The sequence below is a fragment of the Silene latifolia genome, chromosome 10 (assembly GCF_048544455.1).
Source record: "Silene latifolia isolate original U9 population chromosome 10, ASM4854445v1, whole genome shotgun sequence".
Classification (NCBI taxonomy): Eukaryota; Viridiplantae; Streptophyta; class Magnoliopsida; order Caryophyllales; family Caryophyllaceae; genus Silene; species Silene latifolia.
Genome location: NC_133535.1, coordinates 86,317,085 through 86,389,173, shown reverse-complemented (window position 1 = coordinate 86,389,173; position 72,089 = coordinate 86,317,085). Strand labels below are relative to the sequence as shown.

The 72,089-nt window shown below is 38.6% G+C and overlaps 1 protein-coding gene and 1 non-coding gene across 2 annotated transcripts; both read right to left on the bottom strand.

Moving 5' to 3' along the window:
* Positions 1-30,157: 30,157 nt before the first annotated feature.
* Positions 30,158-30,907, bottom strand: LOC141607855 (uncharacterized). Its single transcript, XM_074427204.1, has one exon. The coding sequence runs from the start codon at positions 30,905-30,907 to the stop codon at positions 30,158-30,160; it is 750 nt and encodes a 249-aa protein (XP_074283305.1).
* A 2,861-nt stretch (positions 30,908-33,768) lies between these two features.
* LOC141609971 (small nucleolar RNA R71) lies at positions 33,769-33,875 on the bottom strand. The gene has a single exon (XR_012527870.1). It is a non-coding gene; the product is annotated as a small nucleolar RNA R71 (small nucleolar RNA).
* Positions 33,876-72,089: the final 38,214 nt, after the last annotated feature.

Below are 72,089 nucleotides of genomic sequence, written 5' to 3'. Positions count from 1 at the left end.
GTTTATGCTCTTCAAAAGCATTTAGAAATTGTTCCAAGCTCTCCAATCTTGGCCCATGTAGTTGTTGCCAAGAATGGGAGCTCTGAACCCTCCCACTAATTGCCTCTAGAGTCCCCCAGGTGTCTTCAAAGTATTGAAACATCTTTTGTTGCCAAGGTTCCACGTTGGGATTGGAGGACCCTCCGGCTTCGTGCATTTGAGTATCGTGCACAAAAGTTGATTGTGTAACCGGTAGTTGATGGTTAAAACTTGTCATTCTCTCAAGCTCCCTCTCTTCTTCTCTTCTTTATTCCTCCCTTTCTTGCCATTGTCTCTCCGCCACCATTTGATCCACCCTCCTTTTAGGTGGTGCTTCCCCTTGTTCTTTATCAATGTCGGAATCCCGGCGGCAATAGAAATGATGACCCGTGGGTCCCCTAGGGAGAGGTGTAATGGGAGGTAGCCGGAGGTAGGACAACCCATTTCGTCCAAGCCAATGACCCGAAAGTGGTAATGTTGGAATAATTCAAAACATGTGGCACTCTTGAAGGGCAAATACATTGTAGTAACAAATGCCCCTAGCTTCATTTGCCGCTTAGCTTTCGGGAATTTGACCATGAAAATGGCTGACAAAAAAGGTCACAAGTCCACCAAAATGTATGTTTCCACCCGCCGTTTTCAATTTATGATGCAAGCATGCATCCATGAAGAGCTTCCCAATCCGGAATACCCACCCCCTCGGGGAGCATAGTCCACAAATAAAGCTTCACCGGGTCACTCACTTTGGTTGGCTCTCCCACGGCCGTGAAAAGTGTGATAAGGAAACGGGCAAGTATGCGGAGCGGGGGATTGGTTAGGGCGGATATTTTGTGATCTTTGGTGGTGGAAGTTTGGTCGGTTAGTGCATCCTAAAAATCCAAGGTGGTTCTTTTGCTAGCCATGATGGGTTCGGGATTTTTGGTTATTTTTAGTATCTCCCTCACTTGTGAAAGGGTGCACTCATACCATTTTTGATGGAGTCTAAACTTGTAGGACCGCTCACCACTCTCATCCATGTCAAGTTCGATCAATGTGGTTAGGAACTCGTAAGTGTATGAGCGGTATGTGTTGTCCCAAGTTTCATTTTGGAGATATGCCTCTAACCCCACCTTAGCAAGTTAAGGGAATGTGGAGTCATAGAGGCCAAGCTTTTTCAAAGTGGTGGGGCATAAAAATTTGGTTGTGACAACATTTTGTGGCTTAGGAGCGAAAAACTTGTACAAAATTTTCAGTTGGGCGGCGGTCATGCCCTCATGCCCCATGAAAACTTCCTCAACATCCGAATCGGATGCTTCAACATGTCTTTTCTTAGATTTCCCTTTTCCAAATAACTTTGACATCTTGGGAGCCATTATTACACTTCCTTGCAAGATTAAAAGCAATGCAAATACCACTCAAAACAGTTTTTCACTCAATGAGGCAAATCAACAAACACTTGGTGTGCACACTTTGTAATTTCTGAAAAATTTGTGTCTGATGATTTCCTCTACCTCACCCAGAAAAATTTGATCACCAACAACAAACTTAGCAACAAGAGATCAACAAAAATCCTATAAAGATACGAAGCAAAGCAATTTTCGGATTAATACAAGAGCATAAAATTGAAAGTGGAGTTAGGTTGTTATACCTTCTCGATTTCCACAAAGAAATGCTCCTTGATCCTCTTAGTTGCTCCCAAACCCGTCTTGGACCCTTGAATTCCAACTTCAAGCTTGAATTAATGGATTCTCAAAAGCTAGGGTTCTTGAGGTTTTTGGGAAAAATTTGTCAAAAGTGTGTAGAGGGAGGTATTTGATGGTGGTAATCACAAAATGGAGTGATTTGTGACAAGGGGAAAAGTTTCAAGGTGATGATTTGTGGGATTTGAAGGTAGTTTAGGGAAATTGGAAGTGAGTTTGAAAAGGGTTTTTGATTATGGGAAGGAGAAGGGGTTCCAGAATTATGAGGGGGAAGGAGCTTTCGTGGTAATTTTGAGCAAAAAAATAAAAATAAATCTCGGCTAGGTGAAAACCCACAAGGGTGGGCACCTAAGGCAAGAATGGGAAGGTGGCCAAGGACGGAACGAAAACCCAAAAGGGCGTTCCGGGTAAAATGAATAAACGAGTTGCGAGCCACCATGAGGAGTAAGGAAAAGCTAAGGTGAAAACCCGAAAGGGCACCTTAGGCAAAATGAGGGATTTTCAAAAAAAAAAATGGAGGGATAAGAAGGGAGTGATAAGGAGGGTCTTGGAAGGAGGCTAGGTTTAGGATTTAATTTCTTTTAAGTCACGAAAATTTGTCCCAAATTGGTGGATTTTTAATTTGGCTACTTGTGTTGTTTATGTTTAATGGAGTTTGGCCAACCAAGTAGAATAATTTTCATTGCATGGAGTGATAAAGGGGTGTTATAAGTGGTGATAAGTGATATGAATTGTAATAGGAGGATGAGAGGTCACCTTGCTATTGCCTTGGGATAAGACAAGGGTGACCATTACTACTTTGGAGAGATAAGAAGGGTGGAATTGAATGAGGAGTCGGAGTTGGTGGTTTGTCGTGTATTTGTTTGAGGAATGAGATAAGGCGGGGGAGTGAGTGAAGAGAGAGCGTCAAAAACTTTGAGTCTAGATTTTCCCTTTTTATTGGTGGTTGTTCAAAGAGGGTGATATAAGAATGGTGTGGAAAGGGAAGAGTGATCATTCAACCTCACACCCGCTTATGGACTTGCCAAATGCCTTCCTTGAGTTTGACTCGGGACGAGCAAAAGTCCAAGTTTGGGGGAGTTTGATAGAGTCAAAAAGTGTCGAGTCACTAGGGCCTTTTTAGGCCAAGTTTGTTTAAATTAAGGGTCTTGTTAGTCGGAATAGTGAGTTAATCTTCCCTTCCCAATGATTGTTATGACTAAAGCATTTTGACTAAAGTGTGGAGCTTTGTATAAGAGGAAGACCCGAAGTCCCGAGAACGAGCCTCTAGCCACACTCGTAGACAAGCAATCACGTGGAAATGGCATTGGATTGACCAACTTTGGAGTCATCATCCCTTGATAGGAAGATTGGAGGGTAAATCTTGAAGAAGTTGCAAAAGGAAGTGAAGCTTTGAAGCGCGGAGGCAGACCAAAACGCAGCCTGCGTCATATGACGCAGTCTGCGCCCTTTTAAGCAGGCTTGCGGAATGTGACGCAGCCTGCGTCCCTCTCAGCTTTGTGAAGTTGATTTCCGTGCTTAAGCCTTTGGGTGAAAGCAAATCCGTGTTTAACCTAGATGGGGGTGCAGCCCTATAAATAGTTCACATTTTGGAGACCTAAATCTCATCTTGTTTAGCAATAATTTCAAAAACTTGTTTTGTTAAGAGAACTTGGTATTTTTAGGAGGAAAGTTGTAATCTTTTGGCATTGGATGTTAATCTTTCCACAATTCTTGGGTTTTTCTAAGGATATGGAAGGCTAATCCTTCTTTGCTTGGTTTAGTTCATCCAAAGTCTCCAACTTTGGTATTGTAAGACTCTTTTGATCTCTTCTTATTTATCTATTGATCTTTCCTTGAGCTTAATTCTTATGTTGAGTAGATGAATGTTAGAATTGATCACTTTTGCATTTTATTTACCCAACTATTGCAAATTCTAGAGAAATGGTTTAATCTATCTAGGATTATTTAGAGCAAGCTTGTTGTATGTTGATTTGGTTTAAAGGATTCATGCAATAAGTAGCAAATTTCATGTCTTTTCTCATTTGTATGGTTTAATCTTGTGAGAATTGATCCTAGCTTCTTATCTTGGCACAACTCTTAATGGTCATATTTGATTTGCACTCATGGTTTAATGAATTGTTGTTTAAACTTGAAGGACATACATGGATGGTTTATTTTGTGTGTGTTAACATCTTGATTTGAAAGTATTGGGTGGATAATAAGAGGAGAGTTATAAAAGAGTCAAACTTTACTATTGTTGGTTACTAAGGAAGGATTGCACCAAGTCCTCTTTAATATTGAATTCTCTTGCTCACCAAGTGTTTGTTATATTGCTTGTTAGACAAAGATTGCAATTTTATTTTGTTTCATGTCACCAATCAACTCAAAAACCCCCATTTATCTATGTTTATCGATTGTTTGTTATTGTTGATAACCATTGTTTGTTAATAAACTTGTCATTAGTATTCAATAGTTTACAATTCAAGTATTTAGCTTAAAAGTCCTTCTCTTGGGATCGACCCTTACTTGCACTATATTACTTTATCCATTAGAGTAATCTAGAGTATAGTTTGGATTATAAATTGTTAATTTGGTAGTTTAATTCTAGTATTTAGCGACCTAGTATTTCTTCTATCATTACTATGCGGCAATACTTTCGTGAGAGGATCCGCAATGTTGTCATCCGTCCCTATCTTGAATAGCGCTATCTCCTTTTGCTCCACATAATCCCGTATCAAGTGAGACTTCCTGAGTACGTGTCTAGATTTGTTACTAGGCTTAGGCTCCTTAGCCTGGAAAATGACACCACTATTAACACAATAAAGGGTGATTGCTTCATTCGAACTAGGAACTACCTTTAGTCCCTGTAAGAATTGTCGCATTGATCGGTCCGTTTCGTGTTCACAATTTAAGGTGTGGTCGTTGGGTCACGTCCGAATCAAAACACAATTTATAGCTTCACAAACAACTCTACAATTAGTAAAGAGGCAAGTAAAGGTCGGATCCCAAGGGACGGGTATTGAAATGAGATTTCTATTGCAACTAGTGGTGTCTTAGGGGTGTCACAAATTGGGTTGATGTAGAAGGTCACTAAACTAAAATATCAATGGAAATAAACAAGCAAGATGAATTAAAGGGTTGTAAACAATTGATTAAAAAGCACTAGGGTGTCATGGGGTCATAGGGGAATCATGGGAATTGATCATACAAACATGTTCTCAAATTATAAGCAAGCAATTATTGTTGTGATGGATTGAGTTGGGTTATGTCTTACAATCCTAGGAAAGTTTGGGTCCCGGAGCCGAATCGATTAGATTGTACAACACCTACAAGTCGACTTAGTCTTCCCTACTCAACAACATGCATGGTCTAATGAGACTCGAGTCGGGTTATGTCTTAAAAGTCTCATTGAAAAGATAGGAGATGGTGGTAAATGCAAGGATTCAGAGGCTTAGCATTTCATCAAATATAACATGTGCATGAGTTGAGATCAAAACAACCAAGCAAATAAAACATGAAAGCATATTAATTTAAGCATGAATCATTCTCCATGTTGGTTTCCCCTAATCACCCATTAACCCTAGCTAAGAGACTACTCACTCATTATCATGTTGATCATGCTAGCAAGGTTGTTAATCATACCAACAAAATGAAACATGATGAATAAATGAAAGTAATTAACAATAATTAAAAAGGGATTAAGAGAATTATACCTACTAATGATTCCAATAATAAAGCAAAGATAAAAGAAGTACTTGATGCTTGATTGAGAGGTTGTCAATCTCCCAATAATAACCCAAATAATCTTCAATTACCCAAAATAAAGGATGAACAAAAGAGAGATTAAGGAAGTAAAACTTGTATTAGAACTTGATTAATTGTTGATTACAAAATTAAAGAGAGATTTGATTGATATTAACTACTCTAAGAATTGATAAGAAGAACATCCTCTTCTAATTAGACTAATGGGGTATTTATAGTGGAGATTAGGGGGATGCATTAGGGTTAACTAAGGGCTAAACTAGTAATTACACTTTTTAGATTGAGCAGGGAGGAGCCGGTATTTTTTGAAGGAAGGGCTTCTTTCTTTGTAGCTTGGAGAAGACGAAATTGCGCTGTGCTGGAATCCGAGCGGATTAGAGTCGGGACGGGCAGATTCTGGTGGTGGAACACGAGCGGATTCAGGTGAATCCGAGCGGATTGTGGTGGTTAAACCCGAGCGTCTTGTGGTGAAACCGCACGGATTGTGCAGGAGGAGGACGGCCGGATTGTAGACAATCCGCACGGATTGTAGACAATCCGCACGGATTGTGCCTCAGCAGGATTTCTTCTTCTTTTCTTCCCTTTTCTTCATGAATTCCTTGGGGACTCAAGGATCCTTTCTCAACATTGCTCATCTACTATAATATGTACAAAGGCCTTCTAATCTTGTCTCTCCTTGATGCTTGGTCATTTGATTCGATTAATTTAGTCTTGTTTGCCATGAAAATGCAAGATTCTTACTCCTTTCCTACCAAGGGATCAAAATCTCAAAGAATATGCAAAACAAAGAACTAAAGATAAGAAATGACCCAAATATGCACTAAAAAGCATGGGAACAAGACTAATTCGGGGGCTAAATATGCTCTAATTATGGTCACCTCAAATATCCCCAAACCAAACCTTTGCTCGTCCCGAGTAAAGAGGTGACAAAGACTAGGACCATTATTTAAACTTACCTAATAACTTAGCCGATATGAGACAATTAGCGGCTCTCACTCCGCCCCTTCAACTCACAACAAGACAACCATGAGGTAGGATGCCTTCTTGCAAGGCAAGGTGGGTCTTGCCAAAATGGCGACACATCCAAATATTAAGCACGCAAAATCACATAATGGATGCATCTACAAAAAGGAATAGCCACTTCCTCATCAAGCGGCGGAGGCACTAAAGAGGAACAAATTTAAGAGCATGTAATCCTTCACAAATACTAGTTCAACAAATTACGAAGGCTAAGAGGATGGCACTAAATCACCTCCAAATGGTGTTAAACTAGACTACTTTCATCCTCAATTTCCAAATGCTTTCGTCAAGAGCGATCGGATGGTGGTGGAATGATGATCCCTATGATGCTAGTAGCATATGACATGACAAGTCTCGAATTCTCTACAAAAGTAAAGGCCATGGATCGTCCCAAGCTCGACAAAGTGGCTTGACAAAAAGGCTTTTTGGGAATGAAATGCTCAAATCATTATACACAACGAGTGGATATGACTAGTATTCAAAATTGTCCTCATTTCACTTTCACATTTCAAGAATTTTAGATGGGGTTTGTCCCTTCCGGGCTAGTGTCCTTTGCTTTCGCCAATCGCTTATTAGGCAACCGGTTAACCTCTAGACAATAGCTTTTCGGGGTGATAGTCACTCTGTCTCTAGGCAGCCGAATTCACAACCGTGTGGGGGCCCAATTCAATGGATCCCGCTCCAAAGCACATCGAAGTGGTACGCCTCATTCAAAACAATTTAAATTTCTCAACATTCAACAATTCATAACATTTGAGGTTTCCTTGGCATTAAATTACTTCCACATGACAAAATTCCTTGAAATGAGCACTTCAAGCTTATTGATAGAAAATATTTTTGGGTTGCCTTACCACAAGGTCAATCAAGGTCACCTAGACAAGTTAACCAAGTCCACATCGCATCACGGGGTTGGATAGGTGACTCACATGCAAACCCTTGACTAGGCCTTGGGTCATGGGTCAAAAGACACTAGTATGACACTATCTAGGGTGTTTTACAACCATTCTAGTAGGCAAAGTCTTAAGTTGAACAAGTATTTGTAATGGCTTAGTTGCTCTTGTCAAAGTTCCTAATTAAGCATTTTTCAAAACTTTTTCTAAATGCAACTATATGCTATGATGCAACTAATATAAACATCCTAATGCAAGTGATTCTATCAACTAATATGACATATAAACTAAATGCAAGTCCTAAGTTCACATTGTTATACCACATCAATCAAAATAAAGCCACATAGTCATTAACATAAAGAGGAAAAAGGAGATTGGAAAGATCATACCATGCGGTCTTCAATATCCTCATGTCTCGGATGTGGCGTAGTCAATCAATGTGAACAAGGATAGAACAAACACAATATATACAAAACAATATATACACAAGACTACAAAAGGAAATAAACATGTTTTTGGGTTTTCAATTTTCAAAATTTTTATGATTTTCGAACTTTTTCAAAATTTTTTTTGGATTTTTTTGAATAAGAGTTAAATGTTAGAATTCCCATCCCCACACTAATATGGGCATTGTCCTCAATGGCCAAAATGATGGAAATTATGCAGAGATGATGCATGATTTCTACACTAAATGCAATCTACACTAAGAGCTACACTACATGATGCATGGTTTTTGTTATGACAGAGAGGATAATTTAGATTACCTCCCGTTGTGTATGCATTAACTTACCCAAACCGAGTTAGACACTATTGCTAATGTCCAAGGATGGGTGTAGTTCATGCACACACTATGCAATGCATGAAACTAATTTGTCATTTTGGATTTTGAAAGTGGGAACAATAAAATGAGAACACCTCAATGGTACCGAAGTGTGAGTCCTCTATGGTGCTAGGACTACTCCAACGATGATCAAAATTAATAATAATACAAGGTAACAAGACACAAACTTCTTTTCATGAGACTTTGAAAAATAAAGAGGAGAGATGAGAAAACTTCACTTAAACTTAGCTGGGTGCCTCTCGCCCGCTCCACCTAGTGATGAAGTAGTCTTCTAGACATCGGCATCATCTCCCTCTACATCGCTATCCCAAATCTCCTTTGAAGCATCACTCAAACTTGGGTCCATGAATTCGTCTTCCTCACTCTCAAGCTCCACCGTGTCACCTCCACAAGAATTACCACTCCCCTCCTCTTGTCTACCGTTCTCCCTTTCATTAGCTCTCTTCGAGTTGGGGAAGAGCAAATCCATTTTAGCCCATGAGGGGAAAGCTCCTTCCTCACTAATCCGTCCTCTTCGAACCATCTCGTGATATTGAGGATAGAGTGCATAGTAAGTGTCCACGGAGGTTTCGTATTGACGGTAGTGTAGATCTTGTAAGATTCCCGTGACAAAGTCATCACGGGGGAGGATGAAGGGATTTGGATGGTTATACGGTTGGTAGGGAAAGGGGTAGGGAGGCACTTTTATCTTCTCATCTTGAGTTTGTTATTCTCGTTGTTGTTGTGGTGGATTTGGAGGTGGTGCCTGCCTTGTTTGACTTAGGATGAGGTAGGATGGCATTGGAGACAAGTTTCCTCTTCTTGGGGAGATACGTGGTAGATCGGGCATTGGAAGATAAATCGGATCGCTTCCTTTTGTCAACCCTTTTATCCGCTTATCAACCCCCTCAAGGGTTATCCAATGGTGATGGATGAGAAGGAGATCTTCATTAATCCTCGTGTTTCCCGTAAGTGGAGTGTACTCATCATTCTCATTGAACCTCGGGTTGAAGTACTTTGCAAGCCTAGTAATGAGTCCTCCATTTACTATGTGCTTCATTCCATCATCGTCCCCATTTCTAAACTTTGCCCATTTCTCTAGAAATACTAGAGGTGCATTGAAGTGATACGCATTTCTCCCTTGAATGTTGAGGTAGGATTCCATAAACACAAGGTCTAATTGGTTCATGATGGCCGGATCTCGGCGGGCAAGTAGAGTGCCCGAAAGAAATCGATAAGTAAGCCTCAAGATCGGGTTTTGGATATGAAAAGCAAGACATTCCTTGGTATGAATGAAATCCCGGCCCGTCATGGCCCTCCACAAAGGTTCAACACTATACTTTTTGGGTTTCGATGTTCGGGTAGGCGAAACATCGAGTCCAAACACATTCGCGAATTCTACAAGGGTCATCATCCTAGAAACATTCTCCAACCTAAACTCTATGTATATCACTTTGTTCAAGGTTGTAATCTTCAAAAAGCTCAAAAATTCAAGCACAAGAGACCGATAGGTTGGTTCATACATGCGAAAAAGGGTTGAAAGACCAAAAACCTCAAAGAGAGCTTCCACTTGGTGATAAATCCCAAGTTTCCTCAAGGTAGCATGACATAAAAACTTACTGGGAAGAATATTCTTACTTAGAAGCCGGTGGAAGACTAATCTTTGCACATCATTGACAAATTCCACATTTGAGAAGTCATCAAGCCTTGTAAGATCTACAATCTCTTCATGTTCCCTTCTTAATGTGTTGAGATGGGAGGTAGAAGAACTTCCCATCATCCTTGGTCTTCTTGCATTCCTAAAAGAGGATCTCCTTGGTGCCATTCTTGATTCTTAAGTTGGATTCTTTTGATTTGTGAAAGGGTAAGGATGTTCCTTGTTGGTTGAGTGTTGCCTTTGGAAACCCTAGAAAATTGGGGCTTTTTGATTTTGTGGGTTAAGAGAGTGATTTGGATATGTATGGGAGTCATAAGGAGGTGGGTTTTATAGTGCAAGTGGAAGGAGTAGTGATGTGTCACTGTATGTGTGGTGGGGTGTAATTTAATTAGGGAAAAGTCGGGTCAAAACACCGTGGGAGGACGAGCGGATTTGAGCTGAAGACGCTGGGATTGGTGCTCCTCGTGACGGGCGGATTCTGGGCAATACGCCCGGATTCTGTCACAGCGAAATTTCCAAAATTTGACGCCTCAAAGACGGGCGTCCCGAGCATAAGACGCTCGGATTCTTTTCCATCGGGACGGGCGTCTTCTTTTGAAGACGGACGGATTCCTCTACAGAAAGTTTCTTTGAAATGCACTGGTAGAAAGACGGGCGTCTTTCTTCAAATCCGGCCGGATTCTTCAAGACGGGCGTTTTCCCTCCTTGGACGCTCGGATTCACCTTCAGTCCAAAAATCTTCAAATTCTCAGTGTAGCTGGACGGACGGATTCTCCTCAGAACGCCCGGATTCCAGGGAATCCGCACGTGTTCAGGCTGTGAATTCTTCCTTTGACTTTTTCTCCTCTCTTAGATGCGTCCCCACACTCGAGAATTCGTTCCTTCCTTCATTCAAAATTCATTAGTAACCCTCCCTCACTTACGCTCATGAAAAGAGTTCATGCTATTTATTAAAACAAATGCAATAAAACAATAAATACAAGTTAGAGGGTTAGTATATTTACAAGTGGTGGTTTAGGGAGGACTCCACCAAACTCTCCCTTAGATGGTCCTTTCAAGGGTGAGGAGGCCCGAGGTAGGTGACCTCGACCTCTCCAACAAATGCTCCTTCATAGTATGGCTTCAACCTTTGACCATTTACTTTGAACTTGCTTCCATCTTCCGCCTTGAGTTTGAAATCTCCATATTTTCCAACTTCGGTTATCACATAGGGACCCATCCATCTAGAGTTCAATTTTCCCGGAAAGAGTCGGTAGCGGGAATTGAATAGAAGGACTTTGTCTCCCTTGTGCAAGGCCTTTTGTCTAATTCTCTTATCATGAAGCAATTTTATTCTTTCTTTGTAAATCTTCGCATTCTCATAGGATTGTAGTCGGAACTCCTCCAACTCTTGGATTTGGATCATCCTCCTTTGACCGCTCAATTTGAGATCAAGATTAAGTGCTCGGATTGCCCAATAAGCTTTGTACTCCAATTCGATTGGCAAATGACATGCTTTTCCATAGACAAGCTTGTAAGAGGAGGCTCCTATGGGAGTCTTGTAGGCCGTCCTATAAGCCCAAAGAGCATCATCAAGCTTTGTGCTCCAATATTTCCGAGTCTTGTTCACAACTTTCTCAAGGATTTGCTTGATCTCTCTATTTGAAATCTCAACTTGACCGCTTGTTTGAGGATGATATCCCAAGCCGGTTCTATGTTGGACACCATATTTGGTCAAAAGGGATGCAAGCTTCTTCTCATGGAAATGCGTTCCTCCATCACTAATGATCGCTCTAGGAACTCCAAATCTTGGGAAAATTATCTTCTTGAAAAGCTTGGTGACTGTTTTTGCATCATCATTTGCGGTGGCAATTGCCTCCACCCACTATGAGACATAATCTACGGCCACAAGGATGTACTTATTCCCATTGGATGTCACAAAGGGCCCTTGGTAGTCGATTCCCCAAACATCGAAGATCTCCACCTCTAGAATGCCCCTTTGTGGCATTTCGTTCCTCCAAGAGATATTCCCCGTTCTTTAACAAGCATCGCAATGAATGATGAATTCTCTTGTATCTTGAAACATTGTAGGCCAATAGAAGCCCGATTGGAGAATTTTTGCAACGGTTCTCCTTGCTCCATGGTGCCCACCGTAGGGTGATGAATGACATCCTTCCAAGATTCCTTGGATTTCCCATTGAGGGATGCATCTCCGGTAGAGCCCATCACTACACTCCTTGTAGAGGTTTGGGTCATCCCAAAAGTACCTCTTCACTTCGAATAGGAATCTCTTCCTTTGGTTGTGGTTCAAATTTAGAGGGAGTACCTTTCAAACAATATAATTGGCATACTCGGCAAACCATGGGGTGATGTGCCTTTCAAGTTGTGTTTGAATGGCCATCAAAATATCGTCGGGGAATGAGTCATTGATCGGGGTTTCTCCATTTTCATCATGAAACCGGATCCTTGACAAATGATCCGCCACTACATTCTCGGCTCCTTTCTTGTCTCTTATTTCCAAGTCAAATTCTTGAAGAAGCAGAATCCATCTCAACAATCTTGGTTTTGCCTCCTTCTTTATCAAGAGATGTCGGAGAGCGCGATGATCCGAAAATACAATCACCTTGGATCCAAGCAAGTAGGAACGGAATTTATCCAAAGCATATACAATGGCAAGAAGCTCCTTTTCGGTTGTGTCATAATTCACTTGGGAGGGGTCGAGGGTCTTGCTTATGTAATAGATGGCGTGAAGAGCTCTCCCTACCCGTTGGCCAAGAACCGCTCCAACGGTGTAGTTGCTAGCGTCACACATAATCTCGAAAGGTAACTCCCAATTCGGGGGTTGGATGATTGGTGCCGAGATTAATACTTCCTTGATTCTATTAAAAGCTTCAACACACTCATCAGTGAATTGGAATTGGGCATCTTTAAGCAAAAGTTGAGTGAGGGGTTTTGCTATTTTTGAAAAATCCTTTATGAAACGACGATAAAAACCCGCGTGACCGAGAAAACATCTCACCCCTCTAACATTCACGGGAGGTGGGAGTTTCTCTATCACCTCAACTTTAGCTTTATCGACCTCGATGCCTTTTTCCGAAATCAAATGACCCAAAACAATTCCTTCATTGACCATGAAGAGACACTTTTCCCAATTTAAAACAAGACTAACATCTTCACACTTTTGCAACACAAGAGAAAGATTATGCAAACATGAGTCAAAGTCTTTTCCATAAACACTAAAATCATCCATAAAAACATCCATTATGGTCTCTAAGTAATCAGAGAAGACACTCATCATGCATCTTTTGAAAGTGGCGGGGGCATTACATAAACCAAAAGGCATCCTCCTATATGCAAAAGTACCATAGGGGCATGTGAAGGTGGTCTTATGTTGGTCATCCAGGTGTATAGGGATTTGGAAGAATCCCGAATACCCGTCAAGGTAACAAAAGAATTTAATGGAGGCTAACCTCTCAAGCATTTGGTCAATGAATGGTAGGGGAAAATGATCCTTTCTTGTTGCGGAGTTTAATTTTCGATAGTCAATACACATACGCCAACCGGTGATCATTCTTGTGGGTATGAATTCATTCTTTTCATTTGTCACTACCGTGGTGCCTCCTTTCTTAGGTACAACTTGGACGGGGCTAACCCACAAAGAATCCGATATGGGATATATGATTCCCGCATCAAGTAATTTCATGACTTCTCCTTTGACAACTTCTTGCATGTGGGGGTTCAATCTTCTTTGGGGTTGAATGGTAGGTCTATGGTCTTCCTCTAGATGAATTCTATGCATGCAAAAGTTGGGACTTATCCCCTTAAGGTCATCTAGACTATAACCTATAGCCTTCTCATGTTGTTTCAACACATCAAGCAATTTTCCCAATTGGTCATCATCAAGTCTATCATTAACAATCACGGGTTTGGTCTTTGATTCATCAAGGTAAGCATATTTCAAATTTGGGGGAAGGGGTTTCAAAGTAGGAGTTTGTACCTCACTCTCCTCCTTTGGAGTTTCATTGAGAATTTGCTCCATCTCCATTAGACATTCCATTCTCATAGCATACTCAACTTCATTTTCATCAACCTCATCATATTCAAATTCCATGATGGGTTCCTCTTGCTCTTGAGCTTGTAAAATATCTTCTAGGATGGATTGCTCATCCTCTATGGGTTGACATGCTTCCACTAGAATGTTATGCACTAATTCGGATTGTGCATGAGTAAGTTCTTTGTTGGCTAGAGCGGCCTCAAAAAGATCCACCTCCAATTCCCAATACATATTTTTAGCCTCACTTGCTTCCAAGGCCTCCAATGCTTGCATGGGATCCTTGAAGAAAGGTATACTTAAGTGGTCCTCTACAAAACAATCTATAAGATCCATCTCGCAAAATATCGAACAACTTGAAAACGATTAGAGCAAACCTTGAGGAGTTTTACTTCCCCAAGGTAAAGAAAGATACAACTAATAACAATGTAAAGAAATCTAAATCAAGTAAACACCGTCCCCGGCAACGGCGCCATTTTTGATCGGTCCGTTTCGTGTTCACAATTTAAGGTGTGGTCGTTGGGTCACGTCCGAATCAAAACACAATTTATAGCTTCACAAACAACTCTACAATTAGTAAATAGGCAAGTAAAGGTCGGATCCCAAGGGACGGGTATTGAAATGAGATTTCTATTGCAACTAGTGGTGTCTTAGGGGTGTCACAAATTGGGTTGATGTAGAAGGTCACTAAACTAAAATATCAATGGAAATAAACAAGCAAGATGAATTAAAGGGTTGTAAACAATTGATTAAAAAGCACTAGGATGTCATGGGGTCATAGGGGAATCATGGGAATTGATCATACAAACATGTTCTCAATTTATAAGCAAGCAATTATTGTTGTGATGGATTGAGTTGGGTTATGTCTTACAATCCTAGGAAAGTTTGGGTCCCGGAGCCGAATCGATTAGATTGTACAACACCTACAAGTCGACTTAATCTTCCCTACTCAACAACATGCATGGTCTAATGAGACTCGAGTCGGGTTATGTCTTAAAAGTCTCATTGAAAAGATAGGAGATGGTGGTAAATGCAAGGATTCATAGGCTTAGCATTTCATCAAATATAACATGTGCATGAGTTGAGATCAAAACAAGCAAGCAAATAAAACATGAAAGCATATTAATTTAAGCATAAATCATTCCCCATGTTGGTTTCCCCTAATCACCCATTAACCCTAGCTAAGAGACTACTCACTCATTATCATGTTGATCATGCTAGCAAGGTTGTTAATCATACCAACAAAATGAAACATGATGAATAAATGAAAGTAATTAACAATAATTAAAAAGGGATTAAGAGAATTATACCTACTAATGATTCCAATAATAAAGCAAAGATAAAAGAAGTACTTGATGCTTGATTGAGAGGTTGTCAATCTCCCAATAATAACCCAAATAATCTTCAATTACCCAAAATAAAGGATGATCAAAAGAGAGATTAAGGAAGTAAAACTTGTATTAGAACTTGATTAATTGTTGATTACAAAATTAAAGAGAGGTTGTCAATCTCCCAATAATAACCCAAATAATCTTCAATTACCCAAAATAAGGGCTAAACTAGTAATTACACTTTTTAGATTGTGCAGGGAGGAGCCGGTATTTTTCGAAGGAAGGGCTTCTTTTTTTGTAGCTTGGAGAAGACGAAATTGCGTTGTGCTGGAATCCGAGCGGATTAGAGTCGGGACGGGCGGATTCTGGTGGTGGAACACGAGCGGATTCAGGTGAATCTGGGCGGATTGTGGTGGTTAAACCCGAGCATCTTGTGGTGAAACCGCACGGATTGTGCAGGAGGAGGACGGCCGGATTGTAGACAATCCGCACGGATTGTACCTCAGCAGGATTTCTTCTTCTTTTCTTCCCTTTTCTTCATGAATTCCTTGGGGATTTCCTTGGGGACTCAAGGATCCTTTCTCAACATTGCTCATCTACTATAATATGTACAAAGGCCTTCTAATCTTGTCTCTCCTTGATGCTTGGTCATTGGATTCGATCAATTTAGTCTCGTTTTGCCATGAAAATGCAGGATTCTTACTCCTTTCCTACCAAGGGATCAAAATCTCAAAGAATATGCAAAACAAAGAACTAAAGATAAGAAATGACCCAAATATGCACTAAAAAGCATGGGAACAAGGCTAATTCGGGGGCTAAATATGCGCTAATTATTGTCACATCACGCATCCATATAGCTTCCTTTGCAGCTTCAGAGGCTGCAATGTACTCAGATTCGGTTGTAGAATCTGCTGTCACTGATTGTTTGGAACTCTTCCAACTGACCGCTGTACCATTTAGAGTAAAGACGAATCCGGATTGGGACTTGGAATTATCCCGATCTGTTTGGAAACTAGCATCTGTGTAACCCTTAGCACAAAGCTCGGTGTTTCCGCCGTATACCAAGCCCCAATATTTAGTCCTTCGTAAGTACTTAAGAATGTTCTTTACGGCCATCCAGTGACTCTCACCTGGAGTACGCTAGTATCGACTCGTCATAATAAGTGCATATGCCACATCTGGACGTGTGCACATTATTGCATACATGATCGATCCTACTGCTGATGCATAAGGAATACGATTCATGCGCTATTTTTCTTCCGGTGTTTTAGGTGACTGAGCTTTACTGAAATTCACCCCATGAACCATCGAAAGGTACCTCTTCTTGGAGTTTGACATGCTGAACCTCTCAAGAATCGTATCAATATAAGACTCCTGACTTAATGCTAACATCCTTTTAGACCTATCTCTATAGATTCGGATGCCTAGAATCCTTTGTGCCTCACCAAGATCTTTCATCCGGAAATGGTTATGTAACCATACTTTAACCGAAGAGAGCATGGGGATGTCGTTTCCAATCAAAAGTATGTCATCTACATACAAAATAAGGAACACGATTTTACTCCTACTTGACTTGATGTATAAGCATGGTTCCTCAATATTACGTTCGAAACCATTCTCTTTTATCACCTGGTCAAAATACTGATTCCAACTCCTCGAAGCTTGCTTAAGTCCATAAATGGAACGCTTAAGCTTTCAAACTTTCTTAGAATTTTTAGGATCAGTAAAACCTTCGGGTTGTATCATATACAAATCTTTCTCTAAATAACCGTCTAAGAAAGCGGTTTTCACATCCATTTGCCATATCTCATAGTCATGAAATGCAGCAATCGTTAAGATAATCCGGATAGATCTAAGCATAACGACGGGTGCAAAAATCTCATCATAGTGCAACCCTTGCACTTGAGTGAAACCTTTAACAACAAGTCGCGCTTTATCGGTCTCGGGTTGTCCATCTAATGAACGCTTTATCTTATAAAGCCACTTGCACTGAAGAGGTTTTACCTTATCAAGCAAATCAACCAAATCCCATACATCATTTTCGTACATGGAATCCATCTTGGACTGCATGGCATCAAGCCATAGCTTTGAGTCGGAACAGGTCATAGCACTTTTGTAGGTAGCGGGTTCATCACTCTCCAAGAGTAATATGTCTTCTCCACCTGCCTCCTCGACCATACCAATGTATCGGTCTGGAGGGTGAGAGACTCTACCCATCCTCCTAGGCTCTTGAGGAATAGAAACCGCAGTAGAAGTGGAAGGCATATTCCTCCATTACTTGCTCGGTTATTGGTTCTGGAACCTCTGATAAATCAAAAGTTCTACTATATTGTTTGTTCGAGAGAAACTCTTTCTCCAAGAACTTCGCACTAGCCGCAACAAATACTCGGTGTTCGGTAGGTGAATAAAAGTAGTGACAAAAAATTCCTTTTGGAGAACCTACAAAGTAAGTCTTGACCGATCGCGGGCCTAGCTTGTCTTCGTGTCTCCACTTGACATAAGCTTCACAGCCCATAACCCGAATAAAAGACAAGTCCGAAACCTTTCCTTTCCATATCTCATATGGGGTCTTATCTGTAGCTTTAGTCGGACTTCGGTTTAGTATTAAAGCTGTTGATTGAAGAGCAAATCCCCATAATGAATCCGGTACAACCGTGTGACTCATCATGGATCGAACCATATCTAATAAAGTTCGATTTCTCCGTTCGGGCACACCATTCAATTGCGGTGTTCCAGGTGGAGTTAACTGTGATACAATACCACAGTCTTTTAGGTGTTGATCAAATTCGGTCGAAAGGTATTCGCCACCACGATCTGATCGAAGCGCTTTTATCTTCCTATCCAATTGGTTCTTAACCTTGTTTTGGAATTCCTTGAACTTTTCGAAGGATCACTACTAGAAAAAATGCCAAAGAGAACATTGGAAATTGACCTAAGAAACCAATATAGAGATGGTCTCAAGGTCAAAGGTCTCTTAGGGTAAGAGACCATGTAAATAAAAATGGTTTCTTTGAATAAAAGTTAGAAAGCATCCCTCATAGATAAATGGTTTCTTTGTCAACTAAAAAAGAGACCATTAAAGTCAAAAAAATGGTTTCTTAACTTAAAATTACAAACCAAACAACAAAGATAGATGGTTTCTTTCCTGAAACCAAGGATTAGAGAAATATGGTCTCTTTGATTTTTTTTTTTATTTTTTTTTCGCCTGACATAGTGCACTGGCACATTACATATTAGTGCCATAATAAGTCGATTGTGCGCATACTCGTGTTCCATGCAACAAAACAGACATACCATCCTAATTTAAAAAGAAACCATATATATAAAATAAAGTGTACCGATTTTACAATCACTTGAAGAAAGTAATTTTTGTGCAACAAATACAAAAAAGATGACAATATTTTCTTAACAAATTACATAAAAAAATCTAACTCTCATTGATCAACTTCGGTTCCATCTTCATCCTCCTCTACCTCCTTTCGTTTGAGACCAAATGTAATCCACATTTTCCTAACCTACAAAAAAATAATGTTCATATCAACTAAGAAACATTACTAATAGCTGGTTTAGAAAATTCACGAAGAGCATAATCAAAGGGTCAAAGCCCAAACAACAAATTAAGCATTAACAAGGAGACTTTGCTCCCTCCTACACATTATAGTTCAATAATAAATTCAGAAAGTATGAAGAATAGAACCCACAATTTAGCAAATTCATCATTTACCCTTGTGCAAAAAAGAGCATATTAGGCATGGCGAATTGGCCTAACCTAAGTCAGTACTTGATAGCTAGTTTAGAGACAATTTTCGTTCCACCAAGAACCTGGTTTCTTAAATGACATGATGCGGCCATAGTTGTGCTTAACATGGTAAATCCTATAGAACCTCATCACAAACACCCCATTCAGTTCAGTGGTAGCTCACATAAGAAATAGGAGGTTTAAACCCTGGCCCCGTTTTCTTTCAAGGTCCGTCACTGTTTCATGAATCCTTCGTTTGAAAATGGGCAAGGCGCACCGAGTCGCTAAGGGGCAGAGGCGATGAGGCACAAAGCACAAGGCGATGGCGAGCCTTATCTAAAAGGCGCAACTAAAACGCACGGAGGCGTTTTGGTTTGTGCCTCATCCAAGGTGCGCTTTTTTAAACTAAGCATGAGTCCAACTACAAATTCCAGTTCCTAAAGACTGATCACTGAGACAAAGACTGATCACTGAGACAGATCTATAAATTCATTTGGAAGCCGGCAAAATTGCACACAAGAACAACAAACCAATGGCAGAGTCCTTAGCTATATGCAACTCATAAGCCATATAAAGTAGAGATATACCTACCCTGGATAACTCTCCTACTTCAATGAATCTCTGAGCAACAGCCAATGACATTGATGCTACTAGTTCTCATGGTAAGCTCTTAGAAAAGTTCCTGCACATAATAGATAAGATAATCGTATATTATTAAAAAAAATTCGTTTGCTTAATAGATAGATGGTAGCTACAACTTCAGTCAACTTGGGGCATATTAATTGGAAATAAAGATCATTTAGTCATTATTATTATTCCCAAAAATCACTATGACAGAAGAGCAAATATGTAAAAATACTAGACCATCTGACAATCAGTCATTAGCATATTGTGGATAAGTAGGTTCTATTATTGTGGGGTTGTGTTAATTTCACAAGATCAGGTAGACATGGAAAATTGGCATGAGCCGAGTAGTAAATGAAGTTGTAAATGATGCCTGATTCAGAACATTAGAAACAATTTAGGCTCGAAGAAAACTAGCCGATTCTTAATTGATATGTTGTGGCCATAGTTAGGCTGAACTTGGTGAATCCCATGATAACCCGATCTCATACACCCTTAACCTGCAATAAAACAATCCACATGGACCAAAATTACTCGAAATGTATTACGCCTTTTTCATTATGGCCATAAAACTACCCAAAAAGCGAAACAATAATGGTAGTGACAATTATTATTGATGCAGAATAATGCCCCAAGCATCTAAAAACAATTCCTTGTCGAGATCGAATGTTAAAAAATAAAAAAAAATAGCAAATACTACCGCAACAAGTCTCGGATTAAACTCTAATACAACAAGTATGTGTAGAGAAAATGAAATTCAGTCATATAGCTAGCTAGAAATCAATAGACCAAAGTTAAAGAGAACATAAAAACTAAAATTCAGTCTTAAGGATATCTTATAAGATAGTATGGAGGACTGTAAAGTCTTTTTTTTACTAGGGAATTGTACTGCCTTTGCATTAAAGATCATAATTCAAATAGGCTCGCAACTAAAATTGAAGGAGTTTGGATTTACAATTGAACAAAATTAATGGGCATATTTACCACTTATGTGTATCTGAACTGTTACAATTCAGACCCGTCATGACTGATACAAACAATGAAACTGCAAGTAGTTTCTATTGAGAAAATTGTTAGGCTGCAAATAGATAAACAATACCTTTAATTTGGTCATGTCAAACAAGCCGGCGTTGGAATATCACTAGAGGTCACAGCTCTTTGGAAACCAACCCAATAATAGGACACGTTCTTTCTTTCCCAACTAAACAAAGTAACCCAAATTCAGTTGCAATCCTAATTGTTACCTAGTTCATCCGTCTTATAATAATGGAAAACTACGGATTCATAGAAGGCTTACTTTGAAATACAAGATTCATGCCCAAACAAATACATTACCAAACTCTTCAGATAACTAATGAGGAAAAAAAAAATCAAAAACTAGGATAAAAATGAAAATGAAATTAATTATCAAATACTAAACTAGGGTAAGATTAATTAAGAATTTAAGTAAACCAACAAAAAATTAATTCGAAAAACATACAATTGGAGGAGTAAACCCTAATTTTGTTATAAATAAAATTGAGATTTGGGGGAAAAACTGAACGAACTGAGGCTGAAAGCCTAAGGTATGACAACGAGTGGATGAATGGCGGTGGAGGAGAGTGGCTGACGACGACCCTACGTGGTATGTGGCGGTGGTTGGCAAGTGAAAGCGGGAAGAAGTGCGAGACCGGATTAACTTTTGAAGAAGTATATGACGAGAAAATTGGGTTTTGGGATATAACAGTTATATAAATAATACCAATATCCTTTTTGTAATTTTTTTTTAACTTTTTTTTTTCAAGAGATCGTTTATTTATTTAGAATGGTTTCTTTGGTTTTTTTGGTGGACCCCTATCATACATAAGACACCATTCACCTATCAAGATAGGTGTTTTTCACCAAAGAGACCATGTTGAACAATTATTGGTTACTTTTCAATGGTTTCTTTTCCATAAATTCTAGTAGTGGATTCACTCTTATGTTTCATTAAGTAGACATACTCGTATCTACTCAAATCGTCCGTAAAAGTGATAAAGTATTTATAGCTGTCTCTAGCTGTGATAGACATAGGACCACACACATCAGTATGTGTGAGCCCTAGAAGGTCACTAGCTCGCATTCCAATACCTTTAAAAGAAATACGAGTCATCTTTCCGATGAGACATGATTCACACGTACCATATGATTCATAATTAAATGGTGAAATTGTCCCATTCTTAATGAGTTTCTTTACGCGTTTTTCATTTATGTGTCCCATTCGGCAATGCCATAGATAAGTCTGATCTTTGTCACCTACATTAAGCCTTTTATTATTCACATGATAAATATCAGTCGTTTGATCTAAAACATAAATGCCATTTATGGAAACTGCTTTACCATAAATCATATTATTTAATGAGAAAGTACAACAGTTGTTCTTAATATTAAAATCAAATCCTTCCATGTCTAACATGGATACTGACACAATGTTTTTAGATAACGAAGGAACGAAATAACAATTATTTAAATACAATTTAAATCCACTAGGGAGTCTAAGGACATAAGTTCCAATAGAAACAGCAGCAACTTTTGCTCCATTCCCTTAGGCCTTAGTTAGACGTCGCACGTCCCTTAGGCCCTGCAAATGATTATACAAATGAGAACCACAACCAGTATTAAATACCCAAGTCGCGGAACTATCGTGATTTATTTCAATCATGTGAATAAAAGAAGATATACCTGTGGGCGTCACACGACAAGCTTTAATATCCTCAAGGTACTTGGGGCAGTTCCTCCTTCACTGGCCAAACTTTTGACAATGGTGGCACTGTATATCGTTCCCCTTACTCTTAGCTTTGCTCTTTGAGCCGCTGGTCTCACCAGGCCCACTCTTAGTCTCTGATTGACCCGGCTTTTTGAAGAACGACTTCTTAACACTTAATTCAGCCAGAGCCTTACCCTTCCCCTTGGACTTGATTATGAGGACATCCCGCTGTTGGAGTGTCCCCAACAATAATGCGATCACAATTGTCGATCATGATGATCACATGTTTAAATCTCACATTTAAGAATGCATGAGGGAACGTAATATTTTACAGTCAACTGGTCCACACATATCGGTAATGATTGGCTGACTAGAGTTTGACATTACTGTCGTACGACGGTGGTGATCAGTTGATACCTTGAGGTCATGCCTATAGGGTAATACTCTTAATTGATCATTTAATTAATCGTATGCCGATACGAGTTAATTAAATTGCTTAAAATTGACGGATGATTTTGTGAGTAAAATTAACGTGTCTCATTGTAATTCGATTAAATAAGATACGGTCTAAGTAATCAAATTGTTTTATTACTTAGATTAATTTATTGTTTACGAAACAATTGAAACAGATTGAATAATTTATTATAAATACAAGTTGTTGTAATTTATAATTTGATAAACCATTTTGGTACAAGTAATTAAGAATTACTAGTTAATCTTGTATGTGACATATTTTATTAATATGTTGTTTTTAATATGTTAAAAATACATTATATTGTAACATGTCATGTAACATGTGACATATGACAAAATTGACAAATGACAAAATAAAATGGACTTTCCATTTTATGTGTGTGTGCCAAAATATGGAGGGAGTATTAGGGTTTATATTGTGTTGTTTATTTTAAATGGAAACACAATGATTATACTCTACTTATAGCCATGCACGCCTAGTTTGTCTTGGGTAGAATGTGAAGCTCATGCATTGGCCCTCTACCCTTCCCTCCAACCGGTTTTGCATAAGAAAAGCTAAGAGTTTTTCTGTTATTATTCAACCATTCAATATATATAATTTTCTAGTGTAAGAAAATTAACTACTCCCTACAATTTGTGAAATAAACTTAGACAAAGAAACCTCACAAAATTACTCCCCTTGTCCAAAATTCTCAAGAGCCAAAATCAATATTTTGTGTTTTGTTTAAGTTAGATTTTAATTAATACTAGATCATATTAATTAAAATTAGTAAGGGTGTTACTTTAGGTAAAATTCCTTCGGAGAGATTCTCCACTTGAATCTTGTTCTTCTACCTTTGGAAAGCTCAAGAACTAGTAAGAAGGTGAACTTACTAGTGCCCATATTCTGAAATCATCAATGTAAGAATTGATTTTCTCCTTATACTTGTAATTGTTTTGCATGCATAAGATCCGATTTAATTTTATGACTAAATTAAACTATCATACTATGAATATGTAAACTTTTGAGATTAATGAATCCCAACAAGTGGTATCAGAGCACAAGGTTGTTGCATGCAAAATCGGGTTTGTTTTTCCGAGTTAATTAGTTAACAAATAAAACTTGTTATTCCGGAGATCCTTGAAGACGGTGCCATTTGGAAAGGCATTCCTACAAGACGGTGTTGCCTCGAGATACGTGCCAAGACCGAAGTTCAAGGGACCAAGGAGTTGGTTTCCAAATTTGTAATAGTTTATTAGATTTACTATTTTAGGAAGGCCATACTAGGACTTTATATTTATGCTTTGCATTTTCTTTATATGTTTGCATGCATCCCTAAATCGCCATAACTAAACATGCACTGTATTTTAATCGAGTCATCGATCGTGTCAATTATAATTATCGTAGTTCACCGCTTTAGTTCACTTAAAACGTGATAGATAATAAATTGACATGACCTCTCGCTAAATTAATAATTGAGATTTAGCCTTACCAAATAGTAGAAACCATGAATCTCAATTTCATAAGGGAGTTAATCCGGCTTCACCGTAATACAAACCTTGTTACATTGGGTAAGTGGGTAGTAAAATGTTATTACTTTGAAATTTGGATTGAGCTCAACGGAAGTATTCGTGACCGTAGTCGCATGTGTTCCGGACTAAAGATAAATATTAGAGTAATTTTATCGACCGAGAGTTCTAGAAGTAGAATCGATTAAAGAGTTAATCCACCGAGTTATATTGATAAGGGATGAATCGGCTCACCGTGCCCGAATCGATATGAATTTAGATCTTGGAATCATTTATCATAGTTGGGTAGAGGTCACTAGATAAATGCAATAAAATTTGTTTAAATTTAAATTATTTACGAGTATTATTATTAAAACGATAAATGTTTTATTCCTTCTATTTTGTTTTATAGACCGCTTTTGTTTCTCAATAACAAATGGCCGCACCAAACACCAACACAAACACTCTCACTAATGTTTCATGGCTCCGATCCTTTATAGATCGATGTAAACTTGAAAAGAATGGGTCAAATTTCTCCGATTGGGATGCCCAACTCAAATTAGCCGCTCAACGTGATGACAAGTTTCGTTACCTCATTGAGGCCTCTCCACCCGAACCTAATGCTAGGTCAAGTGCCGCCACTGGGGAAGCATATGAAGCTTACCACAAAGAGTCCGCCGCAATCAAAAATGTATTAATATTTGCTATGGAGGCGGATCTCCAAAGGAGAGCCTTTAAGATGGGCACCGCCTATGAAATCTAATCTAAGCTTGTGACAATGTTTTCACAAACACCGAGGATCGTCCAATACGAGGCGGCCTCGGCATTCTTTGATCTCGACTTCAAAGAGGGCCAAAAGGTTAGCCCTCATGTGCTCAAATTGTTGGAGCATGTCGAGACATTGAAGATTCAAAAAGTTGAAATTCCCAAAGAACTCATCATTGATAGAATTCTTCACTCCTTAAGCAAAGTCAAAGCATATGTGCAATTCCGAGTGAATTTCAACATGCAAGACAAGGATGTGTCCCTTGAAGAGTTGCACAAGCTACTTGTGCAAGCCGAAAGGGACATGGGGCTAAATGCTAGCTTCCCTAAGGATGTGCTCAATATAAGCAATAAGAGCAAGGGAACCTTCAAGAAAAGTGGCAAAAAGGGCAAGAGGCAAGCTCCCATGAAAACCAAGGCTAGAACTTTTGAAGCTAGCACTTCCAAACCCAAGAAGGGTCCCCTTGACAAGTGCCATTATTGTAATGGCATTGAACATTGGAAGAGGAATTGTTCCAAATATCTTCGTGACATCAAATCTGGAAAGATCACTCCAGTAGGTAAATGACTATCCCTTCTTTTATATTTCTAATTCAACTTTGGTATTTTGATACAAGTTGTGATGAAGTATCCCCTTTTTTATTGTAATTAGGGCCTCCTCCAAGCAACAACATGGGCAAGGAAAAGCAAGCTTAAGAGATCGTGAGGGAGCTAGGAGTAGCCACCCATGAAGCTTGGCTTTATTTGTTGTCTTTATTATCATGTTGTATTTTGAATTTCTATAACTATTTTAATTTCCTTGTTTAACATGGAAATTTGTTTTAATCCTTTGAACAATGGTTGTAATTTTGGATTAATAGTGACTTGGTTTGCAACCCAAGTCACTACGTTTATCGTTTTTTAATTGTTCTAAAATTCATCTTTATATGTTTGACATAGAAACATATGAATATCTACTTAAAATTGATCCAATAGACAATTATAATGATAAGATTGATTATATGTCCATAAGCTTGGAGTTTGTGTATGATCGATTATAAAGTGATATTGAGTTAATGAACTCACTTAAGGGAAACCTAATAACCTACATACACCCATTAAATATTTAAAATCAAATGAGGCTATTAACCTATGTGATATCTCTCCTTCTTCATCGAAACATCATTTGTCTCACAAAAGCTATCTTTTGAATATTTAGTGTATATATTCTAAAGATAGAGTGGGAGTAATATTAAGACACAAAGAATGATTTGTATGATTTGTATACCTTGAGTAGATGAGATCTATATAAGAGAAAATAATTTGTATACATTACTAATTATGTATAGATGGATCCATGTGAAGAAACCAAAACAAGATGTTCTTAGGGTAACTACGTGAGGAGACCAAAAGAAGATGTTCTTAAGGAAACTAAGTGAGGAGACCAAAAGAAAATACTTAATGGAACATGATTAATGAAAAGACTTAACATAAAGATTCTTGTTTGATTATGATCAAACTAAAAAATAAGATTCAACGTTAACGTTTACTTAAGAGCCTAATGAAACGAAATGCATCCTTGAATATTTGATGTGACCATAATTAGCGCATATTTAGCCCCCGAATTAGCCTTGTTCCCATGCTTTTTAGTGCATATTTGGGTCATTTCTTATCTTTAGTTCTTTGTTTTGCATATTCTTTGAGATTTTGATCCCTTGGTAGGAAAGGAGTAAGAATCTTGCATTTTCATGGCAAAACGAGACTAAATTGATCGAATCCAATGACCAAGCATCAAGGAGAGACAAGATTAGAAGGCCTTTGTACATATTATAGTAGATGAGCAATGTTGAGAAAGGATCCTTGAGTCCCCAAGGAAATCCCCAAGGAATTTATGAAGAAAAGAGAAGAAAAGAAGAAGAAATCTTGCTGAAGAACAATTCGTGCGGATTGACTACAATCCGGCCGTCCTCCACCTGCACAATCCGTGCGGTTTCATCCCAAGACGCTCGGGTTAGCACCGCTACAATCCGCCCGGATTCCTCCTAAGCCGCTCGAGTTCCACCGCCAGAATCTGCCCGTCCCGACACTAATCCGCTCGGATTCCTCTACAACGCATTTTCTTCTTCTCCAAGCTACAAAGAAAGAAGCCCTTCCTTCGAAAAATACCGGCTCCTCCCTGCTCAATCTAAAAAGTGTAATTACTAGTTTAGCCCTTAGTTAACCCTAATGCATCCCCCTAATCTCAACTATAAATACCCCATTAGTCTAATTAGAAGAGCATGTTCTTCTTATCAATTCTTAGAGTAGTTAATACCAATCAAATCTCTCTTTAATTTTGCAATCAACAATTAATCAAGTTATAATACAAGTTTTATTTCCTTAATCTCTCTTTTGTTCATCCTTTGTTTTGGGTAATTGAAGATTATTTGGGTTATTATTGGGAGATTGACAACCTCTCAATCAAGCATCAAGTACTTCTTTTATCTTTGCTTTATTATTGGAATCATTAGTAGGTATAATTCTCTTAATCCCTTTTTAATTAATGTTAATTACTTTCATTTATTCATCATGTTTCATTTTGTTGGTATGATTAACAACCTTGCTAGCATGATCAACATGATAATGAGTGAGTAGTCTCTTAGCTAGGGTTAATGGGTGATTAGGGGAAACCAACATGGGGAATGATTCATGCTTAAATTAATATGCTTTCATGTTTTATTTGCTTGCCTGTTTTGATCTCAACTCATGCACATGTTATATTTGATAAAATGCTAAGCCTATGAATCCTTTTTTTTTTAGGTAAAATGTGAGTATATAAATTATATAAAAAAACAGCCATAATTACAAGGACAATGTTCGAATCCCGGCTAAGGCATTCTAACACATAAATCCTATGCTTGCCTGCCAGTCAATGGCACCATTGCTTTCTAGATTACACATTTTGCTACGAATTCTCCTCTGAATTAATCGCTTGATTCTTTGTGCTATAATGTCAGGTCTCTGAACACACAACAGATGTCTCGCATTGTTTCTCTGAAACCATATGGTATACCAGAATGCTGTTTGAACACACGCAGAAGCCTTCCATTGCAGTCTGTTCCTGTTTGCAGATATTAATGCAGTAGGATCAGGCATTGGCTTACCTATCCAATCTGCAATACTATCCTTAACCTTACTAGTGAACCTGCACTCTGAAAAGAGATGGTCACTTGTCTCTGGCTGTTCCCCACATAAGATGCAGTCATCATCAGGACACAAACCAATAGCATATAGCTTGGTTCTAAGATTTAGTCCATCTTGCATAACCATCCAAGCAACAACAGAGTGTTTAGGGATGTTCCAATTATTCCATACAAGATTAGACCAGGCAGTTTTGGGGTGCTGACCCATCAACCATTCATATCCATTACGTATAGAGTATCCTTTGGTCGAAGAAATCCAAAGATTACCATGAAAACCACTCTTAATCCTTTCCTTAACCTTACAAATGCTCTTCCAGGTCCAGAGGGTATCACTTCCAGGAGTATAATCATGCCATTCAACTCCCTTTAAATACACATTAGCAACCCATTTGATCCAAAGCCTGTCAGGCTTGATATATAGCCAATTCACCAATTTCCCCACTGAGGCAGTATTCCACAGCTCTGCTTTTTTAATTCCTAGACCTCCTTCATCCCTTGGCAATGTAACTCTATCCCATCCCACCAGTGGAACTCTGTGGTAATCAGATGAGCTACTCCATAGAAAGTTCCTGCAGATAGCTTCTACTCTTTTGATCACACTCTTTGGGATAATGAACATGGCAGCCCAATAATTGTAAAGAGTGTTAAGTACTGAGTTTATTAGAACCACTCTTCCTGCATAAGATAGCTTCTTTGCACCAATGCTACGAATTTTTGCCACCATTTTTTCTATCAGGCAATTACAATCCTTCTTGCTCATCTTCCCTGGCTGTATGGGTACTCCCAGATATTTAAAAGGCATTGTGCCTTCCTGGTAACCAGACACAGCAAGGATGTCCTTCTGTAAGTCCTCCTGCATCCCATTAAAAAATATTTCTGACTTACTGTTATTCATGCTTAATCCTGAAGCTTTAGAGAAGGAACTGAAAGCTCTCAAAAGTAGGAGAATAGAAGGAGCATCCCCTTTACTAAACATCAACAGGTCATCCGCAAACATAAGGTGAGTGAGCTTGAGTCCCTTACATAAAGGATGATAATGAAAAGTCCATCTTGCTGTAGAAAACTTAATGAGTCTTGTCAAGTATTCCATACAGATTGTAAAAATGAGAGGAGACACAGGATCTCCTTGACGCAGACCCCTCATACCTCTGAAATATCCAAAATTATTCCCATTCAAGAACAAAGTAAAGGAAGTGGATTGAATGCAAGCCATAATCAGAGTAATAAAATGTTTTGGAAACAGCAAACCAGTCAACATTTGCTCCACAAATTCCCATTCAACTGTATCATACGCTTTTTGCAAATCTATTTTAAACAGGCATCTAGGTGACACATTCTTCCTGGAGTACTGATGCACAATATCTTGGCAAATCAAGACGTTTTCAATGATGGACCTCCCTTGAACAAATGCTCCCTGACATTCATGAATAATATCTGGCAATACTAGAGCTAATCTGTTGCAAAGGAGTTTAGAAATGATTTTGTATAACAAATTGCAGCATGCAATGGGCCTAAATTGTTTCACAGAAGTTGGTCTCTCACGTTTGGGGATCAGGCACACATTGGTTGCATTTATCTGGCCAAGTAATTGACCAGTTACAAAGAATTCCTTGACTGCCTCAAAGACATCCTGCCCAATCACACTCCAAGCATCTCGAAAGAAGCCACTTGAAAACCTATCAGGTCCTGGGGCTTTGTCTATGGGAATAGAGCACACCACCTGTTTCACCTCCTCAAAAGTCACTGGCTTGGACAGAATCTCAACATTCTCCTCACTACAGACATTACCATAAGCCAAGACAGCATCCCTCACACCCTCAGTAGTCTTTTTACTTCCAAGTAAACCTTGATAGTATTCCAAGAAGGCATTCTGAATGCTACTACTATCTGAACAAACAATTCCATGCTGATCTTCAATTTGGATGACAGTGTTTCTCATGCATTTTTTCCCGATAATACCATGGAAGTACACTGAATTTGTGTCCCCCTCCTCTAGCCATTGAGCCTTGGCTTTCTGCTGTAGGAAGCTGTCTCTATCCTTACGAAGTCTCTTGAGTTTTCCATAAAACCAATCTCCTGGCTAATCAGATCAGAGCTAGTGGGGTTCCCACTTAACTGCAGCTGAATAGTATTTAGTTCTTTCTCAGTCTCCACAGTTTGAACTTCAATATCAGCATAGCAGGTTTTGTTCAATTCTTTAAGGACTGTTTTCAATTCCTTAAGCTTTTTCACAATACAAAACATCTTGGTGCCTAGGATATTCCTGTCCCAAACCTCCTGGACTTTAGGCAAAAATTCTGCAGCCCCACTCCACATAGAGAAATATTTGAAACTCCTATTTTTCTGAATAGTTAGCTTGTTGTTATAAACAACACATGAGGTATGATCCAGCACTCCTTCAGGGTAAAAATGCCCAACCATTTCAGGAAAGATGGTAGTCCAGTATGAGTTGATAAGAAAATGATCTAACCTACTATATTTCCTATGCATATCATCTTGTTTATTCATCCAAGTGAAGAATGCCCCAGTAGCCTGAATATCAACCATATCACAATTGTTCATAAAATCCACAAAAGCTTCCATATCTTCAGGCTTAGTCTGACCACCTAGCCTTTCATCAGGGTTCATCACTGTGTTAAAATCACCTACAATAGCCCAAGGATCAGTGCATCCAGCAGCATAGTTATTCAAACAGTTCCATAGCCCAATTCTGTCAGTTCCTTCATTAAAAGCATATACCATAGTTAAGAAAAAAAATTTCGCAGTAGCTTTGACTTGAACTTTAGCATGAATGAATTGAGGATCATAATGCAGCACCCAAACATCAAATAGATGAGGTTTCCATAACAACCGCACCCTACCTCCCTTATGTGTATGACAATTGGTAGTAACACACCAACCATCAAACATATTGAGAGAAATATTACTCACATTAGTTCCATTTATTTTAGTCTCAAGTAAACCAAAAAGGCCTACTGAGTGATTATTCATAAAGCATCTAACCAACTTCTATTTATTTACATTATTAAGACCTCGCACGTTCCAAAAACCAATGCTATTCATTAGAAACAGGTTGTTGAGGAGGGTCACCAGTTTGTGTCACCTGATTCTGTTCTCTCTCAATAGCATCCAGATCAATTATGTCTTCCAGTTCACTCTCCTCATTCTCCTCACTCTGAATCTTTGTTGGAGTTTTAGGTGGAAGCACAGGATATTCCTTGTCTGATAAAACATTATTGACTTTAGGGACCTGTCTCCAAACCATTTTCCCACTTGGTTTTGGATGTTGTTTATTTTGAGACCTCCTACACTCATTAGTTTCATGTCCCATACCTTTACATTTCAAACAAATACTCGGTTTCCATTCATATTCCACCTTGATCTTCAATAGAGTGCCATGCTCATCCTTGAATTGCACACTAGTTGGAAATTTATGCCGTACATTCAATTCAACCATTACTCGAGCATATCCCAATCTAGTTTTCTCCTCTGTGGCTTGATCAGTCTTAATAAATGGGCCCACTAGACCAGCTATCTTGGGCAAGCATTTACCCCAAAATTTCAAACGCAAACCATACAATCGCATCCATGCTGGTACCACCTTAACCTCTTCTTTTAACAGATCAACATCACTTTGCCACGGCTTAACCACTAATGGTTTATTGTCAAACATATGGTATCCAGCCTGCAAGACTGCATCCCTATTCTTCATTTCCTTAAACCGAACCAAGAATATACCATTTGGTAAAAAAGAAATCTTATCAATGCCATATTTATTCCATATTCGATGAATAAATCCTTCCAATACCTCCCATGGAGGATTGGCTCCTAACACAAAGCATATCACTGCTTGATTCCAATATTCTACTTCCTCCTGCACATCTTCTTTGGAAAACTGAAGGATCTGTGATGTCACTTCTGTTGGTTGCTCCAAAACAGAGGGAACCTCTGTTTCAGGCTGTGTATCAGTTTGCACTATTGAACTAGGTTTCTTACCTCGTTGTGTAACCCACTGAGTATTTTCAGAGGGTGTCTCTTCATCATCAAAAGACAGTCCAGGGACTCCATTAACATCATGCATAGGTTTCGTACGTATCACATCCTCCTCCGATGGTCCATGTTTCCTTCTCTCAATACGGCTGCTACTCTTTGTTTTATTAGAATTAACACGTTTAGTATTCGTAGATTTCTTATTGCTTGATTTCTTTGCAGAATTTCGAGCCATATTGAAGAGAAATCAAGCCCTAATTTTGGCTGCAAGTCGTCTTCAAAATCGCCTCAAAATCGCCTATCATTAGGGTTTTTTGTTTGCCGTGATTATTTAGCCTATGAATCCTTGCATTTACCACCATCTCCTATCTTTTCAATGAGACTTGTAAGACATAACCCAACTCGAGTCTCATTAGACCATGCATGTTGTTGAGTAGGGAAGACTAAGTCGACTTGTAGGTGTTGTACAATCTAATCGATTCGGCTCCGGGACCCAAACTTTCCTAGGATTGTAAGATATAACCCAACTCAATCCATCACAACAATAATTGCTTGCTTATAATTTGAGAACATGTTTGTATGATCAATTCCCATGATTCCCCTATGATCCCATGACACCCTAGTGCTTTTTAATCAATTGTTTACAACTCTTTAATTCATCTTGCTTGTTTATTTCCATTGATATTTTAGTTTAGTGACCTTCTACATCAACCCAATTTGTGACACCCCTAAGACACCACTAGTTGCAATAGAAATCTCATTTCAATACCCGTCCCTTGGGATCCGACCTTTACTTGCCTCTTTACTAATTGTAGAGTTGTTTGTGAAGCTATAAATTGTGTTTTGATTCGGACGTGACCCAACGACCACACCTTAAATTGTGAACACGAAATGGACCGATCAAAAATGGCGCCGTTGCCGGGGACGGTGTTTACTTGATTTAGATTTCCTTTTATTGTTATTAGTTGTGTCTTTCTTCGCCTTGGGGAAGTAAAACCCCTTAAGGTTTGTTCTAATTGTTTTCGAGTTGTTTGATATTTTGCATGTCTAGAAGGTCACAAGGTGATTTGTTACCTTTTGACCGTGAAATTGAAAGAACCTTGACGAACAATAGGAGATTTGCTAGGAGGAATTTGAGAGATATTAGTGAGGTTGTTCAACCAACTATTGAGTTCATCAACCCTTTCGCAATAGAAGGAGAGGAGAACCCATTACACAATACCCCACAAAATCAACCTACAATGCCTAAATTCTCATCACATTCCGTACCCACCGAGGAGAACCTACCCAATGGTACTCCTACACCACAACATCTAACCAGAAATTTTATTGCCAAATCCGCCTTTATCCAATTAGTCGAAAGGAGCCAATTTGGGGGGATGCCTAGTGAAGACCCTCATTCTCATATGGAAACCTTTTGCGACTATTGTGATGCAATCTCTCAAACCGGTGTGACTCAAGACCAAATTCGATGGGTCTTATTTCCTTTTTATCTAATCGGCACCGCGAAACAATGGTTGAAGGGCCTTGACAAGGCCACTCTCGGAATAGATTCTTGGAAGAAGTTGGCTCTAGCTTTCTACAAAAAATTCTATCCACCGGAAAAGACTAACATGCTAAGAGCTCAAATTACGGGTTTTAAGCAAAGGGATGAAGAATCTTTGTATGAAGCTTGGGAGCGGTTCAAGGGAATTTGTCGCTCATGTCCTCACCATGGACTTAGCGAATGGTTCTTGGTACAACAATTTTGGAACGGTTTATATGAAGATTCAAGGAACATTCTCAACATGGGATCAAATGGAATGTTCACCGAAGTTGATGACAATCAAACATGGAACAAAATTGAGGAAATGGCGGTCCATAACTCACAATATAGTAGACCTCGCAAGGCTACTAGAGGAGGAAAGCATGAAGTGGACTCCGTTACTCAATTGGATGCTCAACTTAGTGCTCATATTGACACAATCAATTTGAAGTTTGAAAAAGCTATGGCTAGACTTGAAGAAGTCTCAAAATCACCAAAGCATCATGTTAATGCCATGACGGCATCCTCATCAATCCCAAGTGGGATATGTGAGAATTGTGGAACTTTGGGACATGACCAAAGTGAATGTAGGGGAACAAATGAACAAGTGAATGCTTTCCAAGCATACAAGAATGGTACCCCTTATTCCAACTATTACAATGAAAACACCAAGTTTCACCCAAATCTCTCATACAAAAGCCAAAATGTTCAGAACCCTCAAACAACATACACTCCACCACCCATGAGAAACCAAAATAAAAGACCCTTTTTCAATCAAAACCAAGGTTACCAAAATCAAAATCCATACAATTACCAAAATGACCAAGGTTTTGATGTCCAAAAAGCGGTCCTCCAAATGCAAAAGAATCAACAAGAATTTTTCACTCAAATGCAAAAAGATAGTCAAGCAAAGGAAACCACCATCAACAACATTCTAGCTCACACCAAGATGTTGGAAACACAATTGACTTAACTAGCATCTTCAAGCTCACAAAGACAAAAGGGGCAATTACCACCTCAAAGTAATCCCCCAAGACATGAAACGGTTAGTGCCATTCACTTGAGAAGTGGTACAAGGTATGAAGCACCGAAGAAGCAAGTTGAGGATGAAGTTGTGGAAGTTAGTGATAAGGAAGAAATTGTGCAAAACTCCAAAGATAGAGAATCATCAAAAGAAGAAATTTCAAAGAAAAATAAAGACAAGGTCAAGGAGAAGGAGCCCATTGTGATTAGACTTCCTTTTCCAAGTCGTCAAGCCAAGCCCAAATTTGATGATCAACTTGGAAAGTTCATGGAAATTTTGAAGAATTTGGAAGTCTCAATTCCTTTCACGGAATTAATAAATCACGTGCCGGCCTATGCGAAATACATGAAAGATATCCTCACAAAGAAGAAGTCAATCCGGAAACTTGAGACTATCGCCTTCACTAAGGTGAGTAGTGCAATACTTCAAGGGAGTTCACCTCCAAAACTAAAGGATCCGGGAAGCTTCTCAATACCGTGTACCATTGGCGACACAACGATCAACAAAGCCTTATGTGATCTAGGGGCTAGTGTGAGTGTTATGCCGTACTCGGTGAGTAAAAGGTTGGGGATGGGAGAGTTTAAATGCACCAACATCACACTCCAAATGGCCGATAGATCGACGAAGACACCATTAGGGATATGGGAAGATGTCCCCGTGCGAATTGGGAAGTTTTTCATCCCGGTGGACTTTGTCATTGTTGATATGGAGGAAGATTCCAACATTCCAATCATTCTAGGAAGACCTTTCCTACACACCGCGGGTGCGGTGATTGATGTGAAACATGGTGAGCTCACTCTAGAAGTGGCAGATGAAAGCATAACCTTTAATCTTGACAAGACTATGAGAGCTCCTCGTTTGCATGAACCGTGTTTCATGATCGATCATTATAGCCGAAAGGATGAGAGGAAGAAATCGGAACTCCAATGGAAGAAGAAAATTAAAGATGCTCCATTCAAAGAACAAGTGAATTGTGACAAGGAGAGCTTGCAAAGCTCATCAAAATCAATCAAAGAAGAAGAGGATGGCCTCTTTGGCCAAGAGAGGAATTTGGGAGAGTTGTCTCCATCAAATCATGAGATTTTCAATGATCAACTTAATGAAGTTTATGGTCTTTGGGACGACGAATTTGAAGGGATTTTTAATCCCTACATTGGTAATGCCATCGATCAAGACCGACAACAAGGGCCAAAGTCTATTGAAGAGCTCTATAACAATAATGAACAAGCTTTTGATTACTTTTTCAAGGTGTTGAGCAACATCAACAACACCTTGAACATGCCCCCTTGACATCTCATCAAGAATGAGAGTTTGGTGGAGTCCTCCCTAAACCACCGTTTGTAAATATTTCTAACTCCCTAACTCGCATTTCAATTCTTGCATTTTTTGTCATCTTTGGATTTTTATTTACTTTGATCAAGATAATTGTCATGTTTGAGAAAAGTGAGGGAGGGGCTAATAATTTCAATTGATGTGTAGTGCTCTAGCTTAGTGTGGGGATGGCAATTGCCTAGGCTATCCATGCCTTAGTAGTGCCCCCACAATGAAGAACACAAGATATAAAGAAGAATGGAAGAATGATAAGGGATATGCATTGTACACGGATAGAACTGAATCCGGGTACAAAGGGGTCGAATACGAGCGGATTAAGGAGAATCCGCCCGTCTACAGACAATCCGAGCGTATTGGGTATAAGACGCACGTCCCTATGAGCTGAATTTTTGAAAGATTTTTAACTGTAAGAGAATCCGGGCGTCCTGAACTGCAATCCGCTCGTCTCTGAAAATCTGCCCGTCTTCTCTTAAAGACGCCAGTCTTCTCTGCTGAGGAAAACAAGAAAAATTCCTGGGCTGAAATCCGTCCGTCTTCTGAAGAATCCGCCCGTCCTGTGTCAGCGAATCCGAGCGTCTTCTCTTAAAGACGCCCGTCTTTAGGCGAGTTTTTCCCAACCCAGAAAGTGCAGAATCCGCCCGTCTTGAGCATAAACTGCACGGATTGCCCCTGCAGTTCGAATTTTTTCGGGCTTTATAAAACCCCTCCCACCTTCATTCATTCATTCATTCATAACACTACTCAAAAACATCAAAACCCTCATCCTCTCCATCACAAAAACAAAATTCCTCAACTACATTCACCAAAATCAAATCAAATCATCCTTTTAACAACAAATCAATCACTCATTTCTCAATAAAAATCAAAACCAAGCACAAAATCTTCAACCTTTGATTCGATTTTTGAATTCATAAAGGCAAAGCCTTTCACCTTTAAATCGATTTGGGTACACTACAAATTGAAGATTTTTCATTCTTTTCTTGGTTAATTCTTTCAATGGCAAGGACTAAGGGAGCAACAAAGGCAACAAAGGCATCAAAGGCTAAGACACTTTCACAAAGGCAAAAGGCTCTTCAAGAAAAGAAAGCATTGGCTATGGTGGTAGCAACCCCAAACTTGGAAGTGCAACAACAACAACAACCTTCTATGGGAGCAACAACATCTACGACTCCGGAAATTAATCAACTTTTGCATTATCCGGAGGTAACTTTTATTTCCGAAACCTATAGAGATACATTTGCCAAGTTTTCTAGGAAATCATTTCAATCCACCATGTTTATTTGTGAAGATACCTTAGAAAAATTGGGTGTTCTTGAGCAAACTAGAGCCTTTTTCAAAGCCATGGGGTTAGAGAAATTGTTTGAATCAAAAGAATTGACATACCCCTCCCTTACCTTGGAATTTTTGAGTTCTTTGAAAGTCACCAAAGTTGAGACTAGGGAGAACCTCGAGTTTCGTCTAGCTAATGTTAGTAGACGCATTTCCTTTAGGGAATTGGGTGAAATTTTGGGTCTTAGTGATGAACCGAGTTATTTTAAGAATTATGGAAAGTATGACCTCGACCCTCTTTGGGAGGCAATTTCCGGAAGGAAATTTGAGGATTTTCATGCGAGTCATGCTCTTTTAGTCCACCATCCGGGCATAAGGGTATGGCACAAGGTCATAGGAAACACCATTATTGCAAGGAAAGATACCAACCATTTCACCAAACTTGATTTTATTCTTCTTGAATCGGCTTTGAACATTGGAAGAGTACACACCAAGCCTTTCAACTCTTTAAAGCTTTTGGTTGATAGATGGCTCAACATTGATTGTGGGAAGAAAGGCACTACCGTTATTGTCAATGGCGGCCTAGTCACTATCCTAGCTAAATACTTTGATCCTAACTTCAACAAGGATAACAAGTATAAAGCAAAGGAGGGTGGTCATCTTGTTGATATGCATACTATGATACACAAGTACAAGTGGGTTGCCCATAACCCTCTTGACACCGAGTATGGATGGCTCACTAGTGAGGCTAGATCGTTTACTTTGCCTTCAAAGATTTGTCGTCTAAGCGTCCACCGGACCAATTATCTACTTCCCCTTTCAAAAGAAGCCGAGTATATTATCCGACAACAAAAGGGTGAACTTGAAATGCCCTCCTCTTCCATTGTCACACCACCTTACCCTTTTGAGTACCAAGAGTTCAAGCCGGAAGGTGTTGAAGCAAGAAATGATTATTTGACTCTTCTCATGCAAGCAATGCACAAGAAAGCCTTTGAGGATCGGAAAAATGCTTACTTGGCTCAATATCCAACCCTCCTACACTTAGCTAGGTAAGGACTACTTGATCCATCATGTCCTTTGCCTAGTTGGGCGGATAGAGAAGTCCTATTTTCGGGTGCATCTAGGGTCATTTCGGGTGACAATGAGGTTGTAGGTAATGAAGTGGTTGATGATAACATTGATGAAGAAGCAAGTGAAGAAGGAGAAGAGGACGGTGAGCAAGATGATGAGCAAGGTGAAGAAGCAAATGAAGAGGGAAGTGGCAATGTGACCACTTCTAATGAGGAAAGTGATGATGTTGATGATATGATGGAAGATTAGCAATCCTTGGAGGCTCCTACCCTCTCATGGTTTGTCTATTTCTCTCTTTGTTTTAATTATTTTCTTGATCATTGTTGGAGTAGTCCTAGCACCATAGAGGACTCACACCTCGGTACCATTGAGGTGTTCTCATTTTATTGTTCCCACTTTCAAAATCCAAAATGACAAATTAGTTTCATGCATTGCATAGTGTGTGCATGAACTACACCCATCCTTGGACATTAGCAATAGTGTCTAACTCGGTTTGGGGAAGTTAATGCATACACAACGGGAGGTAATCTAAATTATCCTCTCCGTCATAACAAAAACCATGCATCATATAGTGTAGACTAGTGTAGATTGCATTTAGTATAGAAATCATGCATCATCTTTGCATAATTTCCCATCATTTTGGCCATTGAGGACAATGCCCATATTAGTGTTGGGATGGGGAATTCTAACTTAACTTTATATTCCAAAATGATAAAAATTGAAAAATTTTGAAAATCATAAAAATTGAAAAAATTAAAAAGCCAAAAACATGTTTATTTCCTTTTGTAGTGTAGTCTTCTTTATATTATTGTATATATTGTGTTTGTTCTATCCTTGTTCACATTGATTGACTACGCCATATCCGAGACATGAGGACCATGAAGACCGCATGGTATGATCTTTCCAATCTCCTTTTTCCTCTTTATGTTAATGACTATGTGGCTTTATTTTGTTTGATGCGGTATAACAATGTGAACTTAGGACTTGCAATTAGTTTATATGTTATATTAGTTGATAGAATCACTTGCATTAGGATGTTTATATTAGTTGCATCATAGCATATAGTTGCATTTAGATAAAAGTTTCGAAAAATGCCTAATTAGGAACTTTGACAAGAGCAACTAAGCCATTACAAATACTTGTTCAACTTAAGACTTTGCCTACTAGAATGATTGTAAAACACCCTAGATAGTGTCATACTAGTGTCTTTTGACCCATGACCCAAGGCCTAGTCAAGGGTTTGCATGTGAGTCACCTATCCAACCCCGTGATGCGATGTGGACTTGGTTAACTTGTCTAGGTGACCTTGATTGACCTTGTGGTAAGGCAACCCAAAAATATTTTCTATCAATAAGCTTGAAGTGCTCATTTCAAAGAATTTTGTCATGTGGAAGTAATTTAATGCCAAGGAAACCTCAAATGTTATGAATTGTTGAATGTTGAGAAATTTAATTTGTTTTGATGGAGGCGTACCACTTTGATGTGCTTTGGTGCGGGATCCATTGAATTGGGCCCCCACACGGTTGTGAATTCGGCCGCCCAGAGACAGAGTGACTATCACCACGAAATGCTATTGTCTAGAGGTTAACAGGTTGCCTAATAAGCGATTGGCGAAAGCAAATGACACTAGCCCGGAAGGGACAAACCCCATCTAAAATTTTTGAAATGTGAAAGTGAAATGAGGACAATTTTGAATACTATTCATATCCACTCCTTGTGTATAAAGATTTGAGCATTTCATTCCCAAAAAGCCTTTTTGTCAAGCCATTTTGTCGAGCTTGGGACGATCCATGACCTTTACTTTTGTAGAGAATTCGAGACTTGTCATGTCATATGCTACTAGCATCATAGGGATCATCATTCCACCACCATCCGATCGCCCTTGATGAAAGCATTTGGAAATTGAGGACGAAAGTAGTCTAGTTTAACACCATTTGGAGGTGATTTAGTGCCATCCTCTTAGCCTTAGTAATTTGTTGAACTAGTATTTGTGAAGGATTACATGCTCTTAAATTTGTTCCTCTTTAGTGCCTCCGCCGCTTGATGAGGAAGTGGCTATTCTTTTGTAGATGCATCCATTATGTGATTTTGTGTGCTTAATGTTTGGATGTGTCGCCATTTTGGCAAGACCCACCTTGCCTTGCAAGAAGGCATCCTACCTCATGGTTGTCTTGTTGTGAGTTGAAGGGGCGGAGTGAGACCCGTTAATTGTCGCATATCGGCTATGTTATTAGGTTAGTTTAAATAATGGTCCTAGTCTTTGTCACCTCTTTACTCGGGACGAGCAAAGGTTCGGTTTGGGGATATTTGATGTGACCATAATTAGCGCATATTTAGCCCCCGAATTAGCCTTGTTCCCATGCTTTTTAGTGCATATTTGGGTCATTTCTTATCTTTAGTTCTTTGTTTTGCATATTCTTTGAGATTTTGATCCCTTGGTAGGAAAGGAGTAAGAATCTTGCATTTTCATGGCAAAACGAGACTAAATTGATCGAATCCAATGACCAAGCATCAAGGAGAGACAAGATTAGAAGGCCTTTGTACATATTATAGTAGATGAGCAATGTTGAGAAAGGATCCTTGAGTCCCCAAGGAAATCCCCAAGGAATTTATGAAGAAAAGGGAAGAAAAGAAGAAGAAATCTTGCTGACGAACAATCCATGCGGATTAACTACAATCCGGCCGTCCTCCACCTGCACAATCCGTGCGGTTTCATCCCAAGACGCTCGGGTTAGCACTGCCACAATCCGCCCGGATTCCTCCTAAGCCGCTCGAGTTCCACCGCCAGAATCCGCCCGTCCCGACACTAATCCGCTCGGATTCCTCTACAGCGCATTTTCGTCTTCTCCAAGCTACAAAGAATGAAGCCCTTCCTTCGAAACCGTCTCCTCCCTGCTCAATCTAAAAAGTGTAATTACTAGTTTAGCCCTTTGTTAACCCTAATGCACCTCCCTAATCTCCACTATAAATACCCCATTAGTCTAATTAGAAGAGCATGTTCTTCTTATCAATTCTTAGAGTAGTTAATACCAATCAAATCTCTCTTTAATTTTGTAATCAACAATTAATCAAGTTATAATACAAGTTTTATTTCCTTAATCTCTCTTTTGTTCATCCTTTGTTTTGGGTAATTGAATATTATTTGGGTTATTATTGGGAGATTGACAACCTCTCAATCAACCATCAAGTACTTATTTTATCTTTGCTTTATTATTGGAATCATTAATAGGTATAATTCTCTTAATCCCTTTTTAATTATTGTTAATTACTTTCATTTATTCATCATGTTTCATTTTGTTGGTATGATTGACAACCTTGCTAGCATGATCAACATGATAATGAGTGAGTAGTCTCTTAGCTAGGGTTAATGGGTGATTAGGGGAAACCAACATGGGGAATGATTCATGCTTAAATTAATATGCTTTCATGTTTTATTTGCTTGCCTGTTTTGATCTCAACTCATGCACATGTTATATTTGATGAAATGCTAAGCCTATGAATCCTTGAATTTACCACCATCTCCTATCTTTTCAATGAGACTTGTAAGACATAACCCAACTCGAGTCTCATTAGACCATGCATGTACTCTAAGTAGGGAAGACTAAGTCGACTTGTAGGTGTTGTACAATCTAATCGATTCGGCTCCGAGACCCAAACTTTCCTAGGATTGTAAGATATAACCCAACTCAATCCATCACAACAATAATTTCTTGCTTATAATTTGAGAACATGTTTGTATGATCAATTCCCATGATTCCTCTATGATCTCATGACACCCTAGTGCTTTTTAATCAATTGTTTACAACTCTTTAATTCATCTTGCTTGTTTATTTCCATTGATATTTTAGTTTATTGACCTTCTACATCAACCCAATTTGTGACACCCCTAAGACACCACTAGTTGCAATAGAAATCTCATTTAAATACCCGTCCCTTGGGATCCGACCTTTACTTGCCTCTTTACTAATTGTAGAGTTGTTTGTGAAGCTATAAATTGTGTTTTGATTCGGACGTGACCCAACGACCACACCTTAAATTGTGAACACGAAACGGACCGATCAATATAAATGAGATTTATGATTAAGAGTTGCATAGAAAGACATATCGATGTCAATAATAGCTAAGTTAATAGTTAACCATGCTAGAGTCATTGCTAAACTTCATAAAAATGGACAAGTTATACCTCTTTCCGAAATGAGTATTTTGAAAGGGACGTATGAACTCCATGTTGAATTTTACTTTTAGTAATGACATTGCTTCGCTTGAATAAGTTAGAGATTAAAATTCTTTCCATTGTTAGAGATCGAAACCTCTTTCCAAATAGGTATTTTGAAAGGATATGTTGATAACGTATGTGGTTTTATCATAACAACCGAGCAAAGCAAAAATGATTTCAATTCATGAAATGTTTCGATTGAGTGGTCAAAAACGAAACATGTGGAATTGAGTGGCAATTTGAAATTGTCATGTGTAGAAATGAGATTTAGTGGAAGTAATCATCCTCCATGAATTTTACAACTTATTACTCAATGAGAATGACGAGCATATACTATCTTTGAAAAACAAAGCACTTAAGTTTTCAATTCTGGATGAATGTGGACTAAGATGAATCCAATTGAAACATGGGATGTTGGATTAGCATTAAGATGCGCACATCAAATCAACAAGATACGTAGGTTATTCATATTGATGAAGATGGAATTGCCATGAGATGGTCATGGTCATTCATTGAACCTAAGAACTATTGACTACATGATTGAGATCACTAATGTTTTCGCCATTAGAATAATCATGCACATGTCCTAAATAAATCATATGCTTAGAGCATGATGAGTCATTGGTAAGCCATATAAGAATCGTCATGAATTCTCGAGGAGAACTAATGAGCTATTCTAGAGTTTGGAAGAACACTCAGTTGTGTGATAAGAAGTTACACATGCTAGAGTTTCCAAACACATAAGGATTTATGAAGATCCTAAGCCAATTACGCTAAGAAAGAAATAAGAATTTGGAAGGATACTTGGTTGTGGTAAGAAGTTACACAAAACTAGTATTTTCTAAAATACAAGGATTTGTGAGATGCCCTAGACCAATCATCTTGACAATTGTTGCAGGATCCTACAAAACATATACCTAGTGCATTGTGAGTTAGTGGAACACTTGACTAGTGCAAGTTGTACCATCCACCATAATCCAAATTGTTGGTTATGTGATAACAACAAAAAGGGTTTCTTACAAGATTAAAGAACCAAAGTCTAGTTTGAAGACTAGACATGTGCTTGGTAGAGTTCATACTATGAGAGATGACATGAAAATAAGGGAAATCGCAATTCGAAAGTTTGAGCACGTGGACACATGGTGTGTTGAACTTTTATTGCATCAACAAGGGTTAACACACTTGTAAGACATATGGTAGCAATATGGTATTGACTACTCAAATAAAATGTCTACATTTATCGTTTGAGTTATCATTAACTCATCTTGTACTTTGTTACATCCAAACAGGTTGTAAAGACAATATTGAACCCCGTTAAAGTGAACCCGGATTAACATGATATTTGCCCATAGTTACTTGTATGAGGTAACGTCTCAAAGTGACTAGAGTGTGATGCGATTGATGCCAAGTTCAAGTGCGATAGAGTTATGTGATATGACTAGTCGATCACATAGGCAGACTGTTAGAAACACTTTGTCGGCCTAATGACCGCTTATAGAGTTCTGGCAAATTTATATAGCCTGGTCATGTCAAGAGCTACTATAGTATTCTAATGAGTCGATTCTTTTGACTTAAGACTGTTCGCCCAAGGTGGCACAGTTTCAGAGTAACTTTGATTTATGATCCTACGACCTTCGTAAATGGGGTTAAAGGGCTTATTTTGGGTTGTGATGAGATGTGGCTAGTCAAAGGGAATAGTGCGATAGGAATTGTCCAACCTTTTGTCAGGGTTAAAACAATATCTCAGGGCCACTCGAGGAGTAATGAACTAAAAATGCGTGGCCACGCTCAGAAGGCATCTATGGTAGATAATTCTGGTCAATCACTTTATTCTCCAGATCGAGGAAACCACTCTCGATATGATCACTTGCAAGTATGACCCGAAAGACACCTTGCATTGAGTGGGAGATAGTAATAGGACAAGAGAATTGGTGTCGCACACTTGTCGAGGACAAGTGGGAGATTGTTGGAGTGTCCCCGACAATAATGCGATCACAATTATCGATCATGATGATCACATGTTTAAATCTCACATTTAAGAATGCATGAGGGTGTTAGAAATCTATATCTCATTACTTAACATATTCATATATGTTTCAAAATTAATTTAGTCATAAAATTAATTAGATCCTATGCATGCAAACATAAGTAAATATTAAGGAGAAATCATCATTCTTACATTGATATTTCGGATTATTGGGCACAAGTAAGATCTCCTTCTTACTTGTTCTTGAGCACTCCTTAAATGGAAGAACAAAAGATTCAAGTATAGAATCCCTCCCAAGGAATAATACCTAAGGTAATCTCTTAATAAAATTAATATTATTGATACTAGAACAATATTAATTTGAATATAATTGACCCAAAAATTATTTTGTTCTCTTAATTTTCGTCTAAGAGAAAGGGAGAAGGAGGAAGAATTTTTATCTCTCTAAAAAACAATATTTTTAGATGGTTGAATGAATAATAATGCCCTAAACTTTTAAGTAGTGTAGTAGGCAAATTATAGAGAAAACTCATTGCCTTTCTCTATAGACAAAACCGGGTAAGGGGGGGAGTTTTGATGCCCAATGCATGAGCAAGGTGTTCTTCACAAGAGGCACTAGGTATGCATGGCTAGGTTTAGGAAAAATGATTATATTTTCCACTTAATTAATCAACATAATATTTATCCTAATACTCCATTATTTCGGTCCATTTGAGATAAAATGGATTCCATTTTATCTTTGTCAATTTGTCACATGTAACATGTCATGTGAAATTGTTATGCATTTTTAACATATTAAAAATCAACGCATTAATAAAAATACGTCATATACAAAATCGACTTAGTAATTCATAATTACTTGTACCAAAATAATTTACCAATTATAAATCACAACATCTTGTATTTATAATGAATTATTCATTCAAATGTATTTGCTTCCTTAAACAATAATTTCATCTAAGTAATAAAACAATTCGATCACTTAGACCGTATCTTATTTAATCAAATGATAATGAGATACGTAAATATTACTTCCAAAATCGTACGTCAATTTTAAGTAATTTAATTAACCCGTATTGTCATACGATCAATTAAATAATCAATTAAGAGTGTTACCCTTTAGGTATGACCTAAGGGGATCAACTGATCACCACCGTCGCACGACGGTAATGTCAAACTCTAGTCAGCCAATCATTACCGATATGTGTGGACCAGTTGACAGTAAAATATTACTTCCCAATTGTATTCTTAAAATGAGACTTAAACATGTGATCATCATGATCGACAGTTGTGATCGCATTATTGTCGGAGGACACATATTCCAGCAATCTCCCACTTGTCCTCGACAAGTGTACGTCACCAATTTTCTTGTCCTATTACTATCTCCCACTCAACGCAAGGTGTCTTTCAGGTCGTACTTGCAAGTGATCATATCGAGAGTGGTTTCCTCGATCTGGAGAATAACTGATTGACCGGATTTTTCTACCATAGATATCTTCCGAGCGTGGCCACGCATTTCCAGTTCATTACTCCTCGAGTGGCCCAGAGATATTGTTATAACCCTGACTAGGGGTGGACAATTCCTATCGCACTTATTCCCTTCGACTAGCCACAGCCATTATAACCCAAAATATGCCCATTTGACCCCATTTACGAAGGTCGTAGTAACACAAATCAAAGTTAATCTGAAACTGTGCCATCTTAGGCGAACAGTCTTTAGTCAAAAGAATCGACTCATTAGAATACTATAGTAGCTCTCGCCACGACCAGGCTATATAAATTTGCCATAACTCTATAAGCAGTCATAAGGCCCGACAAAGTGTTCCTAACAGTCTGCCTATGTGATCGACTAGTCATTCTCACATGACTTCATGGCACTTGAACTTGCCATCAATCGCATCACATTCTAGTTACTTTGAGACGTCACCTCATGTAAGTAACTATGGGCGAATACAATGTTAATCCGCGTTCACTTTAATGGAGTTCAATTGTCTCTACAACCCGTTTGGATGTAACAAAGTATAAGGTGATTTAATAATATCTCAAACGACAAATGTCGACATCACATTCAGGTAGTCAATACCATATTACAACCTTGTGATGCATATCGTAAGTGTGTAAACACTAGTCGATTCCAATAGAAGTTTAACATACTATGTGTCCATGTGTTCAAACTTCTTATATTGCATTATCCTTTATATTCATGTTATCTCTCATAGCATGAACCTTACCAAGTATACATATAGGTTCCCAACCTCGGTTTGGGTTCTTTATCTTGAAAGAACTTTATGGTTGTTTATCACACAACCAACGAATTTGTGGTGGATGATTTGACTTGCACTGGTCAAGTACTCTACCCACTCACAATGCACTAGGTATATGTTTTGTAGAGTCTTGCAACAATTGTCAAGATGATTAGCCTAGCACTTCTCACAAGTCCTAGCATTTTAGAAAATATTAGTTTTGAGTAACTTCTTACTTCAACTAAGTATCTTTCCAAACTTCTTATTTTTCTCCTTTTACCTTGAAAAGCTTAGGATTTTCATAAATCCTTACGCGTGTTCGAACTTTAATATGTGCAACCTCTTGACACATAACAGAGTGTTCTGTCCAACACTGAAATCGCTCATCGGATTCTCCTCGAGAATACATGACGATTCTTTTATGGCTTGCTAATGAATCATCATGCTCTTATGCATATGATTCATTATTGGACATGTGCATGATTATTCTAATGGCGGAAACATTAGTAACTTTTAATCATGGCATCAACCATTCTTAGGTTCAATGAACGACCATGACTGCTAATGGCAATTCCATTTTCATTGACATGAATAACCTACGTTTCTTGTTGATTCGATGTGTATATCTCAATACCTATCCAACATCTCATGATGTGATTGGATTCATCATAGTCCATTTTCATCCAGAATTGAAAATTCAAATACTTCTTTGTGAAAGAAAGTATTAGCTCGTCATTCTCAATGAGTAATGAGTTATAATCTTTTACAAGATGATTGCTCCCACTAAATTCCATGTCTTCACATGATAATTTCCAACTCCCACTTAATTCCACATGTTTCGCAATTGACTACTCAATCGAAACATATTAAGAATTGAAATATATATTGCTTTGCTAAGTTATTAAGATAAAACCATATATGTTCCCATCATATCCTTTCAAAATACCTATTTTGAGAAGGTTTCAATCTTAACCTTATGGAAAGAGATTTTAATCTCTAACTCATTCATTTTATAATGATGCGTAGCAATGTCATTATTTAAATGTGAATTATATCAAATACACGTCCTTCTCAAAATACCCTTTTCGGAAGGAGGTTTAACCATTTCATTTTCATAATGAGATTAAGTAATGACATTAGCGTGGTTAATACTTAACTTAGCTCTTGTGGATATCGACATATCATTCTTTGCAACTTTTAGTCATAAATCTCATTTATTTTCGTGGATGCAACTTTGATTCATTTAGGCTCTTAAGTAAATATCAATATTGAAACTATTTGTCAAATTTTATCATAAACTAGTCAAATCTATTGTTAAGACTTCACATTAGTCATTCTTTTTCCAAAAACTTCCTTTTGGTCTCCTCATGTAGTTATCTGGAGAACATATTCTTTTGATTACTTCACTTGGTCTCTTTTGTCATGTATATTTCATCTATTCGAGACCATAGATCTCATCTATTCGAGTATACTATCTGTATAGGTATACAAATCATTCTTTCTTGTGTAGATCTCATTTACACAAGTACACAAATTTTGCTTGGTGTTCTTTGTGTCTTCATTTTCTCCCACTCTATCTTTAGAATGAATATACTAGAGATTCAAAGATAGCATATGAGACACAAATAATGATTTTTGAAGTATAAGGAGGACTATATCATAGGGTGACTAATTGTTTTAGATTTGATAAGTATACTTGGTGATTGACATTCCTTTAAGAGAGTTCATCAACTCAATATCACTTTATAATTGATCATATACAAGCCTTAAGCTTGTGGACATATAATGAATCTCATCATTATAGTTTGTCCATTAGATCACTTTAAGTGAATGATCATATGTTTCTATGAGCAAGCATATAAAGACGAATTTTTAGAACAAGGATAAAATACGATAAAACGGGTGACTTGGATTGCAAACCAAGCCACCATAATCCAAAATACAACAATTGTTTCAGAAAGGATGAAACATTTCCATGTTCAACACGGAAATCAAAAGGTTCTAAAATCCGAAACATAATTAAAATAAGACAATAAAAAGCCAAGCTTCATAGAAGCTACTCCTAGCTTCTTGATGGTTTCTCAAGCTTGCTTTTCCTTTCCCTTATCCTTGCTTGGTGGAGGCCCTATTTACAATAAAAAGGGGCTACATTATCACAACTTTTTATCACAATACCATAGTTGAATTAGAAACATAAAAGAAAGGATAGTCATTTACCTACTGGAGTGATCTTTCCAGCTTTAATGTCACCAAGATATTTGGAACAATTTCTTTTCCAATGTCCAACACCATTAAAATAATGGCATTTATCAAGAGGACCCTTCTTAAGCTTGGAAGTGCTAGCTTCATAAGTCTTAGCTTTGGTGAAAGTGGGAGCTTGCTTCTTACCCTTCTTCCCATTCTTCTTAAACTTCCCCTTGCTTTTGGTGCTTATGTTAAGCACATCCTTAGGTGGGTTAACATTTAACCCCATGTCTCTTTCGGCTTGCACAAGTAACTTGTGAAACTCTTCAAGAGACACGTCCTTGTCTTGCATGTTAAAATTCACCCGGAATTGAACATACGCTTTGACTTTGGATAAGGAGTGTAGAATCCTATCTACAATGAGTTCTTTGGGGATTTCAACCTTTTGAATCTTCAAGGTCTCGACTAGCTCCATCAATTTGAGCACGTGAGGGCTAACCTTTTGGCCCTCTTTAAAGTCGAGATCAAAGAATGTCGCGGCCGCCTCATATTGGACGATCCGCGGAGTTTGTGAAAACATTGTCACAAGCTTGGAATAGATTTCATTAGCAGTGCCCATTTTAAAGGCTCTCCTTTGGAGATCCACCTCCATCGCAAAGATTAACACATTTTTCACTGCGGCGGACTCCTTGTGGTAAGCCTCATATGCTTCCCTAGTAGCGGCAGTCGACCTAGTATTAGGTTCGGGTGGAGAGGCCTCGGTGAGGTAACGAAGCTTGTCGTCACCTTGGGCGGCTAATTTGAGTAGGGCATCCCAGTAGGAGAAATTTGACCCATTCATTTCAAGTTTACAACGATCCATGAAGGATCGGAGCCATGACGTATTAGTGAGAGGTGTGGCGTTGGTGTTTGGAGTGGCCATTTGTTATGAGAAATAAAAGCGGTCTACAAAACAAAAATAGAAGGAATAAAACATATGTCGTTTTCAAAATAATAATACTCGTAAAAATTTATTTTAATTTAAACAAGTTCTATTGCATTTATCTAGTGACCTCTACTCAACTTGATAAATGATTCCAAGATCCGAATTCATATTAACTTGGGCACGGTGTTGCCGATTCATCCCTTATCAATATAACTCGGTGGATTAACGCTTTAATCGATTCTACTTTTAGAACTCTTGGTCGATAAAATTACATTAACATTTATCTTTAGCCCAAAACACATCCGACAAGGGCACGGTGTAGCCGATTATCAATACTTTTGTTGAGTTCAACCCAAATTTCGACTAAATGTGTCCATGATCCAAATCCATATTAACTTGGGCACGGTGTAGCCGATTCATCCCTCATCAACATGAATTCGGTGGGTAGACATTTATCACCCACTTCCCCAACGTAACAAGGTTTGTACCCCGGTGTGGCCGAGTGCACTCCCTCACGAAATAGGTTTTCATGGTTTCTACTATTTGGTAAGGCTAAGTCTCAATTGTTTATTTTTAGCGAAAGGTCATGTCAATTTATTATCTATCACGTTTTAAGTGAACTAAAGCGGTGAACTACGATAATTTTAATTGACACGGTCGATAAACTCGATTAAAAAGATAATGCATGTTTTAGTTATGGCGATTTAGCAATGCATGCAACATATAAATAAAATGCAAAACATAAATAAAATCCTAGTATGGCCTTCCTAAAATAGAAAATCTAATTAACTATTACATATTCGGAAACCAACTCCATTGGTCCCTTGAACTTCGGTTTTGGCACGCATCTCGAGGTAACACCGTCTTTTATGTATCGCCTTCTTTGAGTGACACCGTCTTCAAGGAACTCCGAAATAAATAAATTACATAACAAATTACATAATTTCCTATTATACATTTGTAATTAAAATAAAATAAATCTATTAAATTACAAAACGGTGATACGAGATCACAATAAATTACAACCGAATCGATATTCCCATACATTTCGGGTAATACCAATTAAAAACTAAGGCCATACTAAGTAAAATTACATAATTCAAAAATTACATAAAATAAAATTATGACAATCATAAATAAAATGCAGCATTATAATATGTATGAACATGTCCAATTTTATGCTAAATCGCCTTTAAGGAGCCAATATCGTATATTAATCAGTTTTTACGGATTTGCGTGATTCAACATTTTAAAATCACAATAAATTACATAAAATCATATTTATGCACAAGTTAATTAACCTAACCAACTTAGGACTCAAAATTAGTCTCCACTAACATATTGACAATAATTAACTTTTATTTCTTAAAATTTGTTCATTAATGGACTCAAAATTACAATAAAATGCCATAAACTCCAAATAAATCATAAAAAATTCAAATAAATTTGAAATTTGAAATTTAAACTCATGAACATTCTGGAAAAATACTATGACACTCATAATGTTAAAAAAACTTAGGTTAAAATTTTGAAAATTTATCGGGAAAAACATTGTTGCGGTTTATCGGATTTATCAAATATAATCATAAAATATGAGAAAAAATATATTTATCAAATTTTCAATTTTAGATCTGAAATAAGTAATAAAATGCAACATGTGACGTTTTTCCTTAGTCATGAAGTATGTTTTAGCAATTATTCACTAATTAAAGTCACTATTTATGCTATTTTTCATCAAAAATTCATAAATCATGCATAAGGACTTCATTATAGCCTATTATTTTACACACATCTTTCAAAATGGCATGTGACAACATACTAAATTTCTATGACCAGATTCGAAATATTTCTCATATTAACCTATTTTGCATTTAAATTCGATTTTTAACATGAAAAATCCATATTTCGAGCATCAAAACTCCAAAATTTATGAACATTTACAGATCATCTAAAAATAATATATGTGAAAACATATCCAAAAACCACTGGAAAATTCGAAGTTTAGCTAATTTTAGTCCGAAAATGACATTTTTATCATAAAATCACATTTTTAATGCCATTATTATATAAAATGAACAATAAAATCCATAAATTAACCAAAATATCCTAAATACATTTTAGGATTAGAAACTTTAACATGCATAATTTATTTCGTGATATATCATAATAAACACAAATTTATAAGTTTTATATGTTAATCGTATAACTTGGAAAAAGTATAACCGATTTGCATGCAAACAACCTAAGGCTCATGATACCGCTTGTTTGAAATCTATATCTCATTACTTAACATATTCATATATGTTTCAAAATTAATTTAGTCATAAAATTAATTAGATCTTATGCATGCAAACATAAGTAAATATTAAGGAGAAATCATCATTCTTACATTGATATTTCGGATTATTGGGCACAAGTAAGATCTCCTTCTTACTTGTTCTTGAGCACTCCTTAAATGGAAGAAAAAAGGATTCAAGTATAGAATCCCTCCCAAGGAATAATACCCAAGGTAATCTCTTAATAAAATTAATATTATTGATACTAGAACAATATTAATTTGAATAAAATTGACCCAAAAATTATTTTGTTCTCTTAATTTTCGGCTAAGAGAAAGGGAGAAGGAGAAAGAATTTTTATCTCTCTAAAAAACAATATTTTTAGATGGTTGAATGAATAATAATGCCCTAAACTTTTAAGTAGTGTAATAGGCAAATTGTAGAGAAAACCCATTGCCTTTCTCTATAGACAAAACCGGGTAAGGGGGGGGAGTTTTGATGCCCAATGCATGAGCAAGGTGTTCTTCATAAGAGGCATTAGGTATGCATGGCTAGGTTTAGGAAAAATGATTATGTTTTCCACTTAATTAATCAACATAATATTTATCCTAATACACCATTTTTTCTGTCCATTTGAGATAAAATGGATTCCATTTTATCTTTGTCAATTTGTCAATTTGTCACATGTCACATGTCATGTAAAATTGTTATGCATTTTTAACATATTAAAAATCAACGCATTAATAAAAATACGTCATATACAAAATCGACTTAGTAATTCATAATTACTTGTACCAAAATAATTTACCAATTATAAATCACAACATCTTGTATTTATAATGAATTATTCATTCAAATGTAATTGCTTCCTTAAACAATAATTTCATCTAAGTAATAAAACAATTCGATCACTTAGACCGTATCTTATTTAATCAAATTATAATGAGATACGTAAATATTACTTCCAAAATCGTCCGTCAATTTTAAGTAATTTAATTAACCCGTATCGTCATACGATCAATTAAGTAATCAATTAAGAGTGTTACCCTTTAGGTATGACCTAAGGGGATCAACAGATCACCACCGTCGACGACAAGAATGTCAAACTCTAGTCGGCCAATCATTTCGATATGTGTCGACCAGATTGTGACAAAGTAAAATATTACTTCCCAATTGTATTCTTAAAATGAGACTTAAATATGTGATCATCATGATCGACAGTTGTGATCGCATTATTGTCGGAGGACACATATTCCAACAGAGGGAAAGTAATATTTTACAGTCAACTGGTCCACACATATCGGTAATGATTGGCTGACTAGAATTTGACATTACTGTCATACGACGGTGGTGTTCAGTTGATACCCTGAGGTCATACCTATGGGGTAATACTCTTAATTGATCATTTAATTAATCGTATGCCGATACGAGTTAATTAAATTGCTTAAAATTGACGGATGATTTTGTGAGTAAAATTAACGTGTCTCATTGTAATTCGATTAAATAAGATACGGTCTAAGTAATCAAATTGTTTTATTACTTAGATTAATTTATTGTTTACGAAACAATTGAAACAGATTGAATAATTTATTATAAATACAAGTTGTTTTAATTTATAATTTGATAAACCATTTTGGTACATGTAATTAAGAATTACTAGTTAATTTTGTATGTGACATATTTTATTAATATGTTAAAAATACATTATATTGTAACATGTCATGTAACATGTGACATATGACAAAATTGACAAATGACAAAAAAAAGGACTTTCCATTTTATGTGTATGTGCCAAAATATGGAGGGAGTATTAGGGTTTATGTTGTGTTGTTTATTTTAAATGGAAACACAATGATTATACTCTACTTATAGCCATGCATGCCTAGTTTGTCTTGGGTAGAATGTGAAGCTCATGCATTGGCCCTCTACCCTTCCCTCCAACCGGTTTTTGCATAAGAAAAGCTAAGAGTTTTTCTATTATTATTCAACCATTCAATATATATAATTTTCTAGTGTAAGAAAATTAACTACTCTCTACAATTTGTGAAATTAACTTAGAGAAAGAAACCTCACAAAATTACTCCCCTTGTCCAAAATTCTCAAGGGTCAAAATCAATATTTTGTGTTTTTTTTAAGTTAGATTTTAATTAATACTAGATCATATTAATTAAAATTATTAAGGGTGTTACTTTGGGTATAATTCCTTAGGAGAGATTCTCCACTTGAATCTTGTTCTTCCACCTTTGGAAAGCTCAAGAACTAGTAAGAAGGTGAACTTACTAGTGCCCATATTCCGAAATCATCAATGTAAGAATTGATTTTCTCCTTATACTTGTAATTGTTTTGCATGCATAAGATCCGATTTAATTTTATGACTAAATTAAACTATCATACTATGAATATGTAAACTTTTGAGATTAATGAATCCCAACACCCGCTTGTTTCTCCCACTCAAATTAAGATCCTTCTCTGCTTGCACGAGCAGAGAATGGAGCTCATGAAGACTTTTCTTCATGTCATTCATGTAGTAGTTCACCCTAAATTGGGTAAACCCATCATGTAGAAAGTGGAGGATGGAGTTAATGATGATATCCTCATTGATCTTGCACTGTAATGTCTCCAATTTCTCAACATTCTCAATAATATTGAGAATGTGAGAGCTAACTGATTGGCCCCTTTGGAGTTTCGCCTCAAAGAAGCGAATAGCACAGTCATACTTAACAATCCTCGGAGCTTGCGAAAATTCGTTAGTAAGGGTGGTGAAAATCTTATTTGCACCTTGAGTAATGAAGCGGCGTTGCAAATTGGATTCCATTGCATAAATCAAAACATTTTTAATCGCACCTGCTTCACGGGCGAACTCATCATATACAGTTCTCTGGGCCCCAGTCCTCGCGGTGGGTTCAGCTGACATTAGCTCAATCAGATACTTGACCTTGCCATCGGCGACGGCAGCATTCCGTAATGCTGCCTCCCAGTCGGCAAAGTTGCTCCCATCATTCTTTAGTCGAGTGGACTGATTAATGTGGACCATAAATGATCGGAGCCATGATTCATGGGTGAGTGTGGCATAAGGGCCAGCATTAACGTCACAGTCATTCATATTGACAATAGTTTAAAAAATCTACAATACGATAAAGAAGAAAGTAAGTAAAACATCGAAAAATGAAGTCAATGTAAACAGTTTTATCAACGACTTAAGCATTTATATAATCGACCTTTGATACGTGCATATTCTATATACTTTATTAGCGGTTTTGGCACGTATTTCTATGCGTAATTGTTAGCTTTAAGCTATTATTTCTCCCGAAATGGTTTACTTTGGATTTCCTATGTCTTTATTGTAGGAATGATCAGAAGTAAGCTAAATCAAGCTTTTATCTGTTCCCGGGGGCATTTTATGGAAACTATGAAGTTAGAAGCTCGAAAATCGATCGTCTCGGAATGCGTGCATGAAGTTGGAGGGCTGTTTGTTAGAGCAGAGAAAAGCAGCTACAGCGCAACTGGTCTATCGACCAGAGACTCATGTTTATCGACCCAGGAGTTCAGCAGAGGAAGGAAGTTGCCAGCGTTGTACTGGGCAGTCGATCGACCGCGTCACCTGGTCGATCGACTTTATTTCGAGGATGCGGTTTCTTTTACACGATTGTCTTTTGAAAGCCCACATGTAATTTATGTTTTGGGCAGAACTATTATTAGTAGGACATAACAAACAATTTAGGTTATGCTTTTTATTCAACAACTCAAGTTTTTTAGACCTAGTTTTGAGGAACGCGAAACGGAGGCTACGGATTACGATCAATTGTTTACTTATCGAACTCTTTAGTAAGCTTTAATTCAATTTCAATCTTCTCTTATTCTTGTTTATTAATTTCTAGTTTCTTCCAATTTATATTTAAGCAATTCAATTTTAATCCCTTAATTTTTAATTCTAATTCAATCATGTCAATTTTATTCCGTATCTTTAATTTTGCAATTGTCATATTCTTAATCATGCGTAGCTAATTTCCTATGCTAGGAATTAGGGAATCCATGGCATCATGAGTTGCTATTATTAAGTTTAGGTTGAACCCGTACCGGCCTTATTTACTTTTGTGAGAATTTACCTCTTTGCCAGATTGAGAGATTAGAGGAGTTAGATTTCTTACAAGTAATTGGAAAGACTAGTGGAGCGAAAGCAATCTAGTTTCATTCTAGGGTGAAAGAAGACCGAGAGGCTTAGTTCAAATAGAGACTTAGAGGACCTATTTGACATCCTGAGACGGTATTGGACAGACCTTGACTTTACTTGACTGACCCTTAGGCCATGGTGAACCGAAGTTCGTAGCTGCTTTTTAATATCTATTTTAAACTTCATTTAAATTTCAGTAATTAGTTTAGAATCAACCAACCACCCCCCCCCCCCCCAATAATTGCTACTTCAATAGATTAAAAATAGCAAATAGAATTGATCTTGTCTCTCTGTGGTTCGACCCTTACTATCACTAGCTATTGTTTTAGTTTGGTTTATAAATTTAACTTTGATACGAAACAACGGTATCAAATTTTGGCGTCGTTGCCGGGGAGACGGTGTAATTCTGTTTGCTTTATTTTTATTTTATTTTTCTTGTCTCAAGAAACTTTGGTTCCTTGAGGCCGTTGCTTACCTTTTCCTTCTAGTTTTGCTTGTGCAGATTTAGAAGAAGATTTCAAGAGGAAAACTTGAGTACTCCCGATTTAGCTACAATCATGCCAACAATATACGATCAGTCTCAGCCAAAGGTACAAGATATTCCTCAGGGATTTAGCCTCCCTGTTCCTACACATGGGACTTTTGATATCCGCCCCTCTCACATCTCTTTAGTGGAGCGGAACCTGTTTGGGGGATTACCAGATGAAGATCCTGGGACGCATATAGAGATCTTCACGGATTATTGCTGTTCCATATCTATACCGGCCGGAGTGACCTAAGATGAAGTAAAGGAGACATTATTTCTATACTCCTTGAAAGATTCTGCGCGTGAATGGTACCTCTACCTTGATAAGGTAGCAGCTGGAGTTACAAACTGGACATCTCTAGCTTTGGCTTTCTACAAAAGATATTATCCCACTGTGAAAACCAATGCTTTAAGAAGTCAAAATACAAATTTCCAGCAAGGACCCGATGAGGAATTACATGAACCATGGGTCCGTTTCAAGAAATTAGTTCGATCTGTTCCTCACAACGGTTTTCAGCAGTGGTACCTTTGCAACCAATTTTATAATGCCTTGTACGATGACTAAAGAGTCATCCTTGATGCGGCTACAAATTGTAGGTTCCAAAACAATGTGGATTCTAATAAAGGTTGGAACATTATTGAGGAGATGGCAGTTCATAGAGCTGAATATGGGAGTTCGCGTGGGAATTCGCGAAAACCAAGTGATGAAATGAGTGCCGTTGCGGCACTTGAAGCTTCTATTAATGCCCGGTTCGAAAAGCTCGAGTTTTCTAAGGCTTCCGAGAAGAAAATTGAAATTCTTGTTCATAACTCAAATGAGACCGCGGAATTGAGACAAATGGTCCAAGCTCTTTTGGTTGAAGTTACGAAAATAGAAGAAGCTAGGATTAAATCTGCAAGGAATTTTGAGAAGCAGTTGGAGATTCTAGCGGCTAACCAAGTTGCCAATTCTTCAAGCAAATGTGAGGTTCCTATCGAGACACTTAATGCAATTCATCTCCGCAGTGGTCTCTCATATGATGGTCCTGATAAGCCAAGAAAAGACTCGGAAAATGATGAAAAGTCAGATTTAAATTCTGGTGCGAAAACAAACTCTACTGCCAGTGCCAGTGGTCGATCGACCAACAACATCAGTCGATCGACCAGAATCTCTGACGAAAAAGTTTCTGACAATCAGGAACGATTCGAACCCAGTGCACTTGGTCGATCGACCGAGCCTCATGGTCGATCGACTGGGTCGCCAGTGCTGAATGAGAATCCGTCAATTGAATTGCGAAATACCTCGGCTAGTGACGATTTGATGGAGATTTTAAACATTCGGAAGACGAAAATTGTCGACCCTACGACAAGTGTTGCGGTCCCGTATCCGGAGCGTTTAAAGAATACAAAGTTGGAGCGTAAGTTCGGTAAGTTTTTGGAGATCGTCAAGAATCTTGAGGTAACCATTTCTTTCACTGACTTAATTACCCAGGTACCTTTTTACACTATGTTTATAAAGGATATTTTGACTCGTAAGAAGAATTTTAATGATGTTGATACTATTGCTTTCACGGAGGAGTGTAATGTTCTTTCACGAAGCACCATACCACTTAAATTAAAAGACCCGGGTAGTTTTTCGATTCCATGTACTATAGGTAACCATGAATTTGGGAAAGCTCTTTGTGATCTAGGGGTCAGTGTCAGTGTTATGCCATATTCTGTGTGTGAAAAGTTATATATAGGTAACCTTAAGGTGACCAATATAACCCTTCAGATGACAGATAAATCGATTCAGAGACCCTTAGGTATTTTAGAAGATGTACCCGTTCGAGTGGGTAAGTTCTTTATTCCTGTCGATTTCGTCGTTTTAGACATTGCTGAGGATAGTCAGATACCTATTATCTTAGGTAGACCATTTTTACATACGACTGGGCCGTGATAGATGTCAAATGCGGAGTCTTGACCTTGGAGGTAGGGGATGACATAATTGAGTTCAGTCTTGCTCGCACTGCGACTGAACCTGCTGATGATGATACGTGTTATTCCGTTGATATTGTTGACAGGGCTGTTAATTATAACTGGAGGGAGTCCTTAGCCAAGGATCCTCTAGTTGATTTAACCCTTTTACATGAGTGTGCAGTTAATCCAGCAAAAAATGCTGATGAGCTGGATGTTTTGGAAGCAGTAATGGAAGGCCACGAGCTCACAAAGGAAGAAGATGAGATGATCATAAGCCTGGCCAACGCGAATTTGGTAAACACTTGCTATGCCATTGAAGCTGATTCTCGCCTATCTTTGTTGAGGTAAAGGTGCCGGAGCGTAAGCCACTTCCTCCAAATCTTAAGTATGTCTTTTTAGATGATACGAGAGCAATACCCCTATTGTTAGTGCTAAGCTTGACGATAACTTGACTTTTCGCTTTGATGTGTGTACTTAAGAAAAACAGGAAAGCTTTAGGTTATTCTTTGGATGATATTAAGGGCATCAGCCCTGACATTTGTATGCACAGAATTGAGTTGGAGGAGGGTCACAAGCCTTACAGATAGGGTCAGCGCAAGCTGAATCCGAAGATGTAGGAGGTTGTCATGGCTGAGGTGATGAAACTACTCGATGCAGGTATTATTTATACAGTTGGCAACTCCAAGTGGGTTAGCCCAGTTCAGGTAGTCCCGAAGAAAGGAGGGACCACTGTGGTATAAAATGAGAAAAATGAATTAATACCAACTCGAGTTGTAACAGGTTGGCGGATGTGTATTGACTACAGACAGTTAAATGCCTCCATAAAAAAAGATCATTTTCCCCTCCCTTTTGTTGACCAGATGACTGAAAGACTAGCCTCTAATAAATTTTTCTGTTTCTTAGACGGATATTCAGGGTTCTTTCATATCCCTATTCATCCGGATGATCAGAGTAAGACCACATTCACCTGTCCACAGGGTGTTTTTGCATACCGCAGAATGCCTTTCGCATTGTGTAACGCCCCAGCTACCTTTCAGAGGTGCATGATGGGGATTTTTTATGATTATATAGTGAATATTATGGAGGTATTTATGGATGACTTCTCAGTTTATGGTAATGACTTTGATCGTTGTTTAGCTAACCTTGATAAAGTCATGCAGCGTTGTATTGATGTTAATCTTGTTTTAAACTGGGAAAAATGTCAGTTCATGGTCAATGAGGGAGTTGTGTTGGGACATTTGATTTCTGATAAGGGCATACATGTTGATAAAGCAAAAGTGCAAGTGATCGAGCAACTGCCCCCTCCTGTGAATGTTAAAGGAGTGACGAGTTTCCTTGGCCATGCTGGTTTTTATCGGCGGTTCATTAAGGATTTTTCGAAAATTGCTAAACCACTTACACAATTGCTTCTTAAAGATGCTGTTTTTGAGTTTACTGATGAGTGCCTTTTAGCTTTTAACAGGTTAAAGGAGCCTTTAGTTTCTGCGCCAATCATTCAGCCGCCTAATTGGGACCTCCCATTCGAGATTATGTGTGATGCTAGCGATTATGCGATTGGTGCAGTCTTAGGACAGCGGAAAAATAAAGTTTTGAATGCCATATATTATGCGAGTCGAACTCTGGATGAGGCTCAAGTTAATTATTACACAACTGAGAAGGAGCTTCTAGCTGTAGTTTTTGCCTTAGATAAATTTTGGTCTTATTTGCTGGGTTCTAAGGTTATTATTTATACTGACCATGCAGCGCTGAAGACTCTCTTTCTTAAGAAGGATGCGAAGTCGAGGCTTTTGAGGTGGATACTCCTTCTGCAGGAGTTTAATTTGGAGATTAAAGATAAGAAAGGTGCAGAGAATGTGGTGGCTAACCATTTATCTCGTCTGCAGCTGACAGAAAGGGAAGATTCATTACCCATTGATAATTCTTTTCCTGATGAGAGTATGTTGGTTATTACTAATTCGGGGTCGTATCTACCTCCGTGGTTTGCTGATTATGCTAATTTTGCAGTGACAGGTAAAATACCACCCAAGCTTTCATGGTAGCAGAAGAAGCGGTTCGCTTATGATGCTAGACAATACTTTTGGGATGATCCATTTGTTTTCAAGGAATGTGCAGACGGTCTTATCTGAAGATGTGTGCCTCAATGGGAGGTCAAGGATATCCTAGAAGCTTGCCACTCTTCTTCCTACGGTGGTCACCATGGTTCGTCTCGGACTGTGGCTAAGGTACTCCAATCTGGTTTCTATTGGCCAACTTTGCATGCAGATAGTCGGAATTTTGTTGCTGAGTGTGATGCTTGTCAAAGATCGGGGAATATTTCAAAGAGACATGAGATGCCGTAGGTAAATATTCTAGAGGTTGAGATTTTCGATGTCAGGGGCATTGATTATCAAGGACCCTTTCCGAGCAGTCAAGGTAATAAGTATATCCTCGTAGCCGTAGATTATGTGTCCAAATGGGTAGAAGTTGTTGCTACCCCTCATTGCGATGCAAAAGCTGTGATTAAGCTGTTTAATAAGATAATCTTCCCTCGTTTTGGTGTCCCTAGGGTTGTCATTTGTAACACCCCCATACTCCAAGTGCCTTATCAGGACCACTCAGGTATAAGGATGCTACCATCTCGGTTACCCGAGGCAATGATCATGAAATAGACAATAACAAAACAACACATAAATAGGAATACTTTAGCGAAAGGTTACAATCCGAAACCAAAACCAAAATACGAAATACGAATACAAGTTCTCAAAACCAACTGTCTACTGAGTTAACTGAAATGTTTATTAAACTACTAAGCTACAGCGGAAGACTTCTATCATCAGACGGTGGCACATCCCAGCTATCCCGAAGAACTCGACTCATACCGCTCAATAATCGCTCACCATCCCGAATGGATCACCACGAGTTTTTAAAACATTAAACGGGTCGATACTAATCACACAATTTATATAAACCAACAATACAAAGAAAAAAAAACAGCTCAATCATCACGGATATCCTCCGAACTCCAAACCCAACTCCACAATCCTGACTACACACTAAAGTGTGTAGCCCTGCCAGAGTGCCCATCGCAACAGGTCACTCCTCGCCGCCAGTGGGTGACCGCAGCCGTTCCCACCTAAGCCCCGCTCATCCCGATCGAGCGATAAACCCAAATCCCTTAATGTGCACATCCCTTCTGTGGCGGGTTCCACAGAAGGCGAATCATGGGCGTGAAGCCACTCCCGCAAGTGACTCCACTCAGCCAGGGACGCACCCCGAAGAACACAGACAGATACAATCAATCACAACTACTATCAGCAACCAAATCCAGCAATCGCCACAATACGAGTATGATAATATTCAACAACCACAAAATACCACAACACATTATGGGACTAATACTGAGTAGGGAAACCCTACCTGGAAAGCACAACACAATCAGACGATCTCACAGCTGATATCAAAACGCTTCCTCTACGAATCCTCCTCCTAACATACAAACATATAATCACTACCAATCATAAAATACAACAAAACCCCCAAATCCCAACACTAGTGTTTAACCAACTTTAATGAAATACTATAAAAACGGTACATAGATCTTACCCTCGACGCAAGGATTACAACGGCATAAAGAAAGGTAAAATCCGACCTTACAAGCTCCGGGATTTGCCAACAATGCGATTGATGCGAAGAACGTAGTTTGATTTCTCTCTTTGAAAGTAATTAGGTTTTAAAAGGGTTTTAATAAAAGTGACGGAAGTTATTATATACTTAATCGCATTATTAACAAAACCCGATAAATCATCCCTCGTAAACCGGCTACTCGATCGAGTAGCGGAGGTACTCGATCGAGTGCCCCCTTACTCGATCGAATATCTACGTTACTCGATTGAGTACCCAACAGGTCAGAAACTATTTTAAACTGCAACTCACCCTTACTCGACAAAGTAAGGCCTACTCGATAGAGTACCCAGAGACTCATAAATCCGTAGTATTACAGTCTTCCCTCCTTAAAAAGAACTTCGTCCCCAAAGTTCAAACCACATCAAAACAAAGACTCACACTACAACACTCTCGACTCAATAACCAAAACAAACTCAACATAAAACATGTTACTAACCCAAACTCAACCCGACTCAACGACAACGACCATACCGACACAACATAAAAAGGGTATAAAACTCTTAAAACTCTTTGTGATCATCTCCTACCCCCCTAAAAGAAACAAAGTTACGTCCCCGTAACCATACATACCTGATCAAAAAGGAAAGGGTAACGCTCTCTCATGGCCTCCTCTGCCTCCCATGTAGCTTCCTCAGTCTCGTGGTTAGACCAAAGGATCTTAAGCAAAACTGTCTCACCACTCCTAGTCTTCCTAACCTTCCGGTCAAGAATCTGCTTAGGTACCTCAAGATATGATAAGAACTCATCTAGCTCTAAGCTCTTTGCCTCTAACACATGTGACGGGTCACTCACATACTTCCGCAGCTGCGATACATGAAACACATTATGCACTCTCTCTAACGCAGCTGGTAAAGCCAGACGATATGCAACCTCTCCAACCCGCTCTAAGATCTCATAAGGCCCGATGAACTTCTGACTTAGCTTGCCTTTTTTCCCAAATCTCATAACCCCACGCATAGGAGACACTTTCAGAAGAACCTTATCCCCAACCTGAAACTCTATATCCCGGCGATGTAGATCTGCATAACTCTTTTGCCTATCGTGAGATGCTCTCATCCGTTTCCTGATCATCTTAATCTGTTCAACCATGTCATGTACCATCTCTGGTCCTAGAACCACTGCCTCAGCATTGTCGTCCCAACAAATCGGACTCCTGCATCTCCTCCCATATAAAGCCTCAAACGGTGTCATGCCAATACTAGTGTGGTAGCTGTTGTTGTAAGAAAACTCTATCAAATCCAACCTCTGTTCCCAGCTACCACCAAAGTCTATCAAATCCGTAGTATTACATCATTAGCGACGGAGGCATACATTTTAAAGAAAAACAACTTTGTGCTATGTTGACTAAATGTGGTGTCCAACATCGTAGAGGTTTGAGGTATCATCCCCAGACTAGTGGTCAAGTTGAGATTACTAACCGGGAATTGAAACAAATGTTAGCTAAAGTTGTGTCTAAATCACGGAAAGATTGGAGTCTTAAATTGGATGATGTCTTGTGGGCTTATAGGACCGCGTTTAAAACGCCAATTGGGATGTCACCATTCCGATTGATTTATGGTAAAACATGTCATTTGCCTGTTGAATTAGAATCTAAATCTTGGTGGGCAATTTGTGATTTGAATTTAGATCCTAACCTCTCTCGTGAGAAACGTATGACGCAGTTGAATGAGTTAGAGGAATTTAGGCTGTTGGGCTATGATAATGCTAGGATCTATAAGGAGAAGACGAAGCGCTAGCACGACAAGAGAGTCATCAAGCGCGAGTTCAATGTCGGTGATAAGGTACTCCTTTTTAATTCTCGTATCCGATTATTTCCTGGTAAGCTAAAATCCAGGTGGAGTGGCCCTTATACGGTCACAACGGTGACAAAATTCGGATCAGTTGAATTGAAGACCTCCTCTGGAGACCGATTCAAAGTGAATGGTCAATACGTAAAACACTATCACGGTGCAAACGAATTTGTTCGGCAGGTCGAAGTACTATACTTTGACCCACTTTTAGAAGCTGTAAATTGAGGTAAGAAGGTCGTGCGGGACCTATTAAACCAGCGCTAACCGGGAGGCAACCCGGCTTGTAATTTTCTTTTGTAATTAGGAACTTTACCGTTTATTTTGCTTACATCTCATTAGGAGCTTTAGATTTATTGTAGTTTAGTTAGCGATTACTGTTATGGGAAGACGTGCGCCTTTGTGAGTGTTGGCAGGTAATTATTTTATGCAAAGTGCGTAGAGTGATATGCTAGATGATTGTGAAAGAAAGGCGGAAGTTTGAAGTTGAAAGGGAATTTTTAGCGTATGTGACTATTGCCAGTATCCTCAGTCGATCGACCAAGTGCATCAGTCTATCGACTGATGATTATATGACGCCAACAATCAGGAACTGTTCCAGGAGAAAGACCAGTCGATCGACCATACTGGGTAGTCGATCGACCGCGATGCGACATCATTGTTTTAACAGGGAGTTTTTATTCTAATTTCTTTCCTTCATTCCTTAATTCATTCATTAACAACAAAGAAAAAGAAAGAAAAAATAAAACCCCTTTTAACCTTTCTTCACCTTACGATTTTCTTGCTCAATCGCCCCTTTAATTTCGATTTTCTTGCTCAAAATCTTCAAGGTTTCATCAAAGGTATGTTTCTAATTATCTTTTAGTCCTTTAATTCGACTTATGTTGTATATTTATGCCCAAATTCGAGCAACCTCACATTGTTTCGAGAAAATCGATTTTGGGCTAATTTCTTATCGAATTTGTTCTTTAATTGCGTTTGTTATCCTTTTCCCTTGATTTTCGAGCCATCTCAGCGACTAGGAGGGGTTTAATTTCATTTTCCCCAAATTTTTCTAAACCCTAGTTTGATGATTGTTTTCTGATTGTATCTTAGGGTTTATTAATTTTCATTGTTCAAGATTTTGGGAACCTAGTTATTGAGTTTGCTATTTTTTGTGAGCAGAAGAATGACGAAAGGGAAGAGGGCAGTGGACCAGGGACAGCCGAGTAAAGGCGCGGCAAAACGGTCGCGGATTACGACGCCCATGGTCGAGTTAACGACGGATAGTCTACCTGGCTATCCGCAGGTGATTTTCCCCTCCCCTTCACAGAGAGCTAAATTTCTTACTTTGGTCGAATGGTATTCAGTTCAAGCAACCCGTTTTCTGCATAAACCGACTTTAGAAAGGCTAGGGTGTCTCGACTCTGCTGTTTCCCTGCTAAATGGGACAGGGATGTCAGGCTTGGTGGACATCGCTGAGTTCACATACCGTATTTTGACTCTTGAGTTTTTCTCTTCCTTTGTTTTCGACCAAACTTCTTTTGAAACTGATAAAAATAGCTCCTGTGTCTCTTTTAGGCTGTTTAATGTCACTTATTCCTTGACACTAGCTAAGTTTGCTAGTTATTTGGGTTAGAGTTTCGAGGGTAACACCTCGGAGTCGTCTGATGTGCATAGGGTTATGTGGTCGTGCATATCCGACCTGGACGGCCCTAAGAGGAAGGGCACTTCCGTCCATTTACCCCCTTTTCGTTACTACTTCCGGCTGATGGGCAACACCATCTTTGGCCTGAAAGAGTCAAATAACATAAATACAATTGAATTGTCTATTTTGGCAGGTTACCTGAACATCGAGAGTCGGGTAGCCCGCATTTATAACATTGCTTATTTGACTGCCTCTCACTTCAACACTATAAGTGAGGGCACCTCTCTGACTACTATAGTCTGTGGTGGGCTAGTGACTCGTATAGACCACCGTCTAGTTCCTGTCTTTCCTCTAGAGGAGGCTCCTCTCGACCCTCTTGCACGCTTCATGGACTTTGACTATTTCAAGTCCGTGAAGTGGGTCGATACTCGGGGTCGGTGGAAGATCGATTCTTTCATTTCCGACCCCATTCTTATCCTTGCCCTTACTCCTATTTTACCCTTTACTACTGTTGAGGAGAAGACTCGACCGCCCTTGCCTAGCTATGGCTCCCTATTAGGACATGCTCCTCTCATGCTTCCACCTCGAGAGGAGCTCGTACCTCTTCTTCACGGGTTCCTTCCTCCTCCACTCCTACTTATGGGCCGGGTTTCCCGGCTACTTTTCGACCTCATGCACCTATTGTTATCCCTGCGGTTATGGAGCAAAGGGCGGTTTCACGTGTGTTGGGTGATTTATGCAGAAGCTTTGATCAGCATAGGATGGACATGGCTTTTGCCATGTACCCAGTTTATGAGGAGTTTGCTCCGACAGGGATGCTTCCACATGGCCCATGGACTCACCCATCCTTCTTTGTTCCCCCGGAGGGCGGCTATCCTCCGGGGAGGGCTGCTGCTACCGTCACCACTACTGCTGCTGCTGGGGGCGACGACGAGGAGGGGCAGAGTGGTTCGGGGTCATATGAGGCGAGCGGTTCCGAGTATGAGCCAGAGGAGGATCAGTAGCAGCTGTATGCCTCCCCTTTTTGATGGCTGGTTTTGGGAGGCTGTATTTAGTGAGTTTTCATTTCTTTTTCATTAGTTTCCATTTCATCTGTAGATGTTTATATTCCTCCCTGTTATTTTGGATGCTGCTGTTGTTTTAGTTGATGAGCGCAATGAGGGCATTGCGCGTTTTGGTTTGGGGAGGGTATATGCATATGATTGTCACATTTTCATTGTTTTACTCGCATTTTTAGGTCATGTTTATTGCATTTCCGCATGCATTTGCATTTCTGTTAAAAAAAAACAAAAACAAAAAAACAAAAATATCACGTTTACTTTTGCATGTAGGTCGAGTCGGAATGGATGGATTTCAATGATAAAATTGCTATTTTTGGATGGTGATTTTTATTCCCATGTTGCTATTTATATTATTTGGGGAATTATTATTATTTTGGGAGATTGTGAGATTTGTGCTTTTAGTAGCACCGTTTTGATTTTCTCTCGAGTACGAAGTTGGGAAGTATTCAGAAATTTGGTGTTTAGAAGTTACTTGCTTGGCTTTATCTCCTGTTATCCAAACTTATTTTAGCCCCTTCTTACCCGTAGCCTCACAATCCCAAATCGCCTCTGTATGTGTCATGGTCAGTAAATGGTCGGAATGCATATGTACGGTTGTAGAGATTTTATTCATGTTAGACTGCAGGCATATTTTTATGGGTCGTAGTTAGGTGAGAGACTTATTTCAATCATTCTTCTATCTTGCACAATTAAATTCTCATCCTATTCTTAAAATTGAGTGAATGAGCGACCCGTGAGAGTCCGATATATACGAGTCTTACAAGGTCGAAAGTTTGGTAACTTCTTGAACATGTTCAACTCGTTTGGGCTTGGCAAAATGCTTGGATGTTATTAGATGCATTAAATTGGTTGTAGTGTGTATTAGCTCTGAGAATGAAATCCGTTCCATTAGAAGTCTTTAGTCGAGTCTTAGTGCTTGCTTTGGGACAAGCAATGTTTGGTTTGGGGAGATTTGATACGTGCATATTCTATACACTTTGTTAGCGATATTGGCACGTATTTCTATGCGTAATTGTTAGCTTTAAGCTATTATTTCTCCCGAAACGGTTTACTTTGCATTTCTTATGTCTCTATTGTAGGAATGATCAGAAGTAAGCTAAATCAAGCTTTTATCTATTCCCGGGGGCATTTTATGGAAACTATAAAGTTAGAAGCTCGGTAATCGATCGTCTCGGAATGCGTGCATGAAGTTGGAGGGCTGTTTGTTAGAGCAGAGAGAAGTTGCTACAGCGCAACTGGTCTATCGACCAGAGACTCCGGTCTATCGACCCGGGTGTTCAGCAGAGGAAGGAAGTTGCCAGCACTGTACTGGGCAGTCGATCGACTCTATTTCGAGGCTGCGGTTTCTTTTACACGATTGTCTTTTGAAAGCCCACTTGTAATTTATCTTTTGGGCAGAACTATTATTAGTAGGAGGTAACAAACAATTTAGGTTATGCTTTTTATACAACAACTCATGTTTTTAAGACCTAGTTTTGAGGAACGCGAAACGGAGGCTACGGATTACGATCAATTGTTTGTTCATCGAATTCTTTAGTAAGCTTTAATTCAATTTCTATCTTCTCTTATTCTTGTTTATTTATTTCTAGTTTCTTCCAAGTTATATTTAAGCAATTCAATTTTAATCCCTTAATTTTTAATTCTAATTCAATCATGTCAATTTTATTCCGTATCTTTAATTTTGCAATTGTCATATTCTTAATCATGCTTAGCTAAATTCCTATGCTAGGAATTAGGGAATCCATGGCGTCATAAGTTGCTATTATTAAGTTTAGGTTGAACCCGTACCGGCCTTATTTAATTTTGTGAGAATTTACCCCTTTGCTAGATTGAGAGATTAGCGGAGTTTGATTTCTTACAAGTAATTGGAAAGACTAGTGGAGCGAAAGCAATCTAGTTTCATTCTAGGGTGAAAGAAGACCGAGAGGCTTAGTTCGAATAGCGACTTAGAGGACCTATTTGACATCCTGACACGGTATTGGACAGACCTTGACTTTACTTGACTGACCCTTAGGCCATGGTGAACCGAAGTTCCTAGCTGCTTTTTAATATCTATTTTAAACTTCATTTAAATTTCAGTAATTAGTTTAGAATCAACCAACCAACCCCCCCCCCCCCCCCCCCCAATAATTGTTACTTCAATAGATTAAAAATAGCAAATAGAATTGATCTTGTCTCTCTGTGGTTCGACCTTGACTATCACTAGCTATAGTTTTAGTTTGGTTTATAAATTTAACTTTGATACAAAATGACGGTATCAAATTTTGGCACCGTTGCCGGGGAGACGGTGTAATTCTGTTTGCTTTATTTTTAGTTTATTTTTCTTGTCTCAAGGAACTTTGGTTCCTTGAGGCCGTTGCTTACCTTTTCCTTCTAGTTTTGCTTGTGCACAGTTAGAAGAAGATTTCGAGAGGAAAAATTGAGTACTCCCGATTTTTCTACAATCATGCCAACAATATACGATCAGTCTCAGCTAAAGGTACAAGATATTCTTTAGGGATTTAGCCTCCCTGTTCCTACACATGGGACTTTTGATATCCGCCCCTCTCACATCTGTTTAGTGGAGCGGAACCTGTTTGGGGGATTACCAGATGCAGATCCTGGGACGCATATGGATATCTTCACGGATTATTGTTGTTCCATATCTGTACCGGCCGGAGTGACCCAAGATGAAGTAAAGGAGACATTATTTCTATACTCCGTCAAAGATTCTGCGCGTGAATGGTACCGCTACCTTGATAAGGTAGCAGCTAGAGTTACAAATCCCCCTGTGAAAACCAATGCTTTAAGAAGTCAAATTACAAGTTTCCAGCAAGGACCCGGTGAAGAATTACATGAAGCATGGGTCCGTTTCAAGAAATTAGTTCGATCTGTTCCTCACCACGGTTTTCAGCAGTGGTACCTTGGCAACCAATTTTATAATGCCTTGTACGATGACTACAGAGTCATCCTTGATGCGGCTGCAAATGGTAGGTTCCAAAACAATGTGGATTCTAATAAAGGTTGGAACACTATTGAGGAGATGGCAGTTCATAGAGCTGAATATGGGAGTTCGCGTGGGAATTCGCGAAAGCCAAGTGATGAAATGAGTGCCGTTGCGGCACTTGAAGCTTCTATTAATTCCCGGTTCGAAAAGCTCGAGTTTTCTAAGGCTTCCGAGAAGAAAATTGAAATTCCTGTTCATAACTCAAATGAGACCACGGAATTGAGAGAAATAGTCCAAGCTCTTTTGGTTCAAGTTACGAAAATAGAAGAAGCTAGGATTGAATCTACAAGGAATTTTGAGAAGCAGTTGGAGATTCTAGCGGCTAACCAAGTCGCCAATTCTCCAAGAAAATGTGAGGTTCCTATTGAGACACTTAATGCAATTCATCTCCGCAGTGGTCTCTCATATGACGGTCCTGATAAGCCAAGAAAAGACTCGGAAAATGGTGAAAGTCAGATTTAAATTCTGGTGCGAAAACAAACTCTACTGCCAGTGCCAGTGGTCGATCGACCAACAACATCAGTCGATCGACCAGAATCTCTGACGAAAAAGTTTCTGACAATCAGGAACTATTCGAACCCAGTGAACTTGGTCGATCGACCGAGCCCCATGGTCGATCGACTGGGTCGCCAGTGCTGAATGAAAATCCATCAATTGAATTGCGAAATACCTCCGCTAGTGACGATTTGACGGAGATTTTAAACATTCGGAAGACGAAAATTGTCGACCCTACGACAAGTGTTGCGGTCCCGTATCCGGAGCGTTTAAAGAATACAAAGTTGAATTGTAAGTTCGGTAAGTTTTTGGAGATCGTCAAGAATCTTGAGGTAACCATTCCTTTCACTGACTTAATTACCCATGTACCTTCTTACACTAAGTTTATGCAGGATATTTTGACTCGTAAGAAGAATTTTAATGATGTTGGTACTATTGCTTTCACGGAGGAGTGTAATGTTTTTTCACAAAGCACCATACCACCTAAATTAAAAGACCCGGATAGTTTTTCGATTCCATGTACTATAGGTAACCATGATTTTGGGAAAGCTCTTTCCTGATCTAGGGGCCAGTGTCAGTGTTATGCCGTATTCTGTGTGTGAAAAGTTAAATATAGGTAACCTTAAGGTGACCAATATAACCCTTCATATGGCAGATAGATCGATTCAGAGACACTTAGGTATTTTAGAAGATGTACCCGTTCGAGTGGGTAAGTTCTTTATTCCTGTCGATTTCGTCATTTTAGACATTGCTGAGGATTGTCAGATACCTATTATCTTAGGTAGACCATTTTTACATACGGCTGGGGCCGTGATAGATGTCAAACGCGGAGTCTTGACCTTGGAGGTAGGGGATGACACAATTGAGTTCAGTCTTGCTCGCACTGCGACTGAACTTGCTGATGATGATACGTGTTATTCTGTTGATATTGTTGACAGGGCTGTTAATTGTTAACTGGAGGGAATCCTTAGCCAAGGATCCTCTAATTGATTTAACCCTTTTAGATGAGTGTGCAGTTAATCCAGCAGAGAATGCTGATGAGCTGGATGTTTTGGAAGCAGTAATGGAATGCCACGAGCTCACAGAGGAAGAAGATGAGGTAAAGGTGCCAGAGCGTAAGCCACTTTCTCCAAATATTAAGTATGTCTTTTTAGATGATACAGAGCAATACCCAGCTATTGTTAGTGCTAAGCTTGACGATAACCAGCTTTCTGCTTTGATGTGTGTACTTAATAAATACAGGAAAGCTTTAGGTTATTCTTTGGATAATATTAAGGGCATCAGCCCTCACATTTGTATGCACAGAATTGAGTTGGATGAGGGTCACAAGCCTTACAGACAGGGTCAGCGCAAGCTGAATCCGAAGATGCTGGAGGTTGTCATGGCTGAGGTGATGAAACTACTCGATGCAGGTATTATTTATACAGTTGGCAACTCCAAGTGGGTTAGCCCATTTCAGGTAGTCCCGAAGAAAGGAGGGACCACTGTGGTACAAAATGAGAAAAATGAATTAATACCAACTCGAGTTGTAATAGATTGGCGGATGTGTATTGACTACAGACAGTTAAATGCCGCCACAAAAAAAGACCATTTCCCCCTCCCTTTTGTTGACCAGATGACTGAAAAAC

What these genes read in the sequence shown, in the direction of transcription:
- LOC141607855 (XM_074427204.1), bottom strand. Translation starts at nt 30,907, where the DNA reads ATGGTATATGCTTTTAATGAAGGAACTGACAGAATTGGGCTATGGAAC.